This window comes from Cryptomeria japonica, chromosome 10 (genome assembly GCF_030272615.1).
Source record: "Cryptomeria japonica chromosome 10, Sugi_1.0, whole genome shotgun sequence".
Taxonomy (NCBI): domain Eukaryota; kingdom Viridiplantae; phylum Streptophyta; class Pinopsida; order Cupressales; family Cupressaceae; genus Cryptomeria; species Cryptomeria japonica.
In genome coordinates, this window is record NC_081414.1 from 704840468 (window position 1) to 704912556 (window position 72089).

Here is a 72089-nt window from a genome sequence, read left to right on the forward strand (position 1 = left end):
TTGAATATCTTTATGCACAACAGATCACCGAGTAGTGCATTGACTCTCTTTTCTTTGGTTTTGGTGTAGCTCTAAATTTCTTATAATTCTTTGGCTTTGGTGTAGCTCTAAATTTGTTAAAATTTATATATTCTTGAATTATTCTATTCCAACACATGTATTAAACTCTCCTCTCTCATACAATAGCAAACAAAATTCTTCCTTCTCGCGTTGTTCTCTATCTTACATCTACGAATTTTTTAAGTCCTCTCTCTCTCTCTCTCTCTCTCTCTCTCTCTCTCTCTCTCTCTCTCTCTCTCTCTCTCTCTCTCTCTCTCTCTCTCTCTCTCTCTCTCTCTCTCTCTCTCTCTCTCTCTACATAGCCTATTTTTCTTCTTTACACACAATCTCTACTCTTCTCTATCTCTCTTTTTGTTTTAATTCAATATATGGAAGAATACAAAGTCAAGAAGAGTTACTGACCTTTGATATCATTTGTTTTTATTTATCAATTTCAAATTACTAAAATAAAAGAGTTCCTTTCTTTCTTTTTAGATTATTATATGTTTTACTTTTTAGTGACATTTTTTAAAATTATAATTTCTATTAAAAATAATTAGTTAATTTTAATAATATAATTTAAAATAGTGATTAGATTATTTGCACATTACTTTATTTTGTTTTTTGATAGGTAAAATGCTATTTTATTAATTATTTATAAAATTAAATTATTGCATTGCATCATCACCCAATCGTTGACTTTGTGAAGAAAAAAACTAGAGCCCGAAAGCCAGTTATAAACCAAACCCCCATATCCACCAAGACCCAAGATTTGACTGTCATGCCCATTTCCAATACCATGTTACAATGTTACACTCTGTCTGCGACTATAACAGAATTCAGATTAATGCCCATACATCCCCGTGTTTAGATTTCCACACAAAACTCTAAAAACCCCTAGACCACCAGCCCAAAAAATAGACCCTACCCTATAATCATAGTGACCCTTTTACACATTTACAAAGAAACTTTCCCTATTCATATGGGAATAAGCACCATCGAAGCTGAATTTACAAAATTTGTTCCAAAAAAGAAAAAACTATTCATTTTTTGTCTATAGAGAAGCGAAGCAAGATCAGAATTCTACCACCACCCAAACAGTAAGGCCAATTATTGCCTCCATGCACACCTGCGTCATCATCGAGATCAACCACGATCATCATTTATGTTCCTACCACCTGTGTTTGCCACCGGACCCAATACACCACCACCCACAACCATCCTCTATCGCAGAAGGTTCTTCAGATAGTCCCACACAAGCACCGCTTCTGCCCTCTGTTCAACTCAATTGAAACTGGTCGACCACCGCATGAAGGGGACCAATTCATGGAGGTCTGCCATCCTTTGGTCTGCAATACACTCACTAACATCGAATCTTGCTCCTGGAATAGCTTGTTCCAGAATCAAGTTCAGACCCACCAACCACTCATTGTCCAGTATAGTTCGCAAAACCCATTCCACATTCTCTATGGAGTCACCCAATTCTAGCCCCCACCACACCACCATAGTCACCACGTCCATATTCGAATGAAACCTGTGTTTCACCTCCACAAACACCTCCCTAAATAATGACTCCATAATGTGGATGAATTCATCATCCTTAACCTTGAATAAACGCTTCATTTTGAGCAACAAGACAAGGCTGAAAAAGGCAATTTGCGACCTGTTAGTATAAAGAGGGAAATTTGCCTCCATCCTCGCTAACCACATCAAATTGTTGCTAAGAGAAGGAATGAAAATGAATGCCACATATCCATCGACTGTCGATAAATTGATTGTCCCACATGTGTTGTCTCATCACTCAAGCACAATCCCCTACCATTTCATAAGTGCATCATAATGAGAAAGAGTGTCAATTCAGAAATCCTCAAAAAATACGGTACAAAAATCTTCCACACAAGCTTCACTTATTTCATTAAACCCAACCGCCCATTTTGACAGAGTGTCAGCCACATCATTTGCTGACATACGAACATGACCAACCCGAAAGCATTGAACATCTGCCAAGTCATCCCTAATTACAAAGATTATCTTATTCAAGTGCCATGCATGACATTCACTAGCAATAATAGAATTAACATTTATCAAAGAGTCACCTTCGATATGAATTTTGGATAAGCCCAAGGATTTAGCAAAGTGGATTGCCATTAATGTTGCCATTCCTTCTATAGAGTTATTAGTTCCATTCTCAATTCTTTGAGCCCCAAGAGCTAAAATATCTCCTCGCCAATCTCGAGCAACAAATCCAATCCCTAATGGCCCCGGATTGCCTTTAGAGGCTCCATCAAAATTTATTTTTACCCATCCTTCTTCTGGTTTACACAATTCTTCCTTTATCCTATTATTGTGAATCGGATCCACCTGACTAAGCCCATTCATAGACCTATTTGCACATTACTTTATTAAAAATAAAAATATTTTGCATATTTAACATGTATTATTGGTTAAATTGATAAAAATGTTTAAATATAAATAATTTATATAAAAATATTCATAAATTAATTTTTTTTATAATTAATATTTTTCTTAAAACGTCAAATGAAAGGCATTGCAATAACCAAACTATCATAAAAAAATTCATATGACAAGCATGAGTGGCCATCAAATTCTAACTATGTTCTCTATTATGGCAATGACTATACAGCAACAAAATGGTCCTGATGTGACCATTTTGTGTTTTCAAAAAATAAATTCGAAAACACAATATAGTTTTTTTTTATGTTTATTTTTTGAAATCTTAACAAAATGACCTTACATTAGAGCCATTTTCCTTTATTATTGTTTTATCAATCGTAGGGTTTTGATGATTGGTTACCTCTCCTCATTTGACACATATATGCTTTGTTGGGGATTCTTTGTTTTACTATCATAGTGGTAGATATTTATTGTTCTCTTAACTATGGTTATGAACTTTTATTAGTCGATAGGCTATATGTGATGAGAAGTTCCCACTAGAAATATCATGTCTCATGTCTGAAATATTTTCTAGTGGCCATTTTTTGGTATTATTTCTCACACCAAATATCATTAGACTTCACTACCTCTCTGCAAACCGTCTTCCTTAATTGACATACTCTACTACTTGTCACTCCCCTATTTTTCAATTGAAAGATAAAAATTATTTTGGTTTTTTCATTGTGTTTGGTTTGTTTATGTAAGGTAGATGAGGGGAACCAATTGTTCATGTCTTTTAATTCCCTTCCAATCTCGTGCGACATAACCAATGACTAATGGGTTGGGATTTTCTTGCAAAGCACAATCAAAATTTACTTTAAACCAATACTTCTCCAGCTTACTCCATTCCACTTTCCTATTCTCCTTCAAAGAAGGATTAATCCTTGAAGGCCCATTAATAGGTCAGTTTAGATCCTCTTTTTGTTGCGAACAGACAATTATGAATTATATATGCTTCTTCGTATATATTGGTTGTGTGAGTTGGCCTTTTTAAAATGATCCTTGCTAGTATTTTTCTTTATTTTAATTGTATTATTTTCCCCTACTTTTTTGTTTTATTTTGACTAATCCCACCCCAAAAGTACTAAATTTCTTGGAGCTGACAACACTACAAAATACCATACAAACTTCTCATATAGGATTATCTTTTAACCCTTCCTAGTCATCCTTGTTTGCACTAATTAATGATGTGAAGGGATTAGGATCGATGCCTTTATTGGCAAACATGACCTCTACATATTTTGTTCTTTGAAGTAATGGGTGAAGGAAATCAAATTGAACCATCTACAAAAAAAACTTTGTTGCTTCCAAAAAACCATGCATCTTTCCAATTTTAAAAGCTTTCTTTAAGAAGACCTTCTATAATTGACATACAGATCCCTTCAACCACTTAATTTTAGTACCCTTTTAAATAGTAAAAGGAGAGATATGCAATCATTGTTTTCTACTTCAATTAGTTGTTTGCCTCCTAAAACAAAAGAAGAGAAGCACCTTAAATAAAGTTAGTACAAACAAAATTTTTAACACAAAAAAAAAATATATAACTCTATTTGCTTTAGAGAGTAAAATTATGTGAAAAAGTCAACATGAACTACAAAGAACTCAACACCAACTTATTTCAATCAATTTCCATCACATAACATTGATTATATAGAATACAACAATTTAAATCTATTTACTATAATCAAGTTTTTAAGTCAATTATTGTAGAACACATGATATCACTGAGAGGGGGGGTGAATCGGTGATATTAAACAATTTCAATCTATGTGTGCTAACCGATAGAATAATGGAAACACTGAATTGCAAACACATAAAACTGCCACACAACACCAGATATACGAGGAAAACCCAATGTGGGAAAAACCTCAGTGAGAAATATTGTTGGAGTCTACTTCTCCAATCCAACCTCACAATGAAATAATTGTATTACAATTTTTAGGGCACCAACCCAAGGAGCACCAACCCCTAACAATTTATGGGCACCTACCCAAAGGAGCACCAACCCCTAATCTATTCTAAGCACCAACTCAAGGAGCACCAACCCCTGCATTGAGCACCCACTCAATGAAATACAATGAGATATAAAATTAATGCAATGATAAGCACCTTGTTACAAATGAGTTTTTTAACCCCTGCAAACAATTCACTTTGCCAGTTGAACTCTTTTTGCCACACTACTTCTCTACCAAATCTCAGTTCTCTCTATCCGAATCCTCTTCAACTCAGCTTTTGCCTTGACGGATCTCCTCTCACGCTCTCTTTTCTCTCCTTCACTCTCTCTACTACCTCATTGGTTCAATCTCTACCCATTTGATGGACTGTTATACTTTGTAACTGTTTATCGGTTACCTTAAACCCTATCGGTTAAACCCCTCTTGTCGGTTTTTCTTCTAACACCCAGTCAATTCAATATTTTGCTATCAACACTTAGATTGATAAATTCTCATCTAGCATCATCCCACACTCTTTCATCAATCAGCTGAAGTCTCTGATTTGCACATTTATACACATGTTTTCCCGCCAAAAAAAAGTTCAAACTTTACGTGCCTAGGGTTTTCTTCATTGACTCAATCCATATCAAATCAAATCAGTTTTCATTTCTTGAATTGACAACCTAAAATAAATCAAACATCACCGCCATTTTTTATCCTTCCAATACACATTCACTATATTTAGCGAACTAGATCATTCTCATCGGCCTTGATTTTGTTGATTACAATAAATGATCCAACTGTTTCCTTTCGATCTGCTTCAAGCCGCAATCCTCTGCAATCGATCTATGATTTTTGCAGTCTATATAATATCGACCTAATCGACAACTACCTCTCCAATGCACAATTCACCTACCACTGCATGTTCGCCACCTGGAGTCCATGTGTCATCTCTGTTGGCATCTAACTCACTTGATCGTGTTGGTTCAAGCTTGGTCACCAACCAAACATACTACTGGTATACACCAACCGGTTAACCTTCATATCATGCACTTCTATGTTCTATCAATTAGGACATGTTATCCCAGACCACACTTGCCAAACCACAAAACATACCCAGGGTAAGCCACTATCAGAAATCTTCATCATTTACCAGTGATAGTCTTCAACCGTTTTGCCAAAGTGGTAAACACTTCACATCCTTTCATCTTCTTATCTAGGTCACACACTTTGCTCCTGGTGTTGTACTCGCATCTTCAATATATGATCCGACAACCATCCAATTTTTTTTCCTCCAGATCTATCTGTCTTACCTTCAACCTTGGCATCAACCATTATGCTACGTCTCCATCCAGTGGGAGTCCTTCAATTTGTCTCTTTGCTTTCTTACCGGTTGACATCAACATGCCAACAATCTCCAATACTCCTACTTGCATACTAGTAACATCAACTTGCATACCGGTTGACATCAATGGCAACACAATGCCAATAATCTCCCCCTTTGGCATTGATGGCAACACACATTTTATTCACAACCAGACTCTTTCTCCCTCTTTGACAAGAATAACAAAGGGCTCAGACACCAACTTCACTTTGGTTCACTCTCCTTTCCAAACATCAATACACTCTCCCCTTTTTCAAGTTGGTTGCTACCATTGATGATAGACAAATTGAATAGACAACTATAAAAATCACAATGATGTCTTGTAGATGATGACCGGTGATCGAGTTCTCCCCCTTTGAAGTTACTCTCCCCGTCAAGACGATTGCAATTTTTGTAGATAGACAAATTGAATAGACAACTTCTATAAATCTCAAACCTGTCGGTGGTGCACACTCACCCTATGTGTGTGATACTGACTTCGAGTAGAAGAACTTGTAGAATTAACACTAGTCTTCACATCCAATCCCATAACTGCTCGTATTGCAACACAAACATTTGATCTCCTCCTGTGTACAACATATGGTCCAAGAGTCAAAAGATGTATAGCTGTGAACTCCCCCTGAACCACAAATCTCCATACACATTTAAGTGTAGAAAGCTAGTGGGACAACTCCTAACTTGTGTCTTAGATACGCAAATATGTTTACCAGTGGAGGTTTTATGAAGATATCAACAACTTGTTCACTTGTAGGGATATATTCTACCTTTACTTCTTTCTCTGCAACCTTCTCCCTGAGAAAATGGTATTTGATGACAATGTGCTTTGTCCTTGAGTGCATAACCGAATTCTTTGAAATGTTGATCATGCTTGAGTTATCACACTAGATAGGAATAAGATCAGATATTTCTACCTGATTGTCCTTGAGGATCTGCTTCATCCATAACACCTAAGAACAACATGTAGCAACAACAATATACTCTCCCTCAATAGTAGATAAGGAGACTAAATCCTGCTTCTTGTTGTGCCATGAAAGCAACATGTTACCTAAAAAAGAATGCTCCACCACTTGTGCTCTTTTGATCATCAATGCAGCTTGCCCAATCAGCATCAGTGTAGGCCTGTAAAGTGAAATATCCTTACTTTGGATACCATAAGCCATAATTAAGTATTCCTTCTAGGTACTTGAAGATCCTTCTAACTGCATTCACATGTGACTGTTTAGGTGTAGCTTGAAATATTTCCACCATACATACTACCTACACTATATCCGGTCTTGAGGCAGTAAGATATAACGGACTTCCAATCATGGATCTATACAGGGTCTGATCCACTTCCAGTGACTCATCGACCTTGCTCAACTTCCATTTGATCACCATGGGGGTACTTACCGGTTTGTTGTCCTCCATCTAAAACTTCTTCAACATATCTCTAACATACTTGGTTTGAGAGATAAATATTCATTTATCTTGCTATGAAATCTGCAAACCAAGAAAATATGACAGCTCTCCAAGCATGGACATCTCAAACTCTGATTGCATCTTATCAACACTCTTTACACAAGGTATCCTTATTTCCTCCAAATATTATATCATCCACATACACAACAACAATAATCATGTGATGTCCATCTACTTTGATGTACATATTACTATCTACATTTCCCTTTCTGAAACCTTGCTCCCGAAGATACTTATCTAACCTTGAATACCATGCTCTTGGAGCCTGCTTCAAACCATAAAATGCCTTCTTCAATTGACACACAAAAGTTTCATCATCATGCATTAGAAATCCTTTCGGTTGTTCTATGTAGACTTCTTCTTCCAAATTACCATTCAAGAAGGCAGATTTAACGTCCATTTGATGTAGCTTGTATCCTTTGTAGGCAGAGAATGCTAGGAACATTCTAATAGCCTCAAGTCTTGCAACCGGTGCAAATGTTTCTTCAAAATCAATTCCTTCTACTTGAGAATGCCCTTTGCACACTAATCTTGCTTTATGCCTGACAATCTTACCTTCTTAGACCCATTTAGTACCAATGACATTTTTATCTGTTGGTCTAGGAACTAACTCCCAAGTCTTGTTCTTTTGAATCTTCTTTAGCTCTTCTTCCATTGCATCCATCCATTTCTCACTTTTGTTGGCCTCATTAAATGTTATGGGTTCCATTTTAGTCATGAGGCAAAAATTCACTTGTTCGTTGGTCCGGGCAAGTCTTCTTTTAGTTTGCACACCATCATTTTTATTTCCTATAATCTTCTCTTCTGGGTGATTTTTCTACTTATATCTATTAGGGGTCTTGTTGGGTGCCTCTTACTGATCACTTTTTGACTGCACTTCATCTTCATCACATGAGTGATCATACCGATTTACTTGTGTTTGTTTGCCTTTATGCAAGTCTTTATCAACTCTTACATGCACACTCTCAACAACTCTTCTCAGTCGTTTGTTGTAGAATTTTTAGGCCTTGTTGTGAGTTGAGTAACCCAAGAAAATACCTTCATCACTCCTAGAATCAAAACCACCTAAACCATCTTCATCTCTCTTGATGAAGTATTTACTTCCAAACACTTTGAAATGTTTGACTGATGGCTTCTGGTCATACCATAAATCATAAGGTGTCATTCTGCTATTTACTCTTAGTTGAACCTGGTTCAATGTATATATAACAGTATGAATTGCTTCCTTCTAGTACATATCCAGTATGTTTGCTTCATTCAACATAGTTCTCGCCATCTCCTTGATAGTCCAAATTTTCCTTTCTACAACACTATTTTGTTGTGGTGTCCTTGGGGCTGAATATTGTCTTTTGATTCCATGTCTCTCATAGTAGTTTTCAAACTCATTTGATGTGAACTCACCACCCCGGTCAGATCTCAAACACTTCAACTTGCATCCACTTTCCTTCTCAAATATCTTCTGAAATATTTTGAACCTCTCATATGCTTGTGATTTATCATGTAGAAAGGTGACCCATGTCATTCTTGAAAAATCATCAATGGACAACATAAAGTATCATTCACCGGCTAAAGCTCTTGTTCTAGTTGGTCCACACAGATCAGTATGCACACTTCTAAGGGCCTTGTGGTATTATGTTCTTTGGTCTTGAAGGTCACCTTATTCTACTTACCTCTTATACATTCATCACAAAAGGTGCTTGCTGGTTTGATGATTTGTGGTACATGTCTCACATAGCCTTTCTTTCTTACTTTGACCAAATTGTCAAAGTTTATGTGGCCTAATCTTCTATGTCACAACCAGCTCTCATCCACTTGTCCCATCATGCATTGGGACTCAAAACATTCCTTCAAATTGTACACATTTCCATCTGTCATTTTTCCTTTTGCAACAATCTGTCTAGTACTTTCCTTCCTTATCTAACAACTGGTAGAGTCAAAAGTGAATTTGTATCCTTTATCACACATTTGACTCACACTTAACAAATTATGCTTTAGGCCTTCCACATAGTATACATAATGAGCCTTCAATTTTCCATCTATGTTCAGGGTACCTTTGCCTTTTATTTTGATGGATGAGTTGTCTCCAAACCTAACTGAACCTCCATTCCAATCCTCTAACTTGATGAATTTATTTTTGTCTCTAGTCATGTGATTGGAACATCCATTGTCTACAACCCATAGATTTCTTCTTTCCACATGCACGACAATCTGCACAATCAGACTTGATTCTGCTTTAGTCTTACCCTTCTCAACCCAAACCTGTTTGGCTTCCTTCTTCTTGTTTGCTACAATTTTCTACTCCGGTTTTGCTTTCGGTCTCTGATCCGGTACTGACTTCTTTTGCCTAGTTGTCTTCATTTTGCAATGTGGCCAAAATTTTGACAATGGTAACATTTCGCATTGACATTGAAAGATGAACTTGAAAGACTATTGTAGGACATTGATAAACTTCTCCTACATTCATAACTCCTATGATCAAACCCATTACACTGATAACAAATAACATTCATCTCCCAGAGTACATCAAATGGATTTCTACTTACAAAACTAGTAGGGGGCTTATGCATCAAACTACAATCAATAATTCTATGTCCAAACTTATTACACCGGTAACAGTAACCATGGAATTTGGGTGCATACCACACTTATCTCTTTGTACCGAAAAACCTTTGTCTCATCGGGTGTCTTCTTCTCATGTTATTGACTTTAGTGAACCCTTCATCATCAACCTTGGCCTTGCCTTTAGGATATGCATTTCGGTACAATGAGTGAGCCTTCTGGTTCAAAGTTTGAGCATTTCGGTCCACAAGATGATTTCTTGTAGCTTCAGCATAGGTCTTCTTCTCAGTAGCTTTATTGATTGTAAAGGTTTGTTATTCTTTAATTTCACTTGAAGAAGTAAAATATATCTCCTTGCAGGATGAGTCTTTGCTATTGGAACTTTGTCCCTCTTGAAATCCTATACCTCTGGTATCCTTTGAGTGCTTCTGATTACTCAACATCTTGTCCAAGGCTTCACTGTTGCTCTCATATTTGCTGCTCATCTTCAACTCATTCTTGCTCTTTTCAAGCTCCTTTTCGAACCTTACAATTTCTTCTTCCAAATTCTGATGCTCCTTCTCCTTCTTTATTAAATCAAAGCATGTAACTTCACATATCCTTTTAGCTTCTTCCAACTGGAATTTCAGATCATAAATTGTTTTCTTGGACTCCTCCAAAGATTTCTCTAAATGATCTTGTTCTTCTGCAACAACATACTTAAACTTCTTGAGTTCCCTTCTTGTTTCCCTCAACTCCTCAAGAGCACTTATGAGCTCACCTTCGAAGTCCACTTCAGCTTCAATGTCTTCGTCTTCATTAGCTCCATCAACCAGTTCATCTTGTGCCATAAAGAGATTAATTTCTCTTTCATCCTCAAAACAGTCATCTTCTGAGGCACTTTCTTCATCTGTAGCATCATCTTCAAAAGTATACAGGTTGTTCTGCTTTCGGTAGCTTCTTTTTTCTTGTTGGTAGGCTTTCTTCTTTTTATCCTTACCCAAAGGTCTGTTGGTGCTTTGTTTCTCCTCTCTACCATTCTCACCATAGGGACATTTTGAAGCAAAGTGTCCTATTTTATCATAGTTAAAACATTTGAAAGGCAATTTTCCTTTGTACTTGTAGGATCCTCTTTTAAGCTTCCTTACAAAGTTTGCTACCACTGTATCTGAGTCTTCACTAATTTCTCCATGAGAAATATCTTCTTTAACCTTTTTGATGGAGTTGAAAGCAGCCTCTTTCCTTGAAGTTTCTTCACTGGTTGTTCTCATCTTATAATCTGTTAGGGACCCAAATAACTCATCCATTGAAAAGTTTTTTAGATCCTTGGCTTCTTCTATTGCAAAGAACTTTGTATCATACCTAGATGTGAGTGATCTAAGTACCTTTTTGACAATAACTTCATCAGATATATCCTCTCCAAGTCCTCTAACAGTATTCACCGTTTCATCAACTCTTTGAAGATAATCAACAATCTTTTATTCATCTTTCATTTTCAGGCCTTCAAGCTGAGATCTTAGTGTTTGCATTTTAGCCTCCTTGACCTTGAAATCTCTTTCAAATAATCTCTTCAACTTATCCCAATTTTTCTTGGTGGATGAGCAGTGCATAATCTTAACAAACTCATTATCAGACAATCCACTGAGAATAGCATGCTTGGCCTTGACATTATTTTCATACTCCTTCTTAGCATCCGAATCTATAGGGGGAACATTAGAGAAAATATAACCATTCTTAAGTAAAATTGCTATGGCCAGTAAATACCAAGCCTTCTACATCTCCTTCCAATATAAATAGAAAGAGTTTGCAAGTTCATCCTATATGGCATCCTCCAATTCACTTGTCATAGGGTTGTTTCCTCCAAAAATGAGAGTACTGAATTATAAACCTCATTGGGATTTCAAAGAGTTCTATAGTAAATTAGATTTGTTTTAGCATTTTAGAATTTAGATGGTTTTTCAAATATATTAGAATATTTTTGTTGGTTTTAATAGAGTTTTTTTGTTAATGAGACATTTTTCTTTTTAAATTAAAGAAGGAATTGGTTAATTCCTTCAACAAGAGAGAATTTATTCTAAATAGTGAAATTGTAGATTGTATTCCCTTCTTAATTATTATTGGTATTTTGAAGTTTATAGAGTTCTTTGATTGGTTTTCCTTAGATTTTTTGTGTTATCCTTGAATACAAATTAGTTGATTACTAAACATGCATTGTATGCTCAATTTTACGTCACTGTTTCATAGTTTACATAATACTTTTTGTTGTAAGTAAATTACTTGTTTCAATCATAATAAAGTAAGGTGACTCTTTGCTTAGATTATTGAACTTTTTTGTGATATGTGAATTTGTTATACATTATTAAAGGAAACTCAAATAAAATGAATGAATTGCAAGAGAATTTGTCATCATAGTGAAGTCACTAATTCTATTTTTTGCTTTAATTAGTTTTGTTATTTTTTAATCTATATAATTTATTTATTTATCTGATTTTTTAAAGGTTTTTCCAATAAGGCTTAAGCAAGAATACATTAGCTAGAAGAGACATTTTATGCTTAAATTTGTTTAAGTATTTTAGAGTTTATACAATTCTTTTCCTTTTAAAATAATCTATTGCTGAAACTGTGAAATTTGTATGTTTGTACATGTATCTTCTACATATTTCTTTCAATTGTTATAATTCAATGACAGATTACTCTCTCTTTCCTTCCTTTTTTGTCTATGTTGCTCTTTTCAAACATTTAATTCCTTTTTAGGATTAAATTATGATTTTTGTTGACATAGGTGCAACAAGGCTCTACCTAATAAAATCCAGGAAAAATTTGTGTTTGTTATATATGTCTTGTTTTCTATAAAAACTAATTAGGAAGAGTATGATATATTATCTATTTGCAATTTTGATGTGGGGAATATATTCTATTAAACATTACACCATTTAATGGTATTATATAGTTCGTTCATGACAATATTGAAAACCATCTACAAGAGTTTAGGTAAAAAAATGCTATATTATGTATGGTATTATTACTAAACCACCTTTCCATGAAGAGACTAAAAATAAGATTCATTCTTGAGGAGATGGCTTTGTGTTTGCATTAGCATGTGTCCTGCGCTTTGCTTGCTTCATTCCAGGGGGGTTTCTTGCTTGCTAGGGGTCGGTTTTCGCTTTCTTGTGGTCGGGTTTTCTGGGCTGCCGCAAGTTTTTTTTTGCAACCCTTTTTTGTCTCTTCTGCTCTGGGTTGTCGTTGGGGGTGTGTGGGGTTTTGGGGTTGGGTTTTGCGCCCCTCTTCTTTTTCTTCTTTTGGTATTTTCTCTGGGTCCATGGAGAATAGAGGATTATTCTCTTCTCAAATGATCTCTAGAGATCTAAATATGGTGGATCTATCTCATTTGATGCATGCATGTGGAAAGGAACACATTAGTCATTCCCAATCAGGGGCAGACATCTCTTCTTCGAAAGATCCTTTTCGCATGAAAAAGGTGAATGGTTGTTTGGAGAGATCCCAAGATCGTCCAGTTTTGGTTATTCAACCTGAGCAAATTTCGAAGGATGTTGAATATTGGTGTAATCATGCTCTCATATGCAAATTTATCGGTCTTCGCCTCTCTATACCTATTTTAGAGTCTTGGGCACGCTGTTTTTGGAATCCTGAAGTAGACATGGAGCTACTTATGGCAGGCAATAACTATTTTCTGGTTATTTTTTCCAACTTGACAGACAGGAACAAGGCTTTTGAGGGTGGCACTTATTTTTTCAACCAGGTGGGACTCTTTATCCAACCTTGACATATTGGCTTTAATTCTGCTGAGGAGCTTCCCTCTCGTGTGCCTCTGTGGATCCGATTGTCGAGGCTTCCATTGGAATTCTGGAGAGAAGATGTTCTTCACTCAATCTCACTGCTTCTTGGTAAACCTGTGGGTTCGGCTTCACAAACTCAAGATCAAAAGGTAATTTCCTACGCTCGTATATGTGTAGAAGTTTATTTAAATAATCCTTTGCCAGACTCTATGGAAATTTGTTTGGGGACATCTTCTTGGATCCAACAACTGGACTATGAGACCCTACCATTTAGATGTAGAATTTGTCATGAATATGGTCATTTACAGCAAAGATGTCCCAGAAATAAATCTTCTAAACTGGTTGTTTCTGATCCTCCTTACTCTGTTCTGGGGGAAGATAAGGGGAAAGCCCCTATGCCTAATGGTCCTGCTGATAAAGATGGGTTCATTCCCGTCAAACCTCAAAATAAAGACAAAGGAAAGAAGAGAACATGGTTGGATAGGCAAAATGATGTCACCCTAAATTGTAAAGACGTAAATGACTCTATATGACATAATCTACTCTTTATTCATAAATAAACTCACAATTCCTTTAAGAAGTCTATTTCATACATAATATAAAACAAGTTTATTAAATTGATAAAACAATCATAGATATCAAGGAGTTAAATAAAATTTTCATATACAATGGAAGGTACAAATTTCTCATTACATATCATTATACCATACTTAGGCTTTATAATGCCTTAAGTATTAAAAAAACATAAAGAAAGTGAGATACATTCGTCGATCTCCAATCTGAGTCACTTCCTTTCAGTCCATCGAATGAAGATGAGAACAAGATTCAGGCACTTTTTCCGCTCAACCTTGAAGCTAACGTGTCCCCAGAATTCTTGGTCAATCAAGAATACCCGACCCTACACGAATTGTTTTAACAAAAGAATTCGAAAGACAAAAGGGAATCTGGTGCATGCCTAGATGATACAAGCATTTTCATTTTTCTAATTCTTTTAAGAAACAAGCATTATCAATCAAGGATATGGTAGAGAGCATAAATAAAAGAATTCCATCTATTTTAATGGATAATTCAATTCATTACTCGACCGAGTATAATGCCATGCATAGCAAAAATAAATAGTTTGGAAAAAACAACTATTCTCTCTAAGATTCCATATTCGGCACCCGTCCCGAAAGGTAACTTTCCATACACAAGCCTATCTAGCTTGGTTCTCATAAAACAAGAATATATTTCAATAAAGAATACAATCTTTTGACTAATAGAACTAACATCTTTCCTATCACTTTCATAAATTAAACACTATTTCATTACTTTCACCCAATTGAAAACAATCTTTCGTAGAATAATAATTTCGCAATTTTGAAAAGCAAATATATTTTCATCAAAAAATCAAATAAGTACAAAGTAAGAAGAAGGTGTAATGCAAGTATGATTCTTTTCATATAAATGAGTTAAATTTGAGTACACATTCTTTAAATGAATATCCATCCTAACCCATTAGCATTATTTACCATTCTTAAACAATATAATTGCATTTCTTAACTATTTCAATATATGTACCACCTAATGTTTTCCCTCTATGTCTATTCAAGGAATAATAAAATAAATTCAATAAAGACATGGAATATCATAAATGAAATTTTATGCTACAACCATATCTCTATTTCACTATCATTTCTTAGTGCAAAATAACCAAAACAAAATGAAGATCCTACCTCCTTACACTTTGATATTGGCTTGGAATGAACTCTGTCATGCCTCCTCTAAATCGACCTACTTCTTCCTTGATGGCTCAAGAGTTCTATATCAGATCTTCCTCTAACCACCTATCTATTTTCCTTCTATCTCTGCTCTAAAGTGCTCTCTCTAATCTCTCTTCTAACTTTACTATATTTCTCTCTACTCCAACTTGCTATTTGCTATCTTTTTCCTCTCCCTAACTATTGAACATATGCCTCTATATTTACTATTTCTCTCCTATGAAATCTGCTATGTCTAAGGCTTAGTTATTGTTATGAATTTGTAATCTTGGCTGCATTATAGACAGGTTTGATACTTAACTATTCCACGTCTTCTCCTTCCCAAATTATTACCAGTTTATTGGTCTCTCTTGTCGACACGTCTTGGAGTGGTGGGAGGCCAAGTAATGTCTTCTAAAGTGATCTAACTTGGATCGTGGAGAGATGGTTTGTCTTCTCCACCATCATCATGGAGTTTGTAGTCTTCCAACTGCCTTCATGGATCATAGAAAATCTGCATTTACTTAACTCCATGACACTACGTGCCCATTTACTCCTTCCCCCCACCGGTCACGAGCCATTAACAATGGTCGTTTTACAGTCTATGTGGAGTGATCTGCAGTACGTGGGGTGTGACTATCATTTGGTGGGGGAAGTTGACTTTGTCGACTTCTACTAGTCGACCTATAACCCGCCATCACCACCTTTTGTGGAACAAACATCCGCCACCACCACCTTTGGTAAAATAACATATTTATAATAAAAACTTGCATTTTAAATCATTAGTAATTATATTCTAATTTGATTTTCTATGATTAATAAACTAATAATGTATAAGGATATATATATATATATATATATATATAGACACACACACACACACACACACACACACATATATTGATCAATTTCATTAAACTAATTATGAAATATATACAATAATCAACTTCATACGGATTAAAAGCATGTCAACATTAAGTTTGCATTCTAAATCATATTTAATAGAAATGTTAAGTCGCTAATTAATTAACTCTAATTTTTCAAATAATAGTCATTTTTATATATGAAATCAACGTAACGACTAATTTTTACTCAAATTATTTCAATTTAAAATAACGCATCGACGAAGTCACAATTCAAACAATGATACATCGACGAATTCATATTTGCACAAACAACTTTTCTATTGTGGTGTGTGAGATTCCTCTAGTCTACTGAAGTCATAAGCTAAAAACAACTCTACCTGAGTCTTGTTATTGCCTTCATCTTTGTTCACCTGTCCCTGCATCACTTGCACTCAATAATTCATCAACATTGATGATCCCCAATTAAGATAATACTAGCTATCTAATTACATATTGCATGAGTAAAATGCACACATCATTTCCTATTATTTGTATACAATTGCATTATCATCAAAATGAATGTTCATATTTGTTTCAATTTCAATTCATAAATAAAAACCTACATTATTTCTCCTAATAACACATTATCGAAAATACGGTTCGTGACATAAATAGGTTTGATGTTCTAGAGGATTTGGTCCAAGAGGAAGGAGTTCCAGTTGAAATGTCCTTGGGTGCCCAATTTCAGCATGAGGTGTTGGATGGGGATTCCAAGAAAGAGGGTCGGGCCCTATCTTTGGAGAATCATCAGGATGTTCAAATGGTCATGGATTTACCTTCCCATGTTTAGGACAACAAAGATCTTGGTGAGTCACAGGTCCCTGAAGGTGCAGTGGTCATGGTATCTACTCCTCCTTCCACTATAGTGGCCTCAGGTTCTGTGAAGAGTAAAAAAGCCCCGCCTGTTTTAGGCTTGTAGCAAAAGACCCTCAAAAAGGGTTCTTTAGACAAACCTTTAAGGAGTGGACGAAAAATAGATCAGGAAAAGGTTAAGCTTATTGGTGATACTTTGGTTGAGTCGGGGTCCGTGAAGCCCATTGATTCCCACTTCTCTCAACCACGTAAATGATTGTGCTCTCATGGAATGTAAGGGGGTTGAACAACATCCCTAGACAAAAGGTTGTTCGCAGATTAATTGACTCTGAGTCTCTTGATATTGTTTTTATTCAGGAAACCAAGCTTTCAGTGGATGGTTTGGCCAGTTGTTCTTTGCATGTCTTGCCCTAGGGCCTTGGGCAGGGAGTGAGATCTCATGACAGTTCAGGGGGGTTGCTTGCTTCTGGAACCCGAGGAAAGTTTCCCCTTTGTGGTGGTTTTCTAGCAGGTCTTCCATTTCTATGGTCGCTTCTAGCTTTGAGACTGGAGAAAGATGCCTCTTCTCTAATATTTATGCTCCTACTGATCTTGTGGGTAAGTCACATCTTTGGGCTCACATCAATATTGTTCGGGCTCAAGATCCTTTTCCCCCTTGGATTTTGGCCAAATATTTTAATGTCGTTACTAGTTTGGAGGAAAAGCCAGGTGGGTTATTCAGGTTTGATCCTTCCTCAAATTTACTTGGATATAATATTGGTCTCTTGAATCTCATTGATGTGAAGCCAATTAATGGTGTATTTACATGGAATAATATGAGGAGTGGTGTTGAGGCTATCTCTGAAAGACTTGATAGATTTTTGGTTTCCTACTATTCGGTGCATGATAGGTGGTCCACCAGTTCAGAAATTCTTGATTGGAGGGGTTCTGATCATTGGCCTATTAAGCTTTCTATTACATCTTTTAGAACCTCCAAAAATCCTTCTTTCAAATTTCAATTGATGTGGCTTCGTGATCAGTCGTTGAGGGATCTTATGGTTGATTGGTGGTATGAAGGGGTGCCTACTCGCGGGCGGGCTATGTACACCTTTGGGAAGAAATTACAACATGTGAAATACAAGCTGGAGAGGTGGAATAAACAATGTTTTGGGAATCTGCATAGACACAAGATGGCAGCTCAATCCAAGCTGGATGAGGTTACGCATCAAATTAGGGATCGAGGGATGACTATGGAGCTCAGTATGGGAGAGTCCCTTGCTCTAAAGGACTTAGAAGAGTGGGAGTTGCATGAGGATATTTTCTGGAAACAAAAGTCTCATGTGGATTGGCTCCAAGAAGGTGATAGAAACACTCCTTTTTCATAATTCTATTAAGGCTCGGAGGTATGGTAACTCTAAATTACCTCTCTCATATCTTCAGAAGGGGTTCATCTTTCATCTAAAGAAGAAATTGCTATGAAAGCTGTCAGTTTTTTTTCTAATTTTTTTTACCAAAAAGGATCTTGAAGCTATGGTGGAAGAGAGGGCCATCTTGAACTATATTCCCCCTCTTGTCTCTGTTGAAATGAATGATGCTCTCTTGTGCCCCGTTTTGTTGTCTGAACTTGAGGGGGTTGTGTTTCAAATGAAAAAAGGCAAGGCTCCTGGCCCTGACGGGTTTCCTATTGAGTTTTTTCAAGAATTTTGGGAGATTATAAAGTATGATCTTCTAGATGTGGTTCAAGAATCTCATAGGAATAAACAAATGCTCAAATCTATTAATTCTACCTTCTTGGCTCTCGTTTCTAAGAAGGAGGGGGCTAATAGCATGGATTAGTACAGGCCTATTGCTTTATGTAATGTTGTCTACAAGATAATCACTATATTGATTGTTGAACGACTCAAACCTCTCCTTTGCACTTTGGTTTCTAAGGAGCAAGGTGGTTTCATTGATGGAAGACAGATCCTTGATGGAGTTGTGATAGCAATGGAGGCTATTCATTTGATGGCTTCCTCTAAGGAGAAGGCTATGTTTATTAAACTTGACATGGCCAAAGCTTATGATAGGGTGAGTTGGGATTTCTTATAGAAGATCCTTTTGGCTTTTGGTTTTGGAGAAGAGTGGGTGAGTTGGGTTCTTAGTTGTATGACTTCTACCTCTTTCTCAGTTCTTATTAATGGGGAACCCTCAGAATTGTTTAATGCTTCGAGGGGGCTTTGATAAGGGGACCCTTTATCTTCCTATTTATTTATTCTCATGGCTGAAGGTCTTGGCAAATTTATCACTTCCCAAGTGAGACATGGTCTTATTCAGGGAAAGAGTTGGAGTAATGCTTTACCTCCCTACTCTCATCTTCAGTTTATGGATGACACAGGTTTGATGGGCAGGGCCAAAATCAATGAGGCAGTGAATTTCAGGAGAGCTTTGGATATCTATTGCAAAGCCTCAGGTCAAAAAATTAATGAAGATAAATCACCCATATATTTCTTTAATACCCCTCAGCTTATTCATAATAGGATTGCTAGGATCCTTAGATTTTAGACGGGGTCCCTTCCTTTGTTGTACCTCGGGATTCCTTTAGATTTGGGGGTTCAACACAGAGATTTTTGGCAAGGAACTTTGGATAAATTTTGTTGCAAGGTTAATCATTGGACTTATAGGTGGTTATCCTCTACTGAAAGAGTGATTCTTCTAAAGACTGTGGTGCAAGAGCTTCCCATTTATAGGTGTTTTGTGTAGACTCCCCTCTCTAGCTTTGTGAGAGAGTTCGATGCTCTTTCCTATCAATTTCTTTGGTCTGGTAGTTTTCTTTCTTCTAAGTGAAGTTTAGTTAAATGGGACTCTGTTTGTAGACCGAGATATGCTAGGGGTCTTGGCCTCAGATCTATTGCTTTGGTTAGCAAGGCCTTGGCGGCTAAGCTGTATTGGAGGTGGTGTAACAATCAGGATCAGGACTGGGCCAATATTTTAACCCACAAGTATCTCCCTAGTGCTAATGATCATGAGGTGCCTCATCTTAGTTTAGTGGGTAGGGGCTCTTGTATATGGGATACTCTTAAAAAAGGTGTCCAACTTATTAAAGATGGCCTTTTTTGGATTTGTAATAGAGGCTCTGAAGCTCTTTTTTGGCAGGACTCTTGGGATGGTCACCCCCCTATTCTATCTAGTTATCCACAACTTTAGCCTCTTTGCAACATTTTCACTTATGTTGGATGTGTTAAGGTGGAGAATTTTAAAATGGTTAGGCACATTGGTCAGGTTGAGGTGACTTGTTGGAAGGATCCTCTTGAATGGCCCTTGGTGGCTCAGATGAAGATCGTGTGGTGTTGGTTAATATCTTGGAGGGTAGGTTATGTAGTTCCCTCAAGGAGAGAGATATTTTGGCTTGGGGTCCTAACCTAAAAGGCAAGTTTTCTGTTGCTGAAGGTTATGCTCAGCTTGATAGACAATTGCATGGCCTGATAGATGTTCCCTGGTGGAAGAAAGTTTGGAATAGCTTCTCTTGGCTGAAATGTAATTTTTTCTTATGGCTGGTTTCTCAAAGGAAATGCCTCACGTGGGAGAATCTTCGTAAGAGAGGCTTCCAAGGACCATCTATTTGTTATCTTTGTATGCATAACGAAGAAGACTGCTCCCACTTGTTTTTTCTATGCCCTTTCTCTAAGGAGATTTGGCACAAGTGGTGGGAGGCTTGGCAACATGATTTTTTTCATGCTACCTCCTTAATTGACTTTTGGGATAGTTTGGGCAGACCCCCAGCAAAGACCTCTTTTATTTAACTGGTCTGGGCTATTGGACCATCCCTTATTATCTGGAATTTGTGGCTGGAAAGGAATCAAAGGGTCTTTTGTGATTCACATATAGGGAGTCATCAGTTGTGGTAGAAGATAGTTAATAGGCTTCAGGAGACAATCTCGACTAAGCGCATTTTTTTCTGAAAAAGTTGATCTGGGTGATTATGCTATTGTAAGGAATTTGCAATTGGAAAACATTAAAATGGACTGTGTTGTTGGATATAGATCTCTACATGCGAAGCATCAGATAAGTAGAGATGGAAGGTGGATTCCCCCTCCTGTGAGAATCTTAAAAATTAATATAGATGGCTCTTCCCATGGGAATCCTGGACATGTAGGTATTGGAGGTATAGGTAGAGGTGATGATGGTTGTGCAATTTTTTTCTTCTCTATTTATATTGGGCAACACTCTAACAATCTTATGGAGGCCCTATCTATTAAGATTGTTGTTGAGCGAGGTTGTTCTTTAGGATGGAGGAAGATTAATTGTGAGTCAGATTCTCATATTGTTGTGGACATGTTGAACAAACAAAATTTGAATGATGTGAGTTGGCAATTAGCTTCTGTGGTCAGACAAATTTTACAACTGTGTAATACATTGGAATTTGTCTCTTTTTGTTATATTTCCAGGGAGTGGAATAGAGTGGCTGATTGTTTGGCCAAGTGGGCTTTAGAGCATGTTGATGGTTGAGATTTTAGTGGAAGGGATGGTCTACCCCCTGATTATCTTGAAACTTTTGACAGGTTAATGCTAGAAGACAAGATGATTCAAGAGCGCCCAGTGGTGTAGGATCATTTTCCCTTTTATGTTTGTTTCATTTTCATTATCATTTTTGAGGCCCTTCGAGGCTCCAGATGAGCCTAATTTTTGGTGTAATTCCAAAGCAGTTGGCCATGTCATCTTTCTGAGGGCCAAAAAAGGTATTATCATTGGAAATCCGACAGTCGGATCTAATGCTATGGTCACTGGACTTTGTAGTGGTGGTGCTGGTGGTTCTTTTAGGTTCCTTTTAGTTTGTGTTGCTATCTTGGTGCGTTCTTTGTAATTATGTGATTTCTGAATAAATCTTTACCCCTTTTTTCAAAAAAAAAAGAAAAAGATTCATTCTTATGAAGAAATTAGATATGGCTAGATCAAAATTTGGCTTTCTTAATTTGTTTATGTCCACCCGCATCACATTATTGTAAATGTGTGTATATTTGTTGGATTTGAAAAGAGGCCACTAGTTATTGAATGGGACAATTTTAAGAAGGTAATTAAAGATCTTTTTTTTTTCTATTTGTAGGAAATAAATGTTATATCTTCTATTTAATTTGTATAATATTTTATATAAATTACAATCAGTGTAATCATTGCACCTCCTTTCGATGCAAGTGGTACTATAAAATTTTGATTGAGTCTATTGTAATATCACTTACAATAATATTTTGTTGTTATTGCTATTAATGGTCAATTGTAATTTATCAGACTATAATTAAACTGGTCAACAACTATTCTATATTATCTTTGTTGTTGCTTCACAATCATCTTTCATATATTTTTTCTAACTATTTTTTTCTCTTATTTCAATAAAATAAAATAAATTTATTTGAAAAGTAGTTCAACTATTTTCATCTTTTAATAGTAGTAAATGAACATGTTGTACAATTTTAAGTACATCTAAAGACTTTAGGGATGAAAGCATAATAGTATGCTTCACAATCCAATCTTTTATATAATAAAATAAATAAATTATGTAGAATTTAAATTCAACGTAAGCTAGTTATTGAGTTGTTTTTTAATTTAATTTTAATTTATAAATTTATAAATTATTATTTTTTTATTTTTTTATTTTTTATTTATTTTATAGTGAGAGATATTTTATTGTAATGTGTAAAGATTATTTTGAATTAAATCATTAATTTCAATATTTAGTGAAAAAATAATATTTTTATTGAATATTTTATTTATTAATGCTATCAGATTTCCACAATCTATATTATAATCATTTTAGAGCTTTTGGATTAAATTGTGTGCCAAAATTTTTAACAATTTTTTTTTGGCACACAATCTAATCCAGAAGCTCTAAAATAATTATTTTATTTATTATTATTTTTAATTGAAACTAATAAAAATTTAGACTTATATTTATGTAACATATTTCTCTTTATGTATTTATTTGTGATTTTTTAAAATAAAGAAATATATGTAGAGTGCAATGTATCTTGCTTATAAAATAAATATATAATTTTAAAATTTAAAATAAAATATATATTACTTTTTTTAAAAGTTGATTCTAATAGCCGCATACAAATAGAATCTTATCTTCAAGTGATTTTAGTTGGCACTTGTATGCACAACACAAAGTTGACTATTTTGACCTCTACACCAACAACATATAGGTAGGAGAAGAAAAGACTACCAAGTGGACATTGTTGGAATTAACCAAGATCTAAATGTACAAATCGATAACCTTCCACAAGTGAAACAATGAGCACAATAGTATGTCTATCAATATACAATGTGGAGTGTATGAAATGTACATAGAAGCCTTGCATATATAGGCAAGGTTGGGGAGTTGAGAAGTTAGGAGTGAGACTTTGACTACTCCTTCAAAGATGCAACACTTGTGGGCTCACTTGACAAGTATATGAGCAAGTGATAAGTATGCATGTAATAGGTGTTTGAAGTGATGAGAGAACATATCTTAATGCTACGAAATGAGACAAAATCATGAAGAGAAAAAGAAGTAAACTTAAGCTAAATGTGAATAGGTCAACCTAGAAAGGTGATTAGCTAAATAATTTGATGATGAGACTATTTACACTAATAGGCATGACATAAGCAAGTGCAATTGAATCTATTTTGACCAAATCTACATAGATCAAATGTCCCTTAGATCAAAAGTGTGTAAATCAATTATCAAAGATATAGTGTAATTCTTTAAAAGCACAAGTACCTCATCATTTGCACTAGCATGGACAGTGTAATTGCATTTTGAAATCAAACTGAGGAAAAACGAAAAAGAAAAAAATGAAGTAATGTTCGAAAAGGTGTCTCAACCTTGCATTTTATGTTAAGAACACACAAAAGTAACTTTTAGGCTATAATATAAATGTTGTTTTTTTACCCTAAAAAAATATTGGATGGCTCATAATCATAACAAATTATTTAATTACAAAAACATAGATCTCTTGGATCTCTATAAGAAAATTAACTTGTTCAATCAACTTCTTAGAGCAAAAGTTATGGCCTTTGAAAGTTGGATTTCACATTGGAAATTTAAAAGCATCTACAATGCATAAAAAAGTTGTAAGAGGGAGTTACACTTGTTGACCAATGAGAATTGTGCAACAAAACATGGAAAAACAATGGTAAAAATTATGATTTTGGTCAATAATACACACAATATCAAATAGTTGAAGTACCGAGTCATAGTTTGTGGTCATGTTTTATGGCCTAACACAATCATATTTTATGGAACATGAAACATTCAAGCATATTGTATGTTCCGCAAAATACAATTGGATTTTGTGAAACATAAAACATGATAATTTTAAGAGTGAGTTACCCTTGTTGACCAATTAGTTATGTGTACCAAAATGGTGGACGAAAAAGGGATCAAATGAGTTCCCCAAAATGCGACATGAAATGTGATGGAATTTCATGTTGTGTGTCATGTTCCCCAAAACATGATTGTATTTTTTTAAATATAAAATGTATTATAAAATAAGTGTGTTATGCAATGCACTCACATTTTCTACTCAAAATTCTTACCCTTTTTGCTTTGAAATGGGTTTAGATAATGAGCCTAAATGTTTGGGCTTCTAATTTGCCCCAATTTTGAAGTGTTTTTTTATTTATTTATCTTCAATGACATTTTTCAACTTCACATTAACATGTTTATTCATTTTATAATAATACTTAACAAAATTACCTCCAAAGTGTTGCACGTCTTCGTATTAACTTTCTAACTATATAATATCTTTCTATTTAGATTTTTTATTTATTGGTAAAGATGTTATAGTGTTAAATTAATAATAAAAAAATTACATGTATCAAAGAATATCACGTCCCTCTTCAAATCATTCTAGTCATCTACCCATACCCCTTATAGACAAAAAATATAGTTAATCATCAAACTGTCATCCCCCAACTATAATCCTAGCATCATGTTGTATAATACATATATATCCACATATTAACATAGAATATTTTGGTATTATAAAAAAAATTACAATCCAACAAAAACTATCCATCTAAATATTATTTTCCTTATATGGATTTGAAGCCCAGACATCCTCTTGAATAAGTTTAAGCCACTTGCTTTTCAATTTGAGACCACCTTCTTTCTCTGCACGCTTCTTCTCCTTACACTCTTGGATGTATTCTTTCAACAAATGAAACCCAATTGATGCTTCCTCATGTCATTCTTCCTTGTTCTCTATTGTACTCTATAGCATGAAAGGACATAGTGGAGAAGTATACCTTGCAACTTGAAGCCATTCCCCTCCCCTAGCAATAAAACCCTCACCCAACGTCACCATTAAATAAAATCACCAAGACCCAAACACCACTCACTATTCACACTCTGCTACATTATCAACCAAGCTTCCTCCTTCATGCCCAATTTCAAACACCATGTGAGCACCATAGATTAAATGTCTATATTGGAGCAATATTTATACTCCACTTTCATAAATTCCTCCCCCAGTAACATTCTCACAATCTGATAGAATAATGAGGTTGTTAAAATTAAAAACACGCTTCATGTGAAGATCAGAGATCCCCCCATAAATGAAATATTTTTTTCTCAATGTGAGGCTAAATTTGGTCTCCATACCATTGTCTATCGGCTCCTCGCACACTTCCCTCTGCAAAATAAGAATGAGAAGTGATGGTAACAAGCTATCTGCTGCCACTATATTATGTCTTGTAATGCTTAAAACTCTTAAAATCCCTATATTCATAAATATCCCAAACATAATAGAGCTAGTGGCTACAGGTTTTAATTATAATTGTTCCATTAACTCCCCTTTAAAATTTTCCCATACCAACTCATCATTATCAGTCTACAATGTCACCGCCTATTTTGATACGATGTTAGCCACTTCATTGCCATCGCACAACATATGGGTAATTTCAAAAGATTTCAACTTTTCTAACTTTAATTTTATTAATTTAATCCATTTAATTTTTTTTGATACATGATTTTGCCCATTTATAATAGCATTTATAATGATTTGTGAATCTCCCTCAAGATGGAGATTTGAAATAGAAAGCTTACTTACAAGATTTATTGCAAGATAGGTTGCTTGACCCTCAAACTCATTATTTGTTCTGTCTTTTAACTTCTAAGCTTTGAGTGCCATGATATCACCTTTCCAATCATGAGCCACAACCCCTGCCCCTATGGCTCTAGATTGTCTTTCGAGGTGCCATCAAAATTAACTTTAATCCACCCCTCTTTCAGACTAGTCCATACTATTTTGTTATCTTTTACTCCCAATGGATTAACCCACGACTGCCCATTCATGGGAGAAACTTTAACCATTGGCTATTTCATTATGATAATGCTATCTACTTGACTAAATGGATGTATTGCTAGATTAAATATAGCAACACCCGCATTCACTAGTTTTGTAATTGAATTCTCAATTCTAACTACATTCTCTTCTTTATTTTGAAAGATCCTTTGGTTTCTTTCCTTTCATATCTCTCATATTACTACTAATATGATTAGTAACGAGATGCTTGAAAAAATTGACTTTTTATTGTTGAATTTCCATCCCTGTAATAGTTGAAGGAGAGAGGCAAGACAAGGAGCCTACCATCCCAATTTGTTGAATAAGAAATGTCAACATTGGTTTGCAAACTCACGATGTAGAAGGAGATGATTTAGTGTTTCCTCATTGTTTTTACATAGCATGCACCTAAATGGATCCTAAAAACAATCCTAGAGAGTCTATCTCTTGTAATAATTCTTCCTCTAAATGCCAACCATGTGAATGCCCCTACTTTTGGTAAGCAGTGTTGGTTCCAACAAAGTTTGTTGAGTCATTCCTCATCCTCCCATGATGAACATAATGTCTTATATCAATATTCACTAAATATGAACCTTGTTTTGATCCACACCACCTTAATTCATTATTTTCTCCTATGAGTAAAACTTGTCATTCCTAGTGGGTTTTGTCCCCATTGGTCTTGAGTTTGACTCTTTGAACCCAGTGTTTATATGGTGTGTGTAATGCACAGTCCATTTCCCATACCCCAATGGATTAGTTTCACCTCAACTGGCCTCAAAATGGGCATTGGGATAGGTCGCAAGGATACCCTTTGACACCAAAAAGAAAACCTTTCATTCCTTAAAAATTGCTACTAATAAGCTCTATTGTGCCTTGTTAAGATTCAAATCTTAGACAAACTTCTATTTCCAGTCCATCTATCCATTTACTTCTACCCTTCTCATAAAATCTGCAACCTTTGTTCCCATCTATCTTTCATTTGTTGAATGATATCTTTGATCCTTTCAATATCTTTTAACACCTTAAAGCCCTCCCAAGAGTCATCCAAGATAATAACTTTTTCTCCATTGCCTAATTGCCAAGTTAGATGTTCTGTCATGATCGATTTGCATGAAATAATGAAATTTTATATTGTTGATCTTTTAGGTGGGTTTTTGATAGTTAGAATTCTCTCTATTTGTATCATTTAGATAATCGTGTCTAAGAATCTTGGCTCATTTTTTATTAGGACTGTTGTAAATACCCCAAACCAATTTAGCCCCCATTGCCTCATTCATCAAGTTCCATCTCCTTATACCAACCCCTCCTCCCTTCTTAGGTTGAAATATTTTATCCCAAGCCAATAATGAAATCTTATGATGATCTTGACTACCGTTCTAGAAAAACTTCCTCATTTTCTGCTTAATAATGTTAATAACTTTTGCAAGGATTTTCAAACACATCATTGAATATATAGGAATCGCTAAAAGGATTGATTTTAACATAAGAACGTGCCCAATAGAAGTTAACCATTTTCTTTTCCAATCTTCTATACATCTAAGACAATAGTCCACCAATTTAATCCAAATATTAATATGATAAGTACCTCTGAACAATGGGAGATCTAGAAATTTACTAGGTAGTTTACCATCCATAATGTGTGGAATATGAGAAATGCCTCTTTGTTTGTCAATCCTGATATTGAAAAAGAAAATTTCTAATTTATGCCAATTAAATTTTTGACTTGAAGCTTTATGGTAGTAATCAAGAGTATTGTTCATGCACTTGGATTCCCTTAAGTTTGTGTCTCCCATTTAAAAAGTATCATCAACAAATTGTTGATGGGTGATAACCTCCATCCCAACATCTATCTTAACAACTTTCCACCTTCCATCCATTTGCATCTTTGTAACGTATCGTCCAAGATATTCAACCATAGTAATCAATAGAAATGATGATCTTCAACGTATTGTAATCATTTATGATCACTTGTAAGGCAGTGAGCCTTCCTCTGTGTTGTAGCCCTCTTTTGTATTTGAGCAGTGAGCTCTAGGCAGTGTGCCTGAATGCAAGTGCATTCCTCTTATGTAATATTATCATACTCCTAGCCACAGTATAAAATAATATTGTGGGTTCAAATCCCACTGTGGTTTTTCCCTTTTTGGGTTTCCACGTAAAAAAATCTTGTTGTTGTGGTTAATTGGTTTATGTTTCTGCACTTTGTTTTCATTCTTATGCATCTAGTGGTTAAAGAATCAGTTTGATAAGTTTGTGAACATCAAAACACTGATTCACCCCCCTCTCTTAGTGTTCATTGATTCCAACAATTGGTATCAGAGCCAATTTGCTTCACTGTTGACAAATATGAGGATACAATTTGCTTCATGGTAGACAAAGATCAATGTCACATGGAGGCAGTTGAGTCAAGAACCGTTTGGATCACGCCCATGGGGTATGAGGTGGATGGAAATACACTTGATGAATATTCTCAACACCTGTTGAGTAAACCGGTCGATGAGAAGGAGGAAAGGTTCAATACTTACAAGGAGAAAGACTTGGACCTGCACAAGAAATTCACTGGGCCATCAAGGAAGAGGAAAGTCATAATAGAGGTTGAGGAGCTTACAGAACAAATGGTTATTACAAAAGAAGTTGTACAAAGGGCTAGGGAGTAGAATACACTGAAGGAGAAGGACATGGTGAAGCCTAAATAGATAAAACCGGTCTCCACTCCTCCTAAGAAATCCAAGCCAAGACAAGCTCAGTTTGCACCTACCTCCGGTGCTCAAAAGCCTATCCCTCCACTCAAGCCACAAGCCAAGTCAACTAGTGGATTAGAGAAGAGGAAGAAGGAGAAACCTCAAAGAGAATATCTTGTAGCCATTGCTGAGGATGCAAAAACAAAATATAAAGAAGTGGTGAAAGAGGTGAAGAAGATAGCTACCTATGCCAGGGTAGTGAAGAAGCCTCAATTTGGTGGAGCCCAGCCGACCAGGAAGCCAAGGACAAAAGCTGAGCCATCTGTTAGAGCTAGAGCAAGCAAGAAATAAAAATTTGAGTTGAATGAAGCTCTGAAATCCAAAAAAGTTGAAGGTACTTATGATGTTGTGCCCCCAATGACTTTGAATGAGATAATCGATGAAGTGCTTAAGGAAGGGAATTTGAAGAATGTGCTTGTATATTATGAAAATTTTGATGATAAAGATCAAAAAGCTATAAAGGAAGCAGTTGTACAATATATGAATATTTATAGTAAAGCACTAATATAATTATCATCCATGATACCTAAGAGCCCATATGACATTTTGGATGCAAGGAGGCATACAACCATCTTAGACGATGAAAGGATAAAGGAATATGTATTAGTGAATTTATCTTCTATAATTTCTAAAGCTGAATTTGTTAGATTGCTTAAGATTGCTAAGGAAAGATTCCAAAGCAAGAAGAAAGTCAATAAAATCATGCTTAGGAAAATAGGTGAAGTGACAAAAGAGACCGAAGCAATCCTGAGACAATTTTTTATACAACTAAGGTATGATGTAAATCCGACACGTGATGAAACTTAATCGAAAGAGTAGTCACATGATACATCCATTCCGGAAGTGCATGCAACCATTCTTGATTTGCAGAAAGATCAAACTTTTGAGAAAGCCATTCCAGCAAATAAAACCAATGTGCATACAACAGTTGATGATGTTAATGCTAAGGTTGATAACTCTAGTGAAGCTGAACAAGACCCTTCAGTTATAGAAGTTGTTTCAAAAAAGGCAGTTGAGGAGATAGTTGATGCTGAAAAGGGTGAAAAGGATATGAGTGCAGAGGTGACAGAGAAGGAAAAAGGAGAAGAAAAGGATTATCAAGCTCCGATGATAGTGGCAAGAGACTTTGACAAAGGAAAACAAGTTGTCACTGATCCAGATAATTTCACTCAAGGGCTTATTGATCTTAGTTCACTATCTCTTATTCAAGCATTGAAGCTAGCAACTCTTGCACAAGAAAAAGCCAGTGAGGACTTACTCAAGTCTCACACCGTAGACAAAAAGTTAATAACATTGGCAACAAAGGTATTTGAGAAAATTTTGCCATCATTCAAATTGGACACAACTGATACTCTATCTGGTAAGCTTAGAAGTATGTTAAATGCTGTAGAATCTCATTTTGTGTCTTTAGAGAAGGCAACAAATACTAGAGTTTTGAATCAGTTTAATAACATGAGACTGAAAATATTTTTAAAGATGACTGAGGATGATAGGAAGCTTAGTGACCGTTATGAAGAGAATACAAGATGCATTAGATGAAGGTGGCCAAATATACAAACTTCATGTCTAATTTTGCCAAAGTTTGCTATTGACATTGACAAGAAAATAAGGGAATGTGAAGGCCAACTTGCTAGCATGTCTCAATCATACACACCTCAATCAGTCCTGACTAGCAAATTTGAACCACATGTTATGATTATATTGAATAAGATTAAGAGTTTAAATTAGGAAAATGATAGAGTTTTGGGTAGAGTGGGAGAAGTAAGGAGCCTTATCACTCCCTGGATAGACTTGCTAATGAGCAGTATGCAAGATTCAAAGGATGCTCTTAACGAGAGTGTTTTGGCAGATAGAAGAGGAGCACATATGTATGCCTATCTTTTCAGTGGGATGATCAACATTTTGGAGAGCCTACAGAAGGCTTGGGATAATCACTTGTTTTCCCCAAGGACAATTTTTGTAGATATTTTCAAGTTTTTGTAAGCAACTGTATATATCCTTGTATATAGATTTTGGCAGATTCCTATCTTTGGCATTGTTGTCAAAGGGGGAGAGAGTGAAGTGAAAAATGGTGCAAATTCTCAGGGGGAGCTTGTTGAGTTTGTTGAGTTTTGGAGATTTTTGAATTTTTGTAGCCGTACAGTTCATTTTTCACAGTGTTGCCATCAATGCCAAAGGGGGAGATTGTTGGCAAGAGACACTGTTTCGGTGAATATTGATGCATGAGGAATGCTTAGGAGTTGTCATTGATGGCAACTCAGTTTAGAAATCATATCCAGTGTACATAGATTTGATTTACTAGAAGTCATATTATTCATGAGTCATAAGTTTGGAAGGTGGAACACAATAACCGACAAAACATGTGTACAATGTGCATATCTTGATTTTGGTTGTGTAATTTTGATTGTGGTGATAAAGGTAGATGATTCAAGATTCGAGGCAACTTATTTTGTGATCCCGGTATCTGGTGTTAATTGATGAGCGAGATTGAAGGTCTGGTATTCGGTAATTCAGTTAGAACAAAGATATTTTGGTGTAATGCGTGTTGCAGAATCTTGGGATGATTTCAGTGAGTGGTTTTGTGTTCGAGGGAATTGGGTAGACATGTATGAAGCTTTTTATCATTTTTTTAAAGTTTGCATACAAATTTGTGGATATATTGAGCCGACTAATTGGTTACACATTTCATGTTGCGTGTTATGCGGATTTTGAAAGCTGACATGAGAATTGATCTATCTTGTTGGTGTAGATATATAAGATCGATTTGGTTGAGCATTTTGGATGATGTCATGAGTACATGTGAATTTTGTATGAGCGAATGTGTAAAGTTTGGTGAATGTGATTGAAGATCTTGGTGCTTTGGTATATGACAAAGTAGGAAAATAGAGCAGAGAGACAAAACAGTTGTAGAAGTCAAATCGAGCCTAACCAGAACTTATTTTTGGCATATGTAGATGCTATTATTTAGTTCATTCATTATTGTAATCATTTTTGATCACTTGTAAGGCAGTGAGCCTTCCTCTGGGTTGTAGCCCTCTATTGTATTTGAGCAGTGAGCTCTAGTCAATGTGCCTCAATGCAAGTGCATTCCCCTTATGTAATATTATCATACTCATGGCCATAGTATAATAATATTGTGGGTTCAAATCCCATCGTGGTTTTTCCCTTTTTGAGTTTCCACGCACAAAAATATTGGTGTTATGGTGTTGTGGTTAATTGGTTTATGTTTCTGCACTTTATTTTCATTCTTATGCATCTAGTGGTTAAATAATTAGTTTAATAAGTTTAACAAAGAAACCCTTGCGGGAAATATTTCGACCAAAAAGAGAGGACAAGCTTGTATTAACAATAATAAAAGTGCTTACAATACAATCACTTCCATTCTCTGTTTTGTCTCCACCATAGCAAAACCTATGTACATGTGAACAACCTCCTTATGCCTCCCATCTGTCCTTCATTCCTATAGAGAAAAATACATTCAACAATTCTGTATTCTGTTACGCATAAAATCTACACCCAAAGGTTGAATTTATAAAATGGCAAGAGCTCCAAAACCACCCATAAAGGGTCTCAAAGAAGACTCTTCATTACTCACGACCACAACCCTTGGAATGCCTCCATGAAACTCGAAAAGACATCGGTTTAGCTTCCAATATCTTCCCTCCAACATGGACACCTATAATTGCAAGAGAAACATTACGTTAAATGTAATAAACGAGCAAAAACCAAGAGACACCTGTTGCCTCTTCCATACCCTCACTTGGAGAAACCCATAGGTCACTCCTTTTCCACTTTCTTAAGTCATTAAATATCTTATTCTAGACATCCATGAGTGGGGAAAACAATATTAAATATTTGTGTCAACAACCCACTTTTATCACCGAGCTAGTGTAACCCATCACCCCTTATAAATGTATTACAAACAATGGTGAGAATTAAATATTACAAATTATTTTCCCAATACATCCTAAGTGCCTTAGGACACTTTTCGAGGATGTTGGAACCTTACATCATAGGATTTACAAGGTAGATGAAACCTTAATCCTAACAAAAATAGTCTCTCATAAAGTGCAATAAGAAAGAAAATGTAGTGGAACAAAACTTTCCTCTAAAAGAGAGAGATGATACAAATAACTAAACTAGACATTATACAACAAATGATACATCAAAGGTGGCTACTTATATCGTCAACGGAGTCATCATTGTATTGATGTGAGTTTCTCTATAAGCTTTTTGCAAAGTGCCTCTAAACTCAATAACAACAAGAGATGAACTATCTACATTGGATGTTGATGAGTGCACCATAGAAGAACAATCATTTGGAGTAAAGTTTGTAAATGTATACAAACAAGAAGAACTATTAGCTTTTCCAATGTAGCTATAATTGCTCTACTTAGCAAGTCTCAAATGATAATTGAATTTGGTTGAAACTCAATTATTTTTTCAGTTTCACTATTTGCAATTTGATGAATAAAAAGAATGCTCATATTCAAATTTGGAATAAAAAGCACATCATGAAATATCCATTCCCTATCTGAATGGTACCTTTTGTACAATCACTCAAAGTAATGTTGTTTGCTATTTTTATTTCAACTATGTTTGAAGGATACACTAAAATAAACTGATATGAGGAATAGGTCATATAGTGAGATGCTGTTGAGTCAAGAGGCCATTTATGTGATTATGAAATGCAGATGCTGTTAATACCATACCATTTGATTTTTATTTGCCTAATGATGATGAATATTCAAAGAGTCCTTTATTCTATTCAAGATGCCTAATCTTTTTCTTCATCATTTGTATTCTTTATTTCCTAATTGTTTGGAATAAGATTGTTTTATTTTTCTTTTTTTTCTTTTGATTTCATCTTTGTTTTGAACCTGTGTTTTTTTACTCTCTATAATGAATACTTGAGGCTTGTAGGAATTTATGGTGCCCATTTAGATTAATTTGACTTTCCCTCTTGTAATATCCACAATAAAATTATCGACATAAGACATTATGGTGCACTAAAAGCTGTCTTGATTGAATAAAAGATTGATGATAAAAATACAACATTCTTTCGCACGTTTAAATTAATTTGACTTTCCCTCTTGTAATATCCACAATAAAATTATCGACATAAGACATTATGGTGCACTAAAAGCTGTCTTGATTGAATAAAAGATTGATGATAAAAATAAAACATTCTTTAGCACTTTAACTAACTTACTAGTACAAATGAATTCAAATATTTTTAATTAAAAATTAGTTTTGGTGAGCACAAGCGAATTCAATTTTTTTAAATTAATTAATAAAAATTAGTTTTGGTAGCTGTCCCCTAGACAGCCCCATACCTATCAAAAAAAAATCTTTCATTCAATAAAATCATTACATTGTCGTCGAGCATATTTTTGTGCGCGTTCTTTTTGCTCTAAATTTTGTTTCTCATTCGGCGTGTTTTTGCTTTCGAAGCCGTTTCAGGGTAGAGGTATGTTTCACGCACCATCCTTGTTACAACCTCTTCCATAAGCTCGTGCTGTTGCTTTCTGGAGAGTTTTAGGGTTTTGTAAGGAGGTTTTTCTGGAATATGGCTTGGTCTGTTATTATTACTAATTTTTTTTGCTCAGTTGTTTCGTCAATTATTGTTATTTTGCAAATGCTCTTTGTTAATGTTCTGATTCATGAAATTAGGGTTTGGGACTAGCAGGGCCTTGTCTGCAATTTTGTAGGATCTCAGGGCTTCATTTGCAAAATGACAACAACTTTATTTTCGATCGATTAACCGTCTGTCTGCTTTCGATTTTTTTGATAGCGTCTAAAATAGCCATGTCATTTGTGTTTTCAGCTATCTTGTTTTTATTTTCTAGGAGCAGAGGGTTTTTAAATGCTAATTTTATCGATATAGCATTCAACAGTAATTATTTTGGTCATGACGTGTATTGTGCTTTACAAGCTAGGTGTTCTTTGGACCCTTATTCATAGTTTCATTGTGCTGTAAGATTGTTGGGTTTGCCTTGGCAGGAGGCTCTAGCGTTCACCGTGAACGATTTGTTTTTCTTAGACTCAGTGCTTTTATAATGAATAATTATTGTCTATTTTATTTAAAAATAGAAAATTTAATAATAATCTCCCTTGATTTCTATTGGTTGGCAGGATTTTTGGACGGGGTGAGCTAAAAAAAATCAGGAAAAATGTGCAGCACTGCCTTGCATGTGGCTGAGTGTGTAGCCTCGCATGGAGGGTATATAGGCACAGGCCGCATAAGGTAATTTCTAAAATAAAATATTTGGGATCTTTAGCATGCCAAATTTTCCTGTCTCTGGTTTTACTCTGGTGGATTATGCATGAATTATGTGTACTGTTTGCATCTCGGGGGGGTGGACTGAGATAAAACGAACCTTTGAATTTTGATTGTAAAGAGATATATTTGTTGAAAATTGAGTGTTTTGGGGCATGCTTATTGCGGCAAAGTAGTTTTTTGTTTCGAATTTTGAAACGGAGAGGTCATAGGATTTGGGTGTGAAGGATCAGGGTTTTTGCTGATTGAGATTTTGGGATTGGGGGGATGAGGATACGAGATGCAAATGTGTTGTTTTGCATCATATTTGAGGTGCACATTTTGGAGAGCAATGAAAGAATGATAATAATCAATTTTTTGCAGGTTATGGCTAGATCATCTCCATGAGACAAACACACTTTGCCTAGATCATCTCAATATTTTGCTGGCACCAAGTTTTGTCAATTTTGAGTTATTTTGTCCATTACTTAATATGCCATTATTAATAATTGTTTTATACTTAACTATTGCTTATAATGATCCCAGAAACATGTAGAGAAAGGGCATAATGTTAAGTCTTTCCTAATTTATTTTATATCAAACAAAGAAAGTGCAACTGATGCAAGTCCTTTGCTCCCAGTTTTTTATTCTTTTTACTTTTGAGATGCTTCTATATTTCTATTTTTCGTTTCATGTTAAAGTTTGATTATGTGCACAGCCAGATCTGCTTCAAAAGGGAAAAAAATTGCAGTTCATTCCTCTCCTGGTTAAGAAATGGATGTTTCTTCTGTGTTTCGAAATTCCAATCAAGTGCCTGATATCATGTAGAATCAACTTATCTTACCATGCCATTATTTTTGTCATGTTCCGACCTTAATACTTCTCGTTTTATTTTCCAGCCATGTATGAAATCCGCTATTTATCTTTTATACAATGAATAAATAAAAAAATACATATATAAAAAATAATAAATAAAATAATATTTAATTGTGTATATCATTTGATGGAATGTCAATCTTAATCTCTTTTAAGCAGATAACTTAACAAAATAATTAACGAGTGTTTGGTCCCAAGGGACATAACCCTTTTAGAAATGTGGCTAAGAAGAGGGACACTTCTCTTTACAAATACGTCTCCTCACAACAAAGAGATACCACATGTCAAGAGTTTAAGAAGGGCCATTGGGTGCCCATGAGAGATATGGAGGAAAAAAGAAAAGGGAATTCGCACAGGTCAGAAAATAGGTTGCAGCAGAACAATATTCCAGTATACTGGTTATGGTAACATCTACTGAATGTTCATTAGAATCATTTCTGTAAACTGTTATTACAGCATTACAAACATAAATAATAAGTCTTAACAATTTAAGTAATCTACAGATAACTGGCCCCAACATCATAAACGGGTTAATATACTAAATTTACAATTTAGTAACTTACACAGGCCAATCATTGATATTTCAGTAACTTCTCATAATAAATACAAGATGTATGTAATAATATGGAAGACTATGAACGAATCATGAATGCTCAAAACATTAAGAACATACTGATAAAATATTAAAATCAGAATCACAGTACTTACTTGTAAGGGAGGGAATGGAGGTGTAATGGAGAGGTTAGGAGAGACTTGTAAGTTGGCTGTCCTAGAATGACCCCAGAGGCGTCGAGGACCTTGAGAGCACTTAGCTTGAGGAGTCTAGCAACCTGGTTACAGCCTCATCCCAAACTTACAAGATAAGTAAACCATGAAGAAGGTTGATATATGAGGAGATCAGTTAGAGTCACCAAGTGGAGCAAGAAGGTCAAAGGAAACAACCTCTCTTGGGCTTGGGTAGAGAGATTCTAAAGTGGTCCTCATGGTATCCTCCCTTTTAACATCATGTTTATATAAATTGGAATTCATATCATAATGTAAATCTTACATGCTTTTGAATGGGTACATTTGTATATGTTTCTATGTTATATGCAGGGAATTAGATTTCATTTTATGTTTCTAAGTTGACCAGGTATGAACTCTGAACTTAATGTTTTATAATTTTTTGATTCTAAGTACATATTATAGAAGGGGACATTACAATTTTATACTCAAATATAAAAAGAAAACTGGTTTGTTTCTCTTTAATAACTTAAATGTCAAATTGTTTTTGTGGGTACATGATTTAGGATTTTATGCTTATTTGTATCCATCGTGACACAGATTATGAGGTCTAGGTCACCCTAGGCTAACAGTGTAAAGAGAACTTCAATAAGCGAGTGTTTGTATCTTGTAGGAGGATATATTCTCTCCTTGGCACTCTGACAAATGCCTTTTGCAACAACTACTTTCTATGGCAAGGGAATATCAGAACTGAAGCGTACTTGTATGTTGTGGAAGGATATGTTGCTTCATGCTAGTTACAAGAGGAATTGCCTTCTTACTGGGTGTGGTCCAGTGTTCTGCAACAGAGGCCCTGACATATGATGCATTTGGCACATTATATAGAATTGCATTTGACTTTCTAGTATGTATTGAAATTGGAGGGCGTGGATGATATGCCAATCCCTATTATTGTATTATGCCCTCATGCATATGGTTGACGCATCAATTTGGTATGTGTGGGAGGTTTGGGAATTTGAAAAGTTAGTAGAATACTAGCTAGTGGTATTGGGTTGAGCCAAGTGCTTGGCTTTTCTTTTCTCTTCTTTACTTCTTAACTATTGATAGAGGAGCTCAGATACAAGGGGAATCCTTGTTTTTGCAGAGTAATATGAAGTTTTGGAGCCATGCATGGTATTCTAGTAGCCTAGCATGCATTGAGTGGCCAAGAATGTAAATGCACCAACCTTATGGAAGTTTTCCCCAGAAGGTCTGTGATGGTCATAGCTCTTTACCGTTTCGGGTGGTTGAGTGATCTGCAATTGGTCAATCTATGAATGAAATTGTTGGTGTTGAAAATAAGTCATACCCGGACCAACAATGGATTGGTCCAAGAGGGGCTACTAGCTCAGTGGTAGAGCACTCCAGCAGCGTATGGAAGGTCTTAGGTTCGAGTCCTAGCTGGTCCATGTCTCAACATGGTATCAGAGCCAGGTCCAGGCTAGGAGCCCCAAGCACACAAGAGGTGTGGGTTAAGGGGGGGTGTTGGTGTTGAAAATAAGCCACACCCGGACCAACGATGGACTGGTCCAAGAGGGGCCAGTAGCTCAGCGGTAGATCACTCCAGCAGCGTATGGAAGGTCCTAGGTTCGAGTCCTAGCTGGTCCATGTCTCAACAGAAATAACTCACTATATAGAGACCTTAAGTGTGAATTGTTAGTGTAAATTTTCGTGCAACTGTAACTACTGAAGTACAACTGAATTTAGTGCTATAATGACAATTTGTTCTTATAAACAGCATAGGAATGAAAATAAGAAGCAAAGAAACAAAGACCAAAAACCTTCACACAGCATATGCATGCAAAATTTATTTGGGGAAACTCTCTAGGGAAAGATAACTCCATGGAAAAAGTATGAAACATTATTTTTCTTCACAATATGATGTTTGACAGCTCATTTTACAGAGAATTTATACCTAGTGTGGAACAAATTTGTAAATCTGTCTATTATCTTCCATTAAAACATTTTCCGCTCTGCCCCGCTTAACCTCACTCAGTTTTCTCTATACTGCTGGAAACTGTGCCAAAACCACTATTTGCAGTGAAAATGAATGTAGTTAATGGCAGCAGCTCAATGTTTGGGAACTTATCAATTTGAAAATTGAAATCTTGATTCATTTTTAGGCTTCTTGCATCCCATGTGCAATTCTGCTCGCCAACTCATTGTGTAGGTTTCTGTATTTATTCCAGCTTTTGATTCCGATATAGCTTCTGAAATTCGTGCTATAATGACAAGTCCTCATATGCAGCATAACAATGAAAATAAGATGCAAAGAAACAATGAACCATGAATTTGTAGAGGGATTCTCTACGGGAAGAAAACTCCATGGGAGGATAAGATAATATTATTTCTCTTCATAATATGATATTTTATAGAGAATTTTTTCCTTTCAGCATGGAACACTTTGCCAATCTGTCTCTGATACTTTTCAGAACCATATTTTGCTGTGGGGTTAATCTTTATGGTTTTCCTGTAGAGAGTACCAGAGGGGACATTTAGCATAAGCTCTTTGGAGGGGCAAAACTGTTCTAACATGTTAGTTGCAAAAGTTATTGAACATAATGCTATTTTTGTGTGTACAGAAGCTAACAAGATGAGTTGAGATTAGAAATAAATTTGATCCAACAATTGCAGAGAAATTGTACTCACAGAGAAGGCCCTAATGATCTCATGCCCAATCTCTTAATATCACAAATAAATTGCAATGTTGCCAAACCTTATGTATTGCTGTTCTGCTGGTTACCATTGCTGTAAAACCAAGAATCAACCGTGGGAAGTAACATTCTTGCATTCATATTATCAGTTACTTGCTGATTAACTCATTATCTGGTACTTCCTCTGTTTTCAAAGGTTTAGCGGTCCCCTTTGCTTTTCAGGTGCATGCCATTCAATAGTTTTCTTACGTTTTTTTTTGAGCTTTTTTGAAAATAACCTTTTGAAATTTTTGAAGGGCATTCTTATTGCAAACCGTTGTGCAGGTTCTTTCCTTTCTGAAATTAGATGCATTGGCATATGTATTGAATTTCATAATTACTTTTCTTGTATGATTGGGCAATCTTAACCAAAAACAAAATCCGTGTATTAGTAGGTAGATAACCAACCCAAAAATTATACATCCATTTATGTCATATGATATAGAAAATGGCATTGTTACTAACAGGGTTTTTCTCAACCCTAAATCAAATTTAATTGAAATGTAACTGTTATTTTTATTAGTTTAATATCACAGTGCGAAGTCTTGGATTAGGCTAAGATACGCCTTATCTCACATTTTTGAGGTCTTATGCAGGAAACCTGGCTAATTTGCCTTTCATTATTATTCCAGCAATGTGTCAAGGAAAAGGTAGCCCCCATGGAGACTCTAGTGTTTGCAGATTCTATGGACCAGCAAATGCATCATTGCCTATGGTGGTGTTATTCTAACAAGAGATAGATTCATTAAGCTTTCTGCTAGGTACTAATAATAAATATTTGTGCCTTTTTAGGAAAGGAAAATGAGTGCACATACTGTTTTGATTTATTGCTCAAAATTACAAGGAAAATGATTGCAATCTGAATTTAAATTTCATACATAAAAAGCCTACATCTTTTTGGATGCCTTTTAATTTTTCCCTGTTTGGTTTTCCAGCCAGCAGTATCTTTATGTGGATGGACTTATGTCAACAATCTTGTCCGGCGAGCAAGATATTTATGAAGAACGGGAAACATAATATGGACGCGAGGAGAATATTCCAACTATTGATTATTTGAATAAAAGAGGAAAATCTAGTCTTCTGCAGACAGTCCAAATAATTCCAGAGGTGCAGGGTTCTGGTGGGTACCGCCTTTCTTGTGCACATAGTGTATGCAGTACGATAAAGGTTTCATCATTTCCCAAATACTTCATTCAAGAGTTTGGAACAGGCAATCTGAGTCCTTGAATGTTAGCGTTTTGAAGAATAGCATTATTCAAAATTTAGTTGATAGTTCAAAGTAGAAAACTTATTACATAGGCTGAGTCATTTAAGCCAATTAAAACATAAGATTTCAGAGTAAGATGACTGTCGAGCAATACAGAGAAAAAAGGGCTGTTGTAATGACCAAGTCTTTATAAAATATTCTACTTTGATCTATAAGGACCACTGGTCTCGAATCTTGGTTACTATAATCTAACAAGTAATATGTTATAGTCCTGACTTATTTTTCATGTTTTTAGCACACCCCTGACTATTTTCTATGCTTGTTTAAGGACACATGCGTCTGCCTTGACTGGACAGCTATTCTTCCAATGCTCAAATGCAGCACAATCCAAAATGAAGATCATGCAAAGAGTGGCATAGAAAGACAAAGTTGTTACTATTTCTGACCCTTGTGAATTTTCTTTTCACAAAAGATTTCTCTGTAATCCTGGCATATCCTTCAACTATTGACTTAAGCTACGTGAATCTTCCTACCTTCTTTATGAACCTCTTTATATCAAATGACTAACAGGTAGATTAGTTCTTTGGAAACGATATTTCAAAGTTCTTAATATCCCGTTATATTTGACATTGGCACCCTACCTTCCACTCTCAGCCTTCACCACCTTGTTGGCTCTTTGCATTTTGTTTTGAACGCTTACTATTAACTGTTGTTTGGGAAGTCTTACTCTGATACTGCTCATAACCTATGTTCATTGCTACTGCCCGAGATTCCTTTTTACCTGTATTGGTATGCTTCTGGCACTTTTACTTGTCTAGGCTTTTCTTGGGTTCTTCTATTACTATGGGAACTAGACAGTCATAATAAGAAAAACAAAACAAAGATGAAATAGTAAGAATAAAAACATTAAAAGAAAAAAATCTAATCTGTGGTCTCTTTCAGTAGTGGGTGCAAATTTGGCTACAATTATACATTGTTCATCTTCTTTATCTTTAAGCATCGGTGCCAATTTGTTATCACCATGTTTGCCAAGATCTTATCTGAACATCATGGGAAATCAAGTTGGAAGGTATCTACTAATCAAAGCTTGCAGAATGCTGATCTATACTCTGGAAGTTGATTATATGCAAAATAACCTTTCTAACTTTTCATTTAGTGTTGTGCCACCTTGTATTATTTACCCAATTTACCAACAGAACCTGGCAACATGAGGTAAACTGATTGATTCTCGTTTACAAACAAGGCAGGCAGAGCATCAAAACTAACGATCTTTTAGTATTGATGTCTTGAAGAAACGATGCAGAGTACATTAAAATTAATATAAATGTGGGGCTATGGTAAATCTATGCCCCTAGTTGAGTGGATATGTCATCTCTGAAAGATAGCTTAACTTTGGATTTTCTACTGACTACATCAAACCATAGTTTTTGAATCAGATAAAGATGGTTTTACTTAGTTTTACAAAGGACACAGATTATAAGCCATTGTAATTTTCTTGAGTATATATACATTTTTAAAATCACGTGTCCTTATCAATATATCTATTTTATTTACTAAAACTACAAAGAAATTTGATATGCTTTCATCAGAATTATGTTAGTTCAAAATTTGGGTTGTAACTCTAACAGCACAAGGTGTTGCATTGGTTCCGTTAAATGTCTGTGAGGATGTTTCTAAGCTGACATTGTTGCTGAGAGAGGATCTCAGCTTGGTCTATCTAGCCAAACATTGAAAATATTATCATTTTGTGTTTGAAAATAGATGGATTATACAGATTTTCAGTTGATAATTTTGTTATTCACAATTGTATGTCAAGAAATTGATTTATGCCTGCAACTTTATATTGAGTGTTGAAATATGTTAGTCTCTGTCTTTATGACTGTCAACTACTTACTTGAAAAATGACAAGGCTTTGAAACATTTGGGCACACACTGGGAATAATTTTTGTTAAAGCCTGCCATGTTTGTTTTTGGTTGCATTTGCCTTGAAACCTCAAAGGAGCTTTCAACAGATCATTATGCATAAACCAAATTCCTCACATTTCAGCATGCTACATTTTTTTTTTGCTTGGTAAAAGGCCGAAGCCATACTTTATTAAATAATAAATAAAATTACAATCTCTGTTCAGTGCGGGTGCCGGTAGGAAAGAGCGGAGAGGAGAAAACCTCCGACCTTGGCTGGGACCTTAAGTCCAGTCAATTACTGATGCTAAACTCTACATCATTTATTGCATTACATATTTTCCTTCACAATCCCTTCATTCTGGGCAAAACAGGCCCATCACAGGGGATTTCTATAATCTTCCTTGTAAAAACTTGCCTCCTTTATCATAGTTCACTGCCTTCTAACTCACCCTGTCACCTGCATGACAGATTCACAACTCAACCCTGCTGCAAACCACTTCATGAAGTGTTAGTGCAAAAAAGAAAGGACTACTTTTATATCAGCAAGCTTATGGTATACTTTCCACTACTGTTAATGCAACCTAGGCTTCTTTTATATTGAATCAGCACAGGGATCCATATCGTTGACTATAATTTGAAAGATTACCCAGGTTACAATAACATTTGTGAAAGGTATCCCTGCATATAACTGAAATTTCCATCTGACATGTTATCCGTGTTAGCACCTTAACATTCTAATCACAGAAGTATCATTAGAGTATATGCATTACTGAAAGATATATTCTGATTATAACCTACACTATTTCAGTATATATATGTCTGTAAATGAAACAATATCAGTGTCTTTGCCCTTATTAACCATATTATAATAGAGCTATACGTTTCTGAGTATATGTCATGTCCCAATCATCCCTTTTATCAAAATGCATTCATAATCAGTCCCATGTATGAAGTTTACCATCTATCTATAGATCCTTCTTACCTATGTATGATTAATTATATCCAAATTCAGAAAAAACCTTGTTATGAAGATATCCTTATCCTTCATTATCATCTGCGGCTTCTGTGCTAGAAGCCTGTGCCTCTGCAACCCCCATGTCTATGGGGTTTTCGGTTTGTAACGGGGTCCAGCCCTCATTGATCATATCTGGTTGCCGTTGCAGAAAGGATTTCTGATCCTTGATGATAAGAATGGGCCTCTTGAAGTCTATTTTGAGTGATTCACCTTTGTCTGTGGCCTTCGAAGCCATGACGTAATCTTCCGGGTAGGGGATAACAGAGATTGTCATCAACACAATTAATAGCCAACTCTAGATTTACCAGATATTCGTTATTGAATATTGACCTGCCTTGTCCTCTCCCATTGTGAGTAATATGGCTGCAAACCCCGCAGGGATGTCACTATTAACGAGTTTCCTATGCTCTGTATTCATAGGCTCATTTCCCAGAATCCTCTTGATCACATGGATGACCAAATCATCCTCCAACCTCAGAATAATTGACCAATGTTTCTTAGATATCTCTCCCTCAAAGGACATCTCTTGCTTTTCTGGGCACAAGCAAATACTAGAATCCATTGTTTATGAGTGAAAAATTGTAAGTGTTACCTCTAGATATATTGGTTTTGCTGTCCGACTCTATCGGTAGGTTAACTTTCAACCCCTGTTAAGAGATAAGCTATTCTGTAATGAGTGACTTCTCACCTCATGATATGCGGGTATGATTATTATCGGATAGGTCTGGCAGGTCTCCATCCCCGGAATGCCTTGTTGGATCGACTCTAAAGATGTTGATTACTTATTAATGATTGTCTGTTAGCCCTTCGCTCTTGCGTCTCCAATGCGTGATTGCTTCAAGCAATCGAGCGAAACCCGTATGGGAAGGCCTGACATATGATTGATCGAAACTCAGATTGTGTATACATATATATATGTTATATCAGCATACTACATTTTACTGAAGTATAATTTTAGATACTTCTTTTGGCATACTTATGTTTCCAGCAATTCCAACATCTGGCAAATTCCCCTTTTTATTTTTTGGCTAAAGTTTAACTTCTACTACTTTTTCCTAAGACCACATTTTTGGGATTTGTTGGTAGGTAGTACATAAGGTTAATCAGATTGGACTTACAATTGGCAATTGTATTTTCTGAGAAAGATCAGGCCTTTTTAATAGGCCTGTTCTCGTATGTCCTGCATCACTTTCAACGAGATCACATTTCATAGAGATTTGTCATTAAACAGATCGACACCACCATTTGCAAATATGCACCAATCAAAGAAAGCCGCTGCCATCATCTTATAAACATGAACCCCATAATGGGAGATTACATTTAAGACATTTTGATTGTTGAACTAGTATGCATCTGCATGGTTTTTTGTAAATTTTAACCCATGCTATGCTTATTGAAACCTGATATGGTTGTGTTTATAACCATAGATACTTCTAGTAGCCTACGTGTCTTCTACAGTTAAACTCTAGTTTGATCAATAAAGTAATTAAGTGCTAATTCTTGAATTCACTAACAATGTTTGTGTTGCATGCTCACAAGAAGTATTGTAACAGTAAAACGGATAATGTTTGATTTGTTTGTCTTGGTTTTGGTTTGGGGTCATGCAGGATTAAGCAATATTTTGTGTGTTCTCTCTTGTAAGATGTGTATGTGTTCTCCTGCAGGATGCTCTACTCCATTAGGAGCCGGTGGAAACTCAAAACCTCCCAAGCCTACATTATTGTACAAGCAATTTGTTTCTCAGGCATTGCAATTTCGCTTTTTATATTTTAGGAAACTTGGTTGTAGAAAAAGCAAAAAGAAAAACAAATTGCATGTGCAATAATGTAGGCTTGAGAGGTTTTGAGTTTCCTACGGCAGATTTCCCAATGGAGTAGAGCATCTCGCAAGAGAACGCAAACAAAATATTGCTTAATCCAGCATGACTCCAAACCAAAACCGAGACAAAAGAATCAAACATTATTTGTTTTACTGTTACAACACTTCTTGTGAGCTTGCAACACAAACATTGTTAGTTTTTTCGGGAATTAACACTTCAATAACATTATTGATCAAACTTAGAGTTAACTGTAGAAAACATGTGGGCTACTAGGAGTATCTATGATTATAAACACAAGCATATTAGGTTTCTGAGCGTGCAACACAAACATTGTTAGTGAATTCGGGAATTAACACTTAAATAACATTATTGATCAAACTTAGAGTTACTGTAGAAAACATGTGGGCTACTAGGAGTATCTATGATTGTAAACACAAGCATATTAGGTTTCAATAAGCATAGCATGGGTTAAAATTTAATTTTTTAAAAATATCCATGCTGATGCATACTAGTTAACGTTGATAGACGTTCTACAATGGGAGATATGCAACTTAGCCATCCCTGTTCACAAAAACACAGCCTAAGGCTGGGTCCTATCGATGGTGGTTTCCAAAAAGACACTGCCTAAGGCTGGTGGGTCCAATCGATGGGGGGTTTCCTAAATTCAGTGGGTGATGGGGGGTTTCCTAAATTCAGTGGGTGTTGCTGAGTTTTTTAAGGATTATTTTTTGAGTAACACAGGGTAATTATTAAAAGTTAAGGTAAGTTAAAACCTTACCAAAAGCAATTGGTAGAATTCTTTAATTTATTTCTAAAATAATAGTATGATTATATGCATCACTACATTATCTTTTATATTAGAAATTGTTAATTATAAATATTTTGTAATATATAGTATATATCTTTATACTATAAATTAAGTTATATATAAATTATATTATTATTATTATTTTTTGATTGGTAATTGGCTGAAGCCTTAATAGCTTTTGATTGGAGCTATTAACCAGTGGGGACACAGTAGGGGGTCCCATCCCCATTACATATCTTTGAATTATTATTTAGATTGACCCCAAGACCTTCCCCATCCTATGGAAGGTCAAGAGTCGCAGCTTAGAATTCCATTAGATTGACTCCAAGACCTTCCCCATCCTATGGAAGGCCAAGAGTTTTAGTTAGTTAAGCTCAACCCCTTGGACTATATAAATTATATTATTATTACTATTATAATATATTATATTTTATAGTAAAAACTATACAAGATATAATTAATAACATATTTCTACATAATACAAATTATATTGACTTATAAAGAATATAAATACTAAGATATAATTAATAGTTAATATATTTTTACATAATACAAATTATATTGCCATGTATGTATGTATAAATATAAATATATCATATTGTATGTTGCATATTGTATATTGCATATTGTATATTGTATATTATACATTATTTTATATTTATAATATATATTATAAATTATTATATTACATTTTATTATTTATGATATTATATTGTAATATGTTGAATTTACGTTATTTATTATATTAATATCACACTTAAATTAAATTATTTGGCATACAATGATTTCTTTATGTTATTATTAAATTATAAAATATGAATAATTATATTATAGTTAATTTAGAGTTAACTTAAGGTTATGTTAGACTTTAGGGTTATGTTTACAATAGGGTTGTAATATAATACAATAAATATTATATTATATTATATTAATATCACACAATTAAACTAAATTAAATTATTTAATTTTATATTAATGTTAAAATTATAAATGATATAAAACACGAGTTATTTATATATAATATAATTATATTTTATGTTGAAGAATATTTAATATAATTATGTTATAATATGTATTGTATATTTATAAATTATAAATTATATATTAGATTATATTTATATAAATATAATATATATTATTATATTATATTTTATTATTAATTATATTGTATTTTATTATTTATTATATTATATTATATTAATCTCATACTTAAACTATTTTTTCATAGGAATTATTTATCATGTTGATAATAAATTATTAATATATGAATAATTATATTCAAGTTTATTCCAGGGTTAACTTAGGGTTAAGCTTATACCGTGTTATAATATTGTTAATAATATATTATTAAAGACTATATTATTAAGGTTCAATTATGAATAATTATATTCAAGTTTATTCCAGGGTTAACTTAGGGTTAAGCTTATACCGTGTTATAATATTGTTAATATTATATTATTAAATACTAAATTATTAAGGTTCAATTAGAGTTAGTAGTTATTAACGATTTTATTATACTATATTGTTATTAAAGATTGGAATAGGAATATTGGATAAGCCATGTTGTATGAGGTTTTGAAAATGACTTTTCTATGTTACGGAAAGAAAAAATTATAGAATATTATAAATATTCTCATATTCATCCATGTCTATGTCATCCTCTTTCTGGGCCTTTTTATTGTGTAATTTGGAGTAATTTAATGTCTTTTTTTCTCTAGAATTACCTCATATCAATTAAATTTATTATAATTGAAAAATAGATTGTAAAGATATCTATCAAAAGTTTTATATAGATTTTTTAAAGATATATATGCAAATTAATATTACAATGTTATTCTACATTGCAAAATTGTCATTAAAGATTTTTCTTTCATTTTTGTTATTGTTGAAATGCACTTTTTGTTTTGTTTTGATGCAACACACAATAAGGGAAAGGACATATAGTAGTTGAGCACCTTATCTTTGTGGTTCTCAAAATCTTATGTGAAAACTTCAAATCACTCCCAATTTTTTATAATAGCTTACTTGGCAAGTCCTTTGTTTATAACTAAGATTTTAAGGCTACATCATCAAATTTGATGCCACATCAGCATGTTTCTTGCAAGATGTCCAAAACAGCCCCCAAAAAGGTGAGACCAATAGTTGTGCAAAAGGGAGACCCATAGTTGTTCAACTGATGTGGCATCACATGATTGATTGCTTTTAACAACTTTAAGGTCAAAACTATTGGTATAATATTATAAAAAAATTGAACATTAAATCAGTATTAAATCAACAATTACTATCACAACCATTTGAAATGTGCTCAGATACCAAGCCCTCTCTCCTATTACAAACTCAAACTTTGATAAATTTTATACCTAGTTTTTCAAACTTTGATAAATTTTATAGATAGTTATTTTTCAATTGTGCAATAATTACTTTTGCATACAAATCCTCGTTGTAGACTGAGTCATGACAATATCCCGAGTGGGTCCTCTTGGCTGCACGCCCAGTTTTGGATCGCTACAGCTCTTCTTATGCACGAAAAATATGATTATTTTTTCACATGACTTCACCTATATATCATGCATGTCGTCGTCAACACGAGACAAGGTATTCCTCCATTATATCCTTAATATTTTTATCTTCGACCATGACTTTTGTTTCAGTTTTTTCCATTTTCGTCTCGCCCAACTGCTATGCTTGGAAAGTTGAAAGTTTATGTCGGTCCAAAAATGCTCTCATGAGACTTTAATATCCCATGAACATAATAAGTTACTCTCAACTACATATGCACGTGTAAAGCTGTAGGATGCTAATGATGTCTTTTATAAAAATCAAAGTGTTCCACATAGTACGAGAATATGTGGTCAGTGACTCAGTACCACGCAAATCATTACAGAACATTCGAACAAGTCTCAAGGTGTTCATTTTTGGGCTATCGTGCAAAATTGACTTGTGTGAATATAGACAGTTCCTTAAAATAAATAAATACAAGCTATGTACTGTTCATTGAAATCTATTTGTTAAACTTATGGTCCCTACGTTGATATTTAATTAACAAAATGTAACTATGTGAAATAGGAAAAAGCTAAAAGGTGTAGACCAATAATATCTAAGCTTGGTTTCATTTAGGTCAACTTTGGGAATTATAGCGTAAATAGTAAATAATAACCGGATTGGCTAATTGTAAGAAGTGGGCGAAAAGGTTTTGAAATGTCCATGTAATAATGAAACAATAATTAGTTATATACATTTTTGGCAACTACAAACTTGAGACAAAGGAGGTTATGCACTTCAGTCAATAGTAGTTTGATTAGAAAGAAAGAAGAAATAAATTATTTTAACATTCATGAAATTAAATATAGCATATGGGAAAGACCTTTTCATAAACCAACTTCAATATTTCAACTTTATTTTTGTCTATTGTGGTGATGAGTGCCCCTAACTTCTCCACACACCCTTTGCTGAATAAATTATCCCAAGAGCTCGCTGCCAAGATGTTTTGATAGCTGTCTCTAGTTGGCCTCAGAATCATCACACTCAAGAATGAAGTGTTTTCAGTTTCAACTTTTCTTGAAGTGCAAAAAATTTAGTGTGGCACGAGAGTAGTGTAAAGAAACAAGGCCGCATTATATAAAATAAAAATTGGGCTAGTTAAGTTAACAGATTATTTAGAGTTATTGTCCAACAGTTGATTATTGAGCCACTTGGATTTTTTGAAAATGACAAGTGGGAGAGCAAGGTTTGAATCTTTCATGAGTGGGGTAAAGGGATCAATAGATGAGGATGATGAAGACTATAAAGGTGGTGATGTTTGGGAGGAGTGTTTGGGGGCAGATGATGACAATCTTCTAGTCATTTTGTTGGGGTCAAACTATAGGATACTTCGTCAGTTTAAACATTTGTTGTAAGTCATTGTTCTTCTTAGGGTTTTGTGTTGGACGTGTGAAGGTGTTCTCTTTGAAGCATCATATTCTTAGGTTAAAACTTCTTGATGTGCTTGGGGTTAGTTTTACAAAGGTTGTGAGTGTTGAGGGTCCTATTTTAGCTTGGTTGTTATGTAAGGATGCTTTGTGTGAGGTTGTGGGTTTTGCCTCTATGGAGATTGTTTTGGTTTGATTTGTTGTCTGAGGTTTCCATCTTCTAAACTTGAGAATGTTGGTTTTCCTAAGCTCTTTGTGGATCTTTTCCTAAGCTATTGTTGTCGACCATTTCTTAAGGATTCTTGATCCCTTGGTTGGTAAAGTTGTTTCTTTTTTAGAGAATGGTCTTGTTGCGAGGTTCTTTGGCATTTGCTCGAATGGTGATACATTTCATTGTTGGGCCTTGGAATGATAGAAAAGTTGCTTGTAAAATCCGAGTGGTTGCAATGTTTGATGGATTCACCTATTCTTCTAGTCGCTTGAAGAAAGCAAGTGTATTGTTTGGGGGGCCTTTGTTTTCTGGCAAATTTATCTTTTTGAGAAGATGATATATTAGATATTTTAGGTTTAAGGAAAATTTCCACTGGGTTCCTATTCTAGTGAGGCTCTTAGCGCCTTTTTGGAATATTGGAATGAAGAGATCTTTAGAGGTATTAGTAATGGTATTGGTTCCATTTTATTACTTAAGGTCATCTAAAGACATGAAACAATTGGTTTATGTTAGATTTTGTGTTTGTGTTGAGAGTGCAAAGACTCTTCCAAATTCTATTAAGCTTTACTCCAAGTTGGGTGTTTGAGAGAAAATTATCCATTGGTTTGTTCTCATTGTCATAGAGTTGGGTTTCTCATTCACGTTAGTGTTTCAAAGATAACCTCCATACTAAAAAATATCCTCTCTTTTGGCAATTGGTTGCCTAATGTTGAAGGGAACGATTTGGGCTTATTTGGTGTTAGATTTGCTAGAAAATTTGAGGATTCTTCCCTAATGGACAAGCATGATGATATGTGTTTGATTCATGTTTCAAATTTAAATAAGGGCTTGGACCTTTCTATTGTGGATTTTCTTGAGGACACGAGGGAAGTTTTCCTTATGACTTCTCTTTTGGATAAGATTGGTTCTTCCAAGAAACATAAAATTAACAATTTGAATCTAAATTGTATGGAAATGGGGTCTTAGCCTAGGGATACACACTAAGAACTTATTCATTCATCATTACCAATCTTCATTAATTCTTCATTAGGGAACAACCAACAAGGTTCAACTTTACTCCAAAAGGAGAGCTGAACATTTTGATTAACCATTCCCTTTTTGAAGGCGTGTTTGATATGATATGATTTGAATAGATATGAAGGGCCTAGGTAAAGTGATAGGACATTGATATCTTTCAACATGAACAATGAAATAGAGAACAATAAATCAATACAAAAGCTTAAATCTAAAAATGAGATGCAGAGAGAAACCTATAGTTGCAATTCAGAGTCAAAGCTATGGGGACTAGTGTCCTAGGTGCCTTGGTCCTGGGGATTTCTTCATTTGTAGAAAGTTTTAGATTTCGAATTAGGAGGCTTTTCCGATTTGTCTCTCCAAAAATCAACCTAAAACTGTTGGACATTGGAGCAAATTGGCATAGTCTAGGGATTTTCACCTCTTCAAAGTTTGGGACTATCTATTGCTGCTTGCTCTTGTGTAATTTTGTAACTCTTAGTTGTTCAAATTTGTACTTGCACACATAAAAGAGGAAAAATTGCTATATGGAGGGTTGCCTAAGTCAAACCCCATGTTGGTATTTCCACCTCCACAACAATGATGGTAAAAAAGAGAGCTTACCACTAGTATGGTAGAGGCTCAATCATAATTGAAATGCTATAATGAAATGATATCAGCTTAAGAATTATAATGGTGGTGATGCAATCCTCTTTAGCCAAGTTCTTCACTTATGTTGATGTAATAACATGACAATACATAACAAAATCAATCATGAAATCATACTTGAATATGGGTTGCTATAGCCTATTGCTCGATATGCTCAATTTTAAAGATGCTTGTTCAATAATGCTTAATTGGAATGATGTAACTTATAATTGTTGAAAACTATTGGATGCTAAGAGGGAGGGTGAATCAACATGAACTAAAGTATTACAAATTTAAGATGCTTGAAACACACCTTTCATTCATATCAATATGTTGGAAAGTAAATAGTAGAGATAGTAAATGCATCCACACAAGAACATTGGATTTTTACGTGGAAACACAAACTGGAAAAAATCACGGCGAGAATCAAACTCATAATATGCATATCAACTATTTACAATAATAATGGCCACCGACCAAAGAGCTTTCAGCTTCGGACTCGCTAACTAAGGCGCACAACCTTAGGCAAGATACAAAAAGGGACTTGCTCAACTAATAGATACTGATAACAATTTGCAGTTTAAGCACTCATCTGACTCCTCTCATATATCTTCGAATCTTTGATTAGCTTCGTGTTCACACCACTCTTGCACTATATGTATTCTTCTCACCACATCAATGTATACTTATATTACAAAACAATTTTGACCTATTTATACCATCCAGACCAATTGCATACATCATGAAGTCAACTAAGACAATTTGTAGCGTGTGAATTACCACCACACCAAAAAAACCGATTCCACCAATGTGAAACACACAAAATCGTGTAAATTGTCGGCTTCATCAACTGCAAGAGATCTATCCATTCCACGTGCTATCAAATATCTACAAACACCTTAAAGGGATATGTCACTATACACTAACCCTTATTCCAAACCAAAATGTGATCATCATATATTCTGAAAACATTATGATAATCTTACTCAACCTTCTAAACAACATTAGATAGATCCTAATCATCCGAATAATACCTAACCCATATATAAATGAAATGTACATAATTGAACCAAGCTATTGGACTACTTCCAAACCTAAGAGTTGACATCAATGACATGTTGAGGGCGTATTGCAATAGTAGCTTCCCGTTGTTAGGCTTTGTGAATGATAAATGATTGCTTTATTTAAGGTTCACAAGGTTTTTCCTAATTTAGGCCAACTTCCAAAGGTCAAATAAGAATATTGGGATTAAAGATCATTAATGGTAGGAGTTGACACTTGCGCACGTTTGAATTGTGGCCCCTTTTGGAGGGACTTAGGACACTAGACACCCTAGTCCACTCAAAAAAGGACTAGAGAAAGGTGGTTACTTACTATCAATATCTGGGACATAGGATCTGATTTCAATCTTAGTAGCATATGACGTCAATCAGGTAGGATACAACCAAAATAGGCTTGAAGTGAGCTAGGAGAGAGCACACTAAAGCAAGGGCCCAAAATAAAATGTTAAATTGCAAGGGGATACTATTTGCTACACTTCAAGATCAAACTGTAATCTAGAACTCGTTATTTAGGTTCAACTTCAAACTTTCTTGAAGGTGTTGGTTGTTGTTGTGTTGATTTTCAATTGTTGGGTTTGGTGGGAGTTTTTTTGTTGTCATCGTTGTTGGTTTTTCCTCCATGTGAGATAAGTTTTGTTTGCCCTTTTGGCTATTTGTAATTGAGTTTGAGCTCTTCTTGTGTATTCCAATTCATAGCTCTAGTCAAAAGCGTTAATCTTAATCAAAACAATTTAATTTGGGTAGAGGTTAATTCTAAAATAAAATTGAAGAGGGATAAGTGCAATGAATTATGGTAAAGAATTAAGTGTGAATTGTTGTGTAGAATTTAATTTTCTAGATATACAAACAAATGTTTGTAGTATGAAGAATGATTAGACTTTGTATTGTATTTGAAATATTTGTGGTTTAAATTTGTATTAGGATTGCCTTAGGTTTAAATCAAGCCCCTTAAGGTTGAACTCAAGCATTGTGTGATGATTTGATATGCATGATTGATTTGTAACTAATAAGATTGCCTTGGAAAAACGTATACTTTTAGGAAATCTCTATTCTCTTGCTTTTTGACATCTAATTGTGCATTAGGGTGATATTATTTAAAAATTTATTTGGGAAAGTGAATTTGTTCGGTTCAAATTCTTTTGGGTCAACCCATTTGATGAAGCTATTTTTCAAATTTGGGCTATTATTTGAAGTCAACATTATCAAGCATAGAGATGACCCATCTTCAAATTTTGATATTATTGGTTCATCTTAGCTTTGAATTATAATGTTACTAGAATAATTTCTTAGGCACTTATCCCATTATTTGCATAAATAAATTCTTTCAAATACGAAATTTTAATACCAACTTACTCAAATGTGTGCCAATTTAACTCATAATAAGTAGTAGAAAAAGATGAGCTAAATATATAACTTTGAATATTTAAAAGAATATTTATATCATTTAAAAAAAAACTATGGTATAGGTCTTTAAAAATATCTAGGAGGGTTAATATATTATTAAATAATTCTTTCAATACTAATGCCATAAGGATCTTCATAAGGAATACCTTAAAAACTTGCCATTTCTAGATGTACATCCTTCACCTCAAGGAGCTTTGTCTAGCTATACATTTTTTTCTAAATTTTTTGTCATTTGTACTATTAAATTTGTCAAAAGTATTTTGTCTTTGATTTAACTTATTGAAGAGATATTTATTTATTTATTAATCTTCTTTCTTTCCTTGTCATTTTTTTTTAGTACTAGTGACTTGTATTAATGAATTTTTCCCTCCCGTTTCTAATATCTATATTCTTAAAATTATCCAAAATAAATTTACCTTACAAATTGGTAAGATCACAACTCCATAACCATTTTAATAATTCAAATAAAAATATTTTAAAATTATATTAAAATAATTAAATTTGCAACAAAATCAATATCCTCAACTCATTTTAAAACATTTAGAGAAATACTATTTTTTTTTTAACAATTTATTAATGCATCTTGCATCTAATCTCAACAAACTTCACACAATTTTTTTGGTCTTCTTTTATTGTCACAAATTGAATTATTTGATATAAACGCTACAAAAATATTAAACTACAACAAAAACAATTTTTAGAAAAAACACTTACAAGTCTTCACTCTACTCCAAACTAAAATAAATTATTTTCTACTCTTAGAATTAACCTAGAACCATTAAAATAATAGAAAAAACTACTTTACAAAAAAAAAACCACAACATGTACCATAGACACACAAGAAAAAAAGGTGCAAATAAACTTCACTTGCAAGTTATAACACACAACGCATAAATACTGAAAGTAATTATAAATCATTATATGATGTAAATAAAATTTTAAATGAAGATGCATCCAAAATATCAATAGGTTTTGTCCACAATATCTATCTATCTCTATTTAGTTGGGTTTTTGTAAAAGAATCTATCAGATAAAAAAAAGGGAAATGTAAAATCCAAAGCTTGTACAAAGAATTTTGTTTTAGAAGATGAATAGTGAAACTCCAAATGAAAAACAATATTTTTTATACCAATCCCAAAATCTAGTGCTCATTTGAAAAGAAATAATAATTTTATATTATATTTTAAATCTTCACTCATAACTTTGTGGCCAAAATAATCCGCTCTTACACCCTATAATACATAATTAATGGCCTATCATAAATTTGTCATAATAGTCATAAATTTTCTATGTTGGCACTTGACCCATTATAAGTTTCTCGAGAAATCCAACACCTCATTTAGAGTAAATTCAAATATTATTTTAATATTCAAATGTACAAAAAGATAATTTAAAATATTAAAAACCATTAGGAACATAAATAAATATTAAAATTATTATTTCTTTCTTAATTTACTATAGCTTGAGAAATATTGGAAATGGGATATTAATTACTTGAATTTAATTAGTTTTAAAGGGGATATGACAAAGCCATGATTGTCAACTCCCTAAACAACATCAAAGCTTTGCATGAGAAGGGTAAGCTCCTATAGATATTGAGTGCTCAAACCAATGTTGGAAAAGACAAATTATAGATGTTTTGGATGCAGAAGTCATTATTTATTATCTTTAAACTTTGTAGGATGAATGAGAGGTAGGTTCTATTGTAGCTTTGATATAATAGTACTATTTTTATTTTGCATCTTGCTTTCTTGGAATGGTAAGTGTTAGAGCACTTTCAAAAAACTTCTAATTAGTTTTTATAAAAAAAAAACCATATATTTCATCACATGATTATATGAAAACACTTTGATCAGGTTATATTATTTTCAATCTTATTTTTTTCTAATATCTAAATAAATAATTAATCTTTATTTACTTTTAGTTATGTCATATATCATAAAAGTCTATGGATTATTTTTGTGTATCCTTTTAATTTATTCATCTAAATTTTTAAATGAATTGTGGCTAATCTATACTTCATTCAACATACATTGGAAAAAATATTTTTGATTATGTTTGTGGAATTTAATGACAAACACATCCAATGATTAGTTTTTGAGAATGTATTCATATTGGGAATCATTGAAAAAAAATTCAATATTAGCATATATATCTTTTGTTACATGCTTTTAACAATATTTTCATGAACACGTTTAAAATATCGAATATAACAAAAAATAGGGTGTGAATGCCTAATACTATGTTATGACATAATGACCACTAAGTTATCTACACTCAAAATTTGATCCTATTAATCTTGACCATTTACAAGAAACTTGTTAGTTTAGAAACTATATTTCAAGCACTACAATTCTTGATCTTATCACATCCTCAAAATTTAGGCCTATGCAATGTGAATTACTCATCAAAATTTTAGTTTTATTGATTTTAGAAGGGAAAAAGGCCACTTATGACTCCCTTTTGATTGCCTAGTTCTTTATGTTTATAAATAATGAAGATTCAAGCCCATATATCTAGATATGCAAATAAAAGGTAGATTGAAACCATAATGAAATATGAGATGAATAATAAATAACAAGAGAAAATAGATCTAAAACATTTAAATATATAAGAAATAATCATAAGCCTAAACCCTACACATGTAAAGATAGTTTAGGCTCACCAGAATATAAGAACAAATAAATTATTTACGTAGATAATTAAATAATTAGAGAAATTTCACCAAATCCTAGATTAATGTTTTGGAATTAATAATTAAAATGATTGAAACTAAATATTTATTCTTAATATATATGTCACATCGTATTAAATAAATAATTAAATTATTTGTAGACATTAGGTTTTGATGTGACTTGAGCTTGTGTGTATCTTTTTCTCATCAACTATTTGAATCGATCCATCATTAGGATGGTGAACAAGAGAAAAAAATGTTAGCAATTTATAATGTTTGAAAGTTTGTGTTTATCTTTTTGAATCAAAATTTTAGACCATACTCCATGACCCATCATCAATATAGTTAGCTAGAGAGCATAAAATCATGAATGATGGATCATGGAGTATGATGCAAAACGTTGATTCGAAAAGATATACACAATTAAATCCAAAAACTTTAAAACATTATTAACATGGACTATGAAAATTTTATCTCTTTTATTTATTTAGGGTAACTCAAGGGTATCCCTGTGACCTCGCCCAATGCCCAACCTTACCTTGCGTTGATCTTATTTACTACCGAGTTGAGGCTAGGAAGGGGTGAGCAGAGGTGAGACTAATCTCCTAAGGATGCACACAATCACCTGCAAACCAGTTGTCGAACTTAAGACCAGTAGAGAGCAAACCCATGACCCAATAGTGAGACTAATCTCCTAAGGATGCAATGTTCATGGATGGTGTGAAAAAATAAGCCATTTTGACATTTCCAAAATTAAAAGCATGGTCACATTGATGTGATACACCTTGTAGATAGAGGATATATAGGAGAATCACTAAAAGCATCTAAAGGAAAATCCTTACCGGTACTATGCCTACGCGGTTTAATCTTCTTAGGTGGTTTCAAGTTGATAGGGATGGCGGTCCTAGAGATTGAAATGGCGGAAGCTTTATCCCGAAACATAAAGTCTTGATCAATTTAACCCGTTTTACAAAAACGGAGAACCTAAGTAGGCCTAAGTTTGAAATTACTATTAAAAAAAGGCAAAACAAAATGGGAGGTTTCAATTTATCTAGAATCTTCAGTAATACGATTCGAGGAGTAATAACGAAGTGTTTTCGTCGATAAAAAGTTACTCTGAAAGTCTTTGGCGACTATGGAAGTTTCAATATCAATATACATTTTAACCGCGAGAGAGTAAATGGGTTGAAATCAATGGTCTTAACGGGAAACCTTACGCGTAAGTTACACATGTTAAGCCCTACCCTACCATTCCTCACGGGTTAGGAAATGGTCAACAATTGTTAACCATGTTTCGTATGCTTATCGGCACCAACTCTTTTCTTCGTGCATGGGCAGGGTGCCGCCCAGAACACACCCTGGAAACATTATAAAAGAAGGTTTATTTCATTTCCAAGCACAGATTCATCTGGAAATTGTGTGCTTTGTGAATTCAATCTATAATACTTTTTTTCTCTCTGTAGAAGCTGCAGAAGTAGTCGCAGTAGTGAAATAATCCAGTATTTCAAAAATGTTTCAGATTACAACCTTTAATGATGTTGCAGGGATTTATGACCTGGATGCGCAGGGACCAAAGATCCGTGGCCTGAAGAAAACTCTTGGACTTGAAAGCGTTGAAATCCATTCGAGAACGGAAATAAGCTTTAAGCACAACACAGATATACCAGTCGATCGGATCGGTAAATATTTTAATCTTTTTTTCTTGTTCCTTTCTTCGTCTCTTCTACTGGTTATAATATTGAGGGAATATAAGATCAAAGATTTTTCTTTTGCTCTGTGGCGCGCTCTGTTATTTTGCATTCAGTAGGCTGAACTGACGTGATGATTTTTCATGTATTTGTTAGGGCGTTCTATCACTAAGCTGCCTGGCTCTGCCTTTTGTGTATGGTCGATATATTTTTAAAAGTTCTTAACCTCTATTAGGCAAAGCTGCCTGGTTGTCCCTCGTTGGCCTTTGGAAGGGACAACGCTTATCCAGGAATTAGGATATTCAGAATGGTTATTTCTGGATGATCGGTATGGTAATCCTTAAAAAGTACAGGGATAAGATTTGGGCTATTTGGTAGAAGTGGCTATGCACTAGGGACCATCTTATAAAATGAGTTTTAGGTCCCTGCATAGCCAGTTCCCTATTTGGTACCTAGGGTGTTTATAGTACAATCGTAAACCTGTCGTTTATAGTATCTCTGAAAATGAGCCGACTTGGGATTTGCCAAGTATATACGGATAATGATGGGAGCCTGGAGAGAATAGCGCGCCCATCAAGGCGGCCCCTGCTCCATCCCAATTCCATGCCGTTCCTTGGCATTTGTTATGTCGCACTGCCAAAACCTGGGAGCATTGTGTTCAGGACACAATGATTTTCCATAGAAGGCTTGAGAGCATCTCTTCGGCCTGTGGGATCCCCTGGGCCCAGATGAGGCCTGTATTCAGAGAATCCCCACTGATGCCTATATGACGAGGATCCCCTCGGCCCCATGGATGATCCCCACCCCTGTATGAGCAGGATTCCCTTGGCCCTGCGTAGGACCCAAGAAGCAGACTGGGTGCAGGGTGGGCTCGGATTTGGTATCAAACAACCGGATCACGTCAATTAACAGAGAAAATCCGTTTCGTAACTATTTCCTTCTTCACCAGGTCAAATATCTCTCCATGTTAATGCTCTGAATCTGGTCTACTGCGTTGCCCACAGGTTGAGTGGTGGTGTTTCTGTTGAGTTTGGCAGCGAGGGCGTCAATGGCAGGAGGGTTTTGTTGTAATTGTAATCCCATCACTTCTGTCAACTGTCTGTACTGTTTCATCAGCCCCTCTTTATTTCTTAGTATGGTATTGCATTGAATTGAACTATTACTCCCCTGCTTCGTTCTGTTTTGTCTCTTCTTGCTGGAGGTTCTATGTCCTTTGGTATAGGACTTCCCTCCGGCTCTGTCAGATCTCTGAGATTCTGTTGTTTTGTAATATATTGTGCATTTTTCGTAAATTCTGTACTGTCTTCCTATGAAAGAACAGAGCTGTTCTATTAAGAGTATTTGGTGGTTTGTATTAGAATAAAAATCTGTCTTTTGTTTCTGTGTGCCTGTAAAAAGGGAGAACAGAGCTGTCTTTCTGTGTGAACAGTTCTGCTCCCCAAGGATTTTTTTAACTCCGCTAACGTGAAACAGAGCACTCTGTTGCAAACATCTGTATGTAAAAAGAGCAGTAGCTCTTCTGCTCCTTCTCTTCCTTCAACTCCACGTCTAAGAAATGGCCTTCGAAATTTGACTGACTCTCCGTCTGTAGTTGTACTATACGCCTCCTCTGATCAGGAGAATTCCACAACTGCGCCGCCGCAGTAGTATTTAAAAGCCTGCAAGTATAGATGCTGCCGAAATGAAAACGCTGTAATTGCCTTGGGAGATGGAAGTGCGGTCGTATGTGTCCGGATGCCATGATCTCAGGATCCCCCATCAGATCCAGCGATATCGGACACTTTATTCCCCTGAAGTCCGACTCTCTGACTCTCCATATCTTCATGAGAATCCGAAGCTTGACGGCCTGGAAATTGGTGGTCTGTATCTTTTCGTTGGGTGCTTTACGCAATATGGCGATATAACCCTGCCAGGAGATTGACAGTCTGCACTTTCTTTGTGGTTTGTGTTTGATGATCTGTACCGAATCATGATAGTCAGAGTTAGTTCAGTGGTGGGATCTTACAAAAGTAGTAATATGATAATGATATGTATATTGTCTGATTATCTGTAGACCTATCCTTTCCTATTCCTTAGACTTTATAAACATCCAATCATGTCTTCAACTTGACTAATCCCTATCCTGTGATAATGATATGTATATTGTCTGATTATCTTTAGACCTATCCTTTCCTATTCCTTAGACTTTATAAACATCCAATCATGTCTTGAACTTGACTAATCCCTGTCCTGTTTCAGGATGGTTTGGGCAGTATGAGCATCCAATCACTTCTTTGAAATTGACAATCTACTTCCTGTTTTTGGATGGTTTAGACATCCAACCATGTCTTGAAACTGACGGTCGATTTACTGTTTTTGGTGCTTTATACACACTAGAAGCTTTCAAACTTCAAATTAACGGCCTGTAGCGTGTTTTTGGTTCTACAGCACCATAAGCTTTCAATCAGATCTGGAACTGTACGATTAGATTCTGCTTTGGTCAGTGATTTAGTAACAAATACATTTGGATTCAGTACTAATATGGTCCACATGTTTTGTCAATAAGCTTACAGGGCTAAACGCTAGTTGCTGTAGATAAACAAATAATATTATTTGACATGAAAGTTCTAAGATTTAATAATCTGTTTTCTGTTTTTGGGTGCTGTAGATATTCTGAAAACAAGGTGATTGCTTTCATGAATTTGGTTTATCTAGTTGCATTGTTTTCACAGGCGACCGCGTTCCGACTTTAATTTCTTGACTATATGTTGAAAATAATTTGTTTTATTGTCTGTTCCAGTAAATGCTCTGAAACGCCTGGGCTTCGAGACCACCTCGTGGATAATTTATGAGTAAAATCCAAAGCCATGGAATCAATGTAAGATACCTATTACTGCATCAATCTTATTTATTTATTGATATAAATTCTCTTTCTACTGTAGAATTTTATGATGATTTGCTAACGAATTGTCGTCCATTCTCTCTCTTGTGTGTGTCGTGTAGGAACGGCCATCTGATGGGCGGGACACCTGTGAATGCAGAGGATTATAGTCAATATTGATGTTTGTTTCTTTGTTCAGTGTACGTTTTACTGTTTTAATGTAGATCAGAGACTCTAAAGACTCCATAGCGTCTGAAACGCTGCAATGTTATAAGGATTAAAATGTACCACCAAAACTGTTTATTAGCTTATTACAGGTTATTGAAATAGAATTTTTTTGGCAGCTTTAGATGCAGTTGTTATACAATCTTCTCCAATGATTAGAAAATGTCTTTGCTTCACTACTACTTTTTAAGCCAGTTTATTTTATGAGACGTTACATACTATATTGCTATGAATGGAAAAGTCTATTGTCAGACCATTGAAATGTATTCATGTAAGCAAGATATGTATATTTGTTAGTTTATTCATGTAAGCAAGATTTGTATATTTGTTAGTTTTTCATTATCACAGTGTGAGAACGTTGTTTTTCATTACCTGAATATGTGGCATTCGAAACTCTTTTTGATTCTGTACTGTGGTACAAAATATGAGATGTCTGTGCTGGTAAAGTTTGATATGGCCATAAAGATTCTCTATGGTTTAATCCAAAAACAAAAAATACATTGATTATTATAAACTGTGAAAACTTCGTGGATCTCAAAGTTCAACATGTTATATTTATAATTTTTGGAACATGTTAATGGCAGTCACTTTTAAATAATTTGATTGAAATTGACAGTCATTACCACGTTTTTGGTTAATAGTTTGCTGCAAAATGCTTCTAGAATTTTTTCTTAAGCACATCTCTCAAATTTTTGTTGGCCTTTTCCGTTGCAATAGTGCTCATCATTTCTAAACACTTTCTTAGAGCTACTTTGTCATGCTTTTATAATTTACCAGTTTGCCAATATTTGGTACTATAAAGTTGATACATTTTCATTTTTTTTAAAAGTAAATTGTTATCTAGGGTAGCTTCCTTTCATTAATATAAAGGATTACAATTTTTCACAAAGAATGTGGAGAAGTGTCCTAACTCAAAGTCTATCGGTTCAGTTCAAATCCATATCTTCTGCAAGCAATTTTGCTAGTGATCCCTACCATGCCTCCACTTCATTGGAGCAAATCTCACATTCGTCCTTATCAATCACATGATTAGATAGGAAGTCGACACTTTTATTTGCTTCCCTATATATATGCCCTATGGAATAGCTTGTCAATCCATTCATTGCTTCACAGATGCCATCCATCCACATTTGCGATTTCCAGCTTGGCGCTTTCCGGCTTGAGATGGCTCATATGACATTGAGGGAGTCTCTCTCAAGGTCCAAGTTATCTGGTCCTTGTTCCACACATTTTTTAGCCCTATAATAGGGCGGCATGCTCAACATCGTTATTGATTCCAATGGGCAGCTTGACCGACCCTCAAAGTATCAAATCTCCTCTGTCATTCATACTATAAAGCCTGCGCCTGAGGGTCCTCAGTTCCCTCGTGAGCTATCATCGTCAAAAGGCATTTTTTATTACAAAATAATTTTATTGTTTTGATCTTTTATACTTGAAAATATATATTTTCTTATACTTATAGACTAGAAATATAATATTGATGAATATTATTTGAAATTTCTTGTTGTTGTTTTTGGATTCCATTATATTTGTATTTATACAATAGATTATGAAAAATTGATAACCTCAATTATTAATTGAAACTTCTTATACAAGAATCTTTATTTAGACCATTTGTAAAATAAAATGAAAATAATTAAATAATAAAATCATATAATTTATCATTATGCTAAATTATTTACACTTAAAAAGGATTTTATACAATTGACTTAATTCAAAAGTAAAAGTAAATTATAAATTTTTAATTTAAAAAAGAAAGAAGGAAACGTCAACTATAAAACTGAAAGCACCTATCTTCTAAAATAACTATAGTTAATGGACGAAAAAAACTTTAATTAAAAAAGTAAAAAAGTTTTATTTTATTACTATCCAAGGGCATATATTCCAATGCGTGCATACCCATTGGCTTCAAACAAAGGCGAAAAGATCTCAATAGTGTTGTTCAGTACACGGTGGCTACGTGGCACCAATTTGGTCCAGGAACAAAGAAAAAGATAACGCAAATTGTTTGCTTAGATATATTAAAATACTCTGGAGATGAAAAAGACAATGCTGTCAATTTCTGGTTGGATTTGTGATTGGGATATCCTTGACCACGTGCCTAACAATAAAATTATGATGATATCGATGTTGATTTTTTCACGTGTCACACGACACGCCCTTTCTTAGTGGAGAAGAGAATTCGGTAGGAAAGAGCAATTTCTTTCTTTTTTTTACATTCAATTTTTCAATTACTAATTATTAGTATTTGTATTAGAAGGGGCCCAAGAGTTATGCCGATATAGAATTATTTGTAAGTTAACATAATAAGAAGGTGTATATTATTTATTTTCTTTATAATTTTTTAGTAAAATTTTGAAATACAAACAATATTGTCTTAACATTTGAAAAAATATTTGAATTACATATTTATTTATAATTAATTGAAAGAAAGATTTGTAACAGTTTTTAATTTGTAGAAATTATAGTTGATGATTCCCTTTGCTTATATGAAAAGAGTTTTTTGCTTGTTCATTTTTTTCATTCGTACACATTGAAATAATAAGATAGTAGACTTATATCATAAGCGCATGGTTGGTCTCATGTTGAAGGTACATAGTGTAGAAAATAAAAAGTCTATCTTAAACAAAGGAATTGTAGGTGAGAAAATATAGTATTGTTAACATGAGAAAGCCATTGAATTTGCAGCATTAAGATGTTAAATGAAAAAAAAGAAAGACCCTAATTCATTTTAAAAGCTCACTTAGTAGTTCATCACATCTTTACATTCTAGATTGTTATAGTAGTGTTTTAGGACAACCGAGAAATTTTTATTGTTGCTTGAAATTTCTTTCATCATATTTAGAGATATTAAATTAGATCATCTTTTGACCAATGAATTCAAACATCTCTTACCAATACCAATTCTAGCTAACCGATATAAACAAACTCCTAATAATCATGAGTGTTGAGGATTTTTTTCAATAAGAGATCAAAATTATGGATTTAGGATTGAATTTGGAAGTGCATGGTTCACTTCAATGAGTACAAGATTGAACCTAGACAAAGCAAATTATGGATTTAGGATTAAATTCAGAAGTGCATGGTTCACTTCTATGAGTACAAGAGTGAACTTGGAGAAAGCATAATTATAGATTTAGGATTGGATTCGAAAGTGCATGGTTCACTTCTATGAGTACAAGAGTGAACCTAGAGAAAGCATAATTATGAATTTAGGATTGAATTTGGAAGTGTGGTTCACTTCTATGAGTACAAAATTGAACCTAGAGAAAGCACGTATTATTTTCTAAATTATCAAACCTTCATTGTATTGGATAAGAAATAAAAATTCAAAATTAGATCACGAAAAATAACTTACAACAAAATTTATCCATGTCACAAACAAAACAAAACACATGAACACATTAAAAATTTATCTATATAATACTTTTTAAAGTTAAATCATTAATTTAAAATAATCTACTTTTTAGACTTCATTTACCCTCAAATCTATTTAAACCAATAATATTATTTATTTTCAATAACATATATTTCATTCATTTTACCCAATATTGCTAGAGTTGAAAGCTAAAAGTATGTTGGTATTCATTCCTTATGCTTGGTATTCTTTTACATGGTAGAAATATTGATAATGTGGGTGAAAACGAGAGAAACCACGCTTGATATTTATATAATCCAATGTATAAATGTAGAAGTACTAATAGTTAAAATATTATACTTTTTTTTATTTTGGTTCCACTTTCCATTCAAAATGAGTGCGCTTTGACCAACAAAACGTGATACTAGGTTCACAAATTTAACCGCATGGGATGTGTTCATGCACAGGTACACACGAGAAACTAAAGTCTAGTTACACATGCTCACATATTGAAGCAACAACTATAAGAGAGTAGTCTTGGTTTGCCCATATCATATTTCATTTGATTCTAATTTTTTTGTTGTTCTATTAAATGAAGGCATTGGGTTTTGTGGTTTTAACTAGGTGATTATCAGGATTCATCAAGATGATAATTTTCTTAAATGCTCTACAAATTGCTCTAAAATGGAATTCTTCAAAAATATCTAATTGGGGAGATGAAAGCTGCTTTGAATTGGGACCAAATATACATCATATCTTCACGAGGATCAACTTAAGTTCATTGTGCACTAAGACATGAAGGTTAGCAATGTGATGTTGGATTCAAATTGTTTGAGTTGTGGAATGTGAAAGAGGAAGGCACACCACTGTGCTAGAGGGAACAATCGGGTACATAACAGTAGAGTGGTAAAATGGGTTTGAGACTTTTACAAGATTCCTAATTTGGGCCAATGCTATAGATAAATTGCTTCAACCTATATTTAATGAATTCAAGGTGGTGGGAGGAAAATTTATAATGTGTTCCAACTACTAATTTAGATAGTTTGGCATTGATTTGGTATTGTATAGCTGGAAGATTTATTTTTGGACTAATTTGATTTTTTATTGTTGGAAGATTTGATTTTTACGGCTAAAAGATTTAATTTGTATATCTCAAAGATTTGGTTTTGAATGGATTTTTTACTATTATGTTTGCATTACAAGTAGTAGACAATTTTTATTGATTTAAGCTTAATTTAGGAATCCTTTCAATGTATCCATTACAATTTCCACTATACCTAGTAAAAGCTTATTTCAAATATGAAGAGGAAAATAGTAATAAAAAGGGACAAAATAACTGTGTTGTGAGTGTGTAGGGGAAAAAGTGACACTAAGCAAACAGGCCCTAATCTCACTTTCAACCACACACTTGTGGAATACGAAAGAACCTAGAGGTATCACACAATTGGCTACTTCTTTTTGTGGAAGAGAGAGCCACGGGCTACCTATTAGGATTTCTATTCCTTTGTTGTAAATGATAGATAGAATGATGCAAGTTCAATCCCTAACCCCAAAGTGCAAGTATGAACTAATAACAAGATTGCAGAATTGAACTTAAACAATGGAAAGCTGTAAACACAAGGACAAGGCAAGAATGTAAATGCGTACCCGGTGTTAAAATATGAATGAAAATGTTTGGGACGGGGGCGCGGGCGCCACTGTCCTGAATCTGCCCCTGAAACTGCTCCGAAAACTACTGTTTTGCACTCTGGAAAAGCTGTCAAAAATGCTGAAAATGCTGTCTGTTAGGAGGACCAGGGCGCCTAGCGCCCCTGTCCTGGCAGGACCAGGGCGCCCCACGCCCCTGTCCTGGTCTTTTGCTCTGAAATTTGGTGGGAAGGTCGGTCTCAGTCTGCTTCTCCCGGATCTGCAACCTGCGGCGTCGTCCGAGCCCCGAAACCTACACTTATATCTGAAAAGGTGTTTGGGCGGCTATATAGGGTTTTGCCTTAGTCAAACCCCCGCTTCGGTGATTTCCACCTCCACGAATAGCCAAGTTGTATTGTAAAATGCATTGTGTGTGCAGACCTAGTGTGTGTGCAAGGTCCTTAAATGCAAGAAAGCAAACTAGAGCAACCTAGAAAGTAAACCCTAATTGCTTGTAAATGATAATGTAAATGCTCTAAATCAAGATGCAAAGTGATCTAAAGCATGAATAAAGGATATATTGAAGCTTATGCAAAGACATGAAAACAACATGAAATCATACCCAACCCTTAAGGGAGGAGTACAAGCCAATCTTCAGTCGGTAATCTCCTATTGTTCTTCAATGTCTCCCAAGCCCTAAATGAATGAAATTCATGAATGCTTGATAGAAGGATGTTGAATGTTGTTGAAGTCTTCAAAGATCTGCTCTTTCGCTGCATAGAAGGTCCCTCGAAAGCCAAAATTCCCATCCCTTCAAATGAAGAAAGAGAGCTCTTATGTATGAAACCCTAGGTCTTAATTTCAACTTTTGGCCGACCTAGAGATTGAATATCTCGCCAATTTCTTGGGGTTAAGCTTTATTTTATGATTGGATCGTGCTCCTAAAATTTCGGGAAAAATGTCCGGGACCATGTTGCACTCCGGGCGCCATGGTCCCGACAACTTTTCACCAAATTTTCAGGGCCGTTGGATATGATGATTTTAGAGAGAATCCTGAAGTTACAGCTGATTTCGAGATGTTTTGACCCCCGAAATCAAGCCCCCAAGTTCAAAATAGGACCTAATTAGGGTTTTTGATTAAATGATGTATTGGAAGAATAAAATGAAAGGGGCACACTTTAATGAAAGGGCCCAACTTTATGATGTGGGAGATGATGAAATAGGACCTTAGACCTAATTAATTTTAATTAATTAGGTGCTAAAGGGGAAATGCAATGCAAAATACAAAATGCGCCAAGGCGGGTGCTAAACTAGGTGTGAAATTGTACCACTCTAGCAAGTGCGTACAATTTACGACGCTACAGTGAGTTGACATGATCTCTTAGAATGTTTAAGCTATGTGAGTTAATTTTACAATATGCAGTGTCATAAATTGTACACCTTTGAGTAGGGTTGTTCAATTTCACGCTTGGGTTAGCACTTGCCTTAGAGTGTTGCATTTACATTTAAAATTCTTATAAACATTTAATTAAATCTAAAATACTCTCTAATCATTCCACACATTATAAAATTGGGCCCTTAACCCTAAGTGTGCCCCTTTTTATTTTATCATCTTTAATTAATTAATTAAATTAGACCCTAATAATGTCCTATTTCAACCTTCAAGGCTCATCTTTGCATATCTAAACACCTTGGATTGATGCATCGAGGTGGATTTGACTTTGTAATCACGATATCTTACATCCCTAAAAATTTGGAAAAAAGTTGGTCAGATCGATGTCAATCACACTGGTCTCATTTTTTTTTCTCTCTGAATTTTAGGATCTTAATTTGGCATTATTATAATGTTTAAATTTAGTTTTGTGCGAAATTTTATCAATTATAGGTTGGCCTATGATGAAAAATAAAGTTAGGGTTTCATATATATAACCTTTTATTTCCTCATTTAAGGATCCATCCTCTAGCTATTAAAGGAGCCTCTTATGAAGTGAAAGTGCGGGTTTATGTGGAGTCTACAATTAGATCAATGACTGTTGATTGGCTTGTACCTCTCCCTTAGGGTTTGGTATGGTTTCATGTTATTTTCACATCTCTATGTGAGTTTCACATCATTAATTTTAAGATTTACATTAGTTCTTTAGATCCATATTGCATTTGTGATTTGAAGCATTTACATTATGTTCATTAGGATTTTTACTCCAAGCATACGGTAGAACTCCAATTTTGCATTTTAGCTCATTAGGATCTAACAAACACATAAGATTCTAGGGTGCACACACTTTTCAATACTTTATTGGCTATTTATGGAGGTGGAAATCACCAAAATAAGGGGTTTGACTAAGGCAAATCCCTATATAGCCATCCATACACCTTTTCTTAGCTTGCAGACACATTTGTAGGTTTCCGACAAAGCTATAAACTTTTGGGAAGTTGGAATCAACAAAGACAGTCCTAGATCCAGAAGCAAGTCTCATATCTATGGGACCCGAGCACCCAACACTTTGGTCCTCTGCATCTAATGGAATATTTTGGCATTTCATATATTCATAACTTTAGTTTGCAGATTCCAGATTCCTAGCTCAGTTTTGCAACTGGGACCGGAGTGCTCAACACCTCGGTCCTCCTCAATTAGACCATATTTCTGATATCAAGTGCACATCAAAATTCCTCTATTAGATCTGTGGTCTATATCTTAGTTTCATTTCTACATTTTTTTGTTATTAGCATTAATGTAGTTGTTTTCATACACTTGATTAGCTTAGCCTATCATTATTCTACATTTGACTCATTTCCCTCATATGAGCAAAGGAATAGAAACCCTAAAATTATTCCTTGACTCTCTTTCACAAGAGGAAGTCAAGGTGAATCACCTCCTTAGGCTCTTTCGTATTCCAATGTATGAATGAGAGTGGGATCAGGTCTTAGTATACTTGATTTCATTTTCACCCAACATATTTTGGTGAACCCAACATACTTACATTTTGGCTCATTTTTGTGCTATACCTTCTTCCATTTTATTTTTCATCTCCTAATTAGATCTAGTAATTGTATAGTTTCTTTAGATTAAAAACATAAAAAATTCAAAAAAAAATTGTTATATGCATTGTGTGTTTTTAATTTTTTACGCACTCTTTGTTTCAAACATGTTGAATCTTTATTTGCAAGATTTTAATTCATATGATGATGCATTTGCTTATGATGATTATATGTTTAGTAAGGAAGAACTTGATGAGGCTCTTGATGAGTTCCTTTATCCCAAACCTTCTAAACCAACATTTTTCCAAAAGCGAATCAACATAGTTACTATGCCATTTCATGGCGATGATGGAAATAAGTTGAATGAATTTTCCCATGAAGTCATTTCTATGTTAATCATCCTCCAAATATAGTAACATGGTGGTTTATAACAATCCTTTCTATGACGATTTGCGCCCTTTTGAATCTAAACACAAACCATTAAGTAGTAATGACCATGCCATGTTGGGTGATGCCCTTAATGATTTCATGTCTATTACAACTTCTTCAAAGAATGATTACACATCTAAGTGATAGATTAATATGATAAATGTGAATGAGTATAACTTTCAAGCGCCTCTTAATAAAACTGTTCTTGTGGTTCAAGGTGCTTGTACTTCCCCAACTTTACAACCCCTCAAAAAACCTCTCTTTATGGTTCAAGGTGGTTATAGTAATAATGCCTTTTGCACCCCTAATAAACCAATTATCACTGTGCAAGGAGGATATCCCACTAAAAGTCCTTATGAGTACGCTAAATATATTACCCAAGAGAGTTATAATTTGGTTTCCCACACATATAATAAAATAAATAATAGGCAACCTAATCCTCCTCTGGTTATCGCTTCTTACTTTGTACTTCCCAACCTATTCTTCCACAAGCACCTCGTATTTCACAAACTCTTGGTAAGGAGTATTATCTTATTGAACAACTTAAAGTTACCCTTGCCAATATATCTCTTTGGAATTTAATTCAAACTTCATCCATGCATCATGGAATGTTACAAGATGCTTTAAAGACTTTAGATGTCCCACCTGCAGTGTCACCTAATAATGTGGCTTCTTTGATTGGCTCCATGACCACCCCAAAAGCTCAAATTGTGTTCACACAAGATGAATTACCCTCTCTCTAGGTTCAACACCAATACGATCCTATCATAATCATTGTCCTTATTAATGGTAATGTTATAAGATGAACTCTTGTTGATAATGGATTTGGCCTTAATGTTTGTAGCATTTACCTATTGCATAAGATCAAGGTGGATACTTCTCTTATTAAACCAGATTCTCTTACTATTTGTGGCTTTGATAATGTAGCTAGATCTTCTCTAGGTACTATAACCTTGCTTATTAAGGTAGGCCCTATTATTTTACCTATACCTATCCATGTTATGCCTGATACCCTCACTTACAATCTTTTGTTAGGACGACTGTGGATTCATTGTTTCCAAGCTATTCCTCCAACTTTGCATAGACAAATTAAATTCATTTACAACAATAAGATGTATACTTTGTTTGTTGATTTACTCAGGAAACTAAGAGAGGGGGGGGGGGGGGGGGGTGAACTAGTTGACAACAAATTTAACAATTTTAACCTTAATGCACATATTTAGAATATTAAGTTGAATTAACAAAATTATGAAGCACATGCAAAATTCAAATTAGACATAAGAGACACCATAATTTACGTGGAAAACCCAAGGGAAAAACAATGGAGAATGCAAATTCTCAATATATAAACATCAGTTAAGGTGATTTTTATTATGGGCGGCTCATTGCCGGTTTGGTTAATTGTTAGTGAGCTCACTGCCCTGAAAGACTCACTGCCAATATGCTTATTACAGTTAGGCTCATTGCCCTGAAAGGTTCACTACCGAAGAAGAAAGAAAGACAAAGAGAATCCACCACAAGAAAAACATAGTCTGTATTGCCGGAACTGCTTCTAGTAAATATCTCACATGTTTTCAACATAAAAATCCAATAATGAAATCATCAAA